We start from the raw sequence: 61,451 nt of genomic DNA on the forward strand, positions 1-61,451 counted from the left end.
CTACCTGGGTGTTGTTGTTGACCATGTCCATCCCTTTATGACCACAGTGTACCCATCTTCTGATGGCTACTTCCAGCAGGATAACAGGCCATGTCATAAAGCACAAATCATCTCAGACTGGTTTCTTGAACGATGAGTTCACTGTAGTCAAATGGCCTCCACAGTCACCAGTTCTCAATCCAATAGAGCACCTTTGGGATGCGGTGGAATGGGAGATTCGCATCATGGATGTGGAGTCGACCATTCTGCAGCAACTGCGTGATGCTATCATGTCAATATGGAGCAAAATCTCTGAGGAATATTTCCAGTACCCCTGCTGAATCTATGCCATGAAGAATTAAGACAGTTCTGAAGGCATAAGGGGTCCAACTCTGTACTGGTAAGGTGTACCTAATTAAGTGGCCGGGAGTGTATAAGAGATAGTAAAGATGAATTTATTGTTTATCTAGGTCTCCTACAGAGCTGTTAGCTTATCTCAATGCATCTTCCGAGTCCTCAGGTAATTCACTCTTTATTCTTTCTTGTTTGTTAGTTGTTGTTTTGCCATGTCACAAATCACATCTTCATAAGCTAAAGTTAGGCAGCCTGTGTAAAACAATAGTTCACAGAGAAATGCAGAGGAATCACCGACCTGGTAAAGTCCCCTGTGTTACACATAATACAATCTATTCATTGGGCACTGTCATAAGTTTACTACTTTTAAAAATCTTGTTACCATACTACTGTTTTCAGACACTACTCAAGCATGCTGTCTTTATTTCTCAAACTCCACATGGTGGCGCTAGTGGTGCTGAATTTCTTTTCTTGATTATTTATAGTTATGTACATTAAACACTGCACACGCAAATGAAACTATAATAACCTATAGTCAATACTTTAGTGTTTTGAAGCATACTATAGTGAAGTATGAATTAGTCTATTGGGCAGTATGGTGGCTCAGTGGTTAGCACTGGCGCCTCACAGCAAGAAGGTCGCTGGTTCGAGTCCCAGCTGGGTCAGTTGGCATTTCTGTGTGAAGTTTGCATGTTCTCCACATGTTAGTGTGGGTTTCCTCCGGGTGCTCAGGTTTCCCCCACAGTCCAAACACATGCGATATAGGGGAATTGAAAAATCTAAATTGGCTGTATAAGTGTGTGTATAAGTGTGAATGTGAGTGTATGAGTGTTTCCCAGTACTGGGTTGCAGATGGAAGGGCATCCACTGTGTAAAACATATGCTGGAATAGTTGGCGGTTCATTCCGCTTTGACGACCCCTGATGAATAAGGGACTAAGTCGAAATGACTTTATTCCATCAGTTCACTATAGTTAACACTAGACTATTCTATAGCATTCATTAAAGAGCTGTAAATACAGAATAATAGACTTTACTATTAGAATGGTCAAAAACACTACAGTACTCACTATAAATAACTATTGTGTGGGCTTATTTTCTTGCTTAATCTGGCTGTTTTTGTCATGCAGCAGATGTAAATAAGGCTCTGACCTCCATGTGCATGGTGTACGCCTTCAGGGTGACTGTGTTTGGAGAACCCACCGTTTCTGGAACAGAGTCGAACTGTCAACAAACAAACAGGTGATTAGCATTGAACAGACAGAAAGACAGACAGACAGACAGACCGCTTTATGCTCACCAAACTAGAGAAAAACAATAGTTTGCACCGTTCTCCAAATTGTTTTTCTGAAATGGTTTCACTGGACGATCATCTGATGTGTCACTTGTATGGAGCCCTCGTTCATCAGTAGGGCCAGACAGAATCTGCAGACGTTTTTTGCTATTTCTGCTGAGAATTTTGGTAAAAATCTGCGGATTTCTGCGGAATTATTTTTGGAGTATCCAGCGGAGGGTCATAACTAAAACCTTAATATATTAAAAAAAAGTAATAAATTACTTAATAAAAACTGAATTTATTCAGATTTACACATTTACTGAAGTAAATAAACAGAATTAATAATGGGCTTAAAATCTGCGGAATTCTGCATGCGCAGATTCCGTGTGGGCCTATTTATCAGTCATAAAATACTACAAATACAGCTACAAAAAAAGACAGTTTGAAAATTAGTTTCTCTGGGTTTACGATTCATAATGTGTATGAGGAAAACAGTTTGTTTTATTTTGTAAACCACACACACATTCATTCATTCATTTATTCAATTTCAAATGTTTTTCCAGGACTGGGTCGCAGGGCAGCAGCCTTAGGAGAGAACCACAGACTTCACTCTCCCCAGACACTTCCTATTTTAAGGTCACATAGATAAAATTGTGCGCATATGCAACCAAGAAAACGGTCACAATTTTGACGCCTGCAAATTCAAATTCAAGCAGGTTTAAGCTCTTTGTCCAAAATCCAAGCACTTTTCTAACCTTGGAAACACTATATTAAAAATCAAGCATTTTCCAGGATTTCCAGCACTCTTAAGAACCCGATAAGATGCTCGAATCTTGCCTAAGGTGGCAAGAACGGCCATGAGGATTGCTCCAGATGGATGCCAGCCGCATGGTAGACCAAAGAAACAATGGACGGAGAGAATTAAAAAAGACTTGAAGATTGTCAACGTATCGCCAGAAGATGTCCTGAACAGGACCAAATAGAGAAAACTTTGCCGAAGAGTAGACCTGCATCAGCGGGAACAAAGCCAGAATGAAAGAGAGAGACTGTTTGGTGCCATCTTGTGTCTGAATAATGCGCAGGTTAGTGTATCAGCTCCATTCAGCTGTTTTCATTTCTGTCAGCTTTGTGTTTGATTAAATAATCAATAAACTATTAAGGCTCACTACAATGTTTTGTCTAATTTTAATGTTTTTTGTCAAGTAGCTGTTTAATAAGCAGGATAAAGTACATCCAGGCATAGGAATAGTATTTCATAGGAATAGTATTTCCTAGGGTTTTAAATTTTTCTAGGAACTGAGTCACAATACAAAAAGAAATGGTCACAGCCTGGTTCATGCAGACTTAAAAGGTCCTGTAGTGCTTTGAAATGTGCAGTTTTTATTCAAAATTTGATGTAATCTCGACTGAGACATGAAGAGGGGGCAGGACACAGAGTAGAACAAATGAGAAGCTTCTTGAAGGGGGTGGGACTAATCAGATATTAGAGAGCATTTGATTGGTCAGAAAATCTTAAGATAAACTGAAGTGAGGTGACGTGAATCAAACTGTTGATGCGTTTAGGCAAAAGTGTCAAATTGCAAGGGTGTTGGCTTGCATGGTTCAGGATCTGTAAAGCTAAGCATCGATGAATTTGCTCTTCAGTGTTTGACTCTCAGTAATGATTTAAACCACACTGAACTGAGCTAAACTGAACTGAACTTAAACCCTAAAAACTGAACTACCCTGATCCAGTTACTATGACCATTTATGTGAAGCTGCTTTGACACAATCTACATTGTAAAAGCGCTATACAAATAAAGCTGAATTGAATTGTTTATTGATTTATATCTTAAAAATATGAGTTTTGTCACTGTTTTGGAGCACACTAGCTTATAGATATAACATCATTTGAATTCATTCATAGGACCTGTAAGATAAGTGTTTTGTGTTTACCAGGTATGAGTTTCCGGGCGGGCTGCGGCGCTGAAGCTGTAGTGGGATGAGCGGCGGGCGCTCTCGGCTGAGCGGTGGTCGGTTCAGAGCCTTCTGTAAAACCACAGCCAGAAAAACCGCCAGCAGCAGAAGCGCCACTCCGGCCATCAGCACGATGAACCACAGCTCACGGTAAAACAGCGACCTGTCCACGCCTGCGCCCAACAGACCAGCGGCAGCAGTACTAGACTCCACACCTGAAGACCACAGAGACATGCAGTTAGCCACAATGTTTAGCCCTGCTGTGAATTTATTTTTTTGTTTTTTTATTTCTTAAATGATGTTTAACAGAGCAAGGAAATTTTTCACAATATTTCCTATAATATTTTTTCTTCCGGAGAAAGTCTTATTTGCTTTATTTTGGCTAGAATAAAAGCAGTTTTTACTTTTTAAAAGCCATTTTAGGTCAATACTATTAGCCCCTTATGCAAATTTTTTTTTTTGATTGTCAACAGATCAAGCCATCATTATACGATGACTTAAGGAGGTTAATTAGACAAGTTAGGGTAATTAGTTAAGTCTTTGAATATCACTTTAAGCTGTATAGAAGTGTCTGAAAAATATTATGTGCTGTCATCATGGCAAAGATAAAATACATGAAAACAAACAACAAACATCAATCCAAGGTACTCGAAAGATGTGAAAAAAATGTTAAAAGCCTTTGTTCACATGGCTTATCTACATGGCAGAAGGGTAACAATGATCAGGTGCGTCTGGAGTTTCTTTTAATTGCCCCGGTCTCATGACTTGATTAGAATATTGAAACCATACTATAACAATATGTACTATAACAATATGTTTTACATATGGCAGATGCCCTTCCGGCTGCAACCCAGTACTGGGAAACACCCATACACATTTATTTACACAAACTCATACACTTTGACCATTTATTGTCTTTTTTGGCTTAGTCACTTATTTATCGAAGGTCGCCACGGCGGAGCGAACCACCAATTCATTCATTTTCATTTCGGCCTAGTCCCTTTATTAATCAGGGGTCGCCACAGCGGAGTGAACTGGCAACTTACACGGCATATGTTTTACACAGCAGATGCCCTTCCGGCCGCAACACAGTACTGATAAACACCCATACACACTCATTCACACACACACACTCATACACTACGACCAATTAAGTTTATAAAATTCTCCTATGGCGCATGTGTTTGTACCATGGGGGAAACTGGAGCACCCAGATGAAACCCACACCAACACGGGGAGAACATGCAAACACCACACAGAAATGCTGGGGATCGAACCCGCGACATTCTTGCTGTGAGGCGACAGTGCTAACCACTGAGCCACCATGTCCTCCCTTAATTTATCCATTAAAGCCAACTAAAAGCATCATCAAACGAAGTGGATCAAACAAATAAACGATGGTGATGAATGATTCACTCACCGGTGTGTGTGTCCGTGGTTCCTCTCATGGGGGTTCAGGGACCCCAGCAGTGTGTGCGTGTCAGCCGTGAGCCCCTGTCTCAGACATTTTCAGCCGTAGATTGAGAAAACACTAGAGTGAAGGACAGAAAGCGCTGTGTGAGGTGTCTCTGCTGCTGTAATTGTACTCCAGCGCTCCATGGTAACAGGAGGTGACGGAGAGATCAGTTACCGCAGTGAAACGCTCTCATTATGAAAAGAGCCATGCGCTGAACTGTTAGAATTCTAGTTAGAGTTTGCAAAGTATGCTTTTCTGAAATGATACTATAAAGAGGAAAGTCTGAATGTGCGAATATTAAACCACATTATAGGAGTAGTATAGTAATCTAAAACTAGAACCTAAAGTTAATTGATAAACTTTGATGTTGGCTTGAGAAAGTCAAACGTTTATGGCATTGTTAGGTGGTTGCTAAGCAGTTGCTAAATGGCAATGCTCGTGTACATGTTTGATCAAATGCTAATACTTAGTAGGCATTTCTAGCATATGTTATTGCATTTAGATAATCATTCATAGCATGTAGCTAATCGTTATAAGCACTTGGTTTCCATTATCATTGTTATCATGCATAGTACACAGGAAGTCCCATTTGCTAGCATGAGTCAAACAAACCAATGCCCAGGTCCCTACGATATTCTGATGTAGAGATATTGCTATTTTTAAATGGTTGCTAGGTTATACTGTTTTATTGCTATGGGGAGATTTGACAGGTTAGTGATGATACATCAAAGCTTCTTGGCAATATGAGTGATCTAAATCAACCCTGATGTTTCTATGACAGTCTTCATGAGTGTCAAAAACTGGACTTGAACATTATGTATTCCTGGTGTTGGGTTGCGGCTGGAAGGGCATTCGCTGTGTAAAACAAATGCTGGATAAGTTGGCGGTTCATTCCGTTGTGGCGACCCCAGATTAATAAAGGGACTAAGGGAATAAACATTATGTAAAAATGGCTTGCTGTATTTTTTTTGAAAATACAATGCTTAATAAGTGTGAAGGTGATACATGCAAAAACGGCTTGCCATATCAGTAAAAAATATGGAGTGCCATATTTTGAGAAAAATAATGCTTACAAATCATTTATTGGAAAACTATAAGTCTGATAAACCTTAAAGATATAGCAACAAAATCTACCGCATCTTAATACAGCTTTTGGACATATTTGGGGCTTGTATAATTTTTTTATATGCCCAGATTATAAAAATTTAATATTTAACATTTTTTTATTAAAAAAACAATAAGTCTTACAGGCATGAGGAGATATAGCAACAATCTTAAATGCAGAAGGCACATTTTGACCACATTTGGGCCTTGTGGCATGAACGGCCTAGGAGGAGATACGTTTGTTTTCAAGGACAGAGTAGCATAACAGTTGTTACGTGTTTTATGATGTTAAAGTGGGATGCGGTAACATTTAAGTGAGACAGGTGTAATGTGTGCGACAGATCAATAATGAGGCAAGGTTCAGTTACTCTTATTTAAAGCTTTTTACTGAATAATTGAACTGAAACATGTAACAATAATAAATGGGGGAGAAAAAAGGAAATAAACATTTAAAATTATTATCTTTAAACAAGAACAACGAGTGTAAGCCAAATCAAAGAAATTAACAAAACAAAACAAAACAATCCTTAAATCTAATGTCTAATGTCGAAACACAAATAAAAACCGAGATCTTCAGTGTATGCGACACCCGAACTAAACTAATTAAACTACAAAACTCAAAAATACACGGGTGGCAAAACACTCAAACTAATCTAACAAAAAAATCAATCTAAACTAAAACAAAACAAACCCGATAAGTCCGTTAAATCTTAGTTTAAAAATCACACAACCATCATCATATTATGTTACTTAAAGCCAACGAAGTTCAACAAGCAAACTCGAATTATCACAGTACTGAGAGATCACAAAATAGACAAAGCATTTGCACAAAAAAATTGCGTGGAGCACAAAGGGTACGCCGAGGCAGGGCCACACCACACACTGGTCTGACAGGGCTTTAAAGGGTCACGAAACACCAAAACACATTTTTTGAGCTGTTGACAGTCGTATATGTGTCCCACACTGCTAAAAACACTATTAGGACACCTATATTTCACTAAAAAGTGTAAATTGGTTGTTTTTGCTTTATTTCAAGCAAATTCGTACTTCCTGTTTGAAACGAATTTTTGAAGCTGCGTCACGGTCATGACATAATAGCGTGTATTCCAGCGTGCAGACTGGACGCCTGTGCCAGAGTGAGTCTTATTACGTCTTACAGTGTGATGCATTAATGCATGAGTAAGGCTTGGTTCAAACCAATCAGCGCGCTCTATTGTGCAACTTCATTAATATTCATTAGTATCACCGCATTTACGCCACAGAGACGCCACGTTGTGTTGGCAAAACAAGCGTGAAGTGTTGCTTTTATAGTTTGCTGCCATTAAGTTTCGTTTTCATTTTCTCTCTGTGAGAGCTCAGCTGGAGTCATGTGTGGATTAACAGTGTACGCGACGCGCGACAACAATAACTTACGTGTCTAAGGAGGAACATTGTTTACCTGAGAGCTGTTCTCTTCTGCAAACGCTGAAATCCGGATTCGCTTGTAACGTTAGTCTTCTCTTCATAAAGACGCGGCTCTAGTTGCTGGTGATTGTCCTGTCTCTACAGATTTGGTAAGTGAGCGACCAGTGCTCTTTGTTTATTCAGTTTGTTCGTATCGAATTAAGTTAACTATTGCACCGAGTGCAAACATAGCACCGCATTTTGTGACCGGAATAACACACGCGGCTTTCTGACGCTACCTGCCGTGTGCATCTAAGTTTCCAGGAAATGCAGAGTTTTTTTTTTCTCTCATTCGCCGTGCGGTATCAAACATTGCATGAAAAATACACGCTTAGAGCAGATCCTCGAATCAAATATCGCGTTTGTCGCGAGGGGCATGAATGAATTCCCTGAATGAAAGAGCCAAACTGCAGTTAAAGTCCAACATTTAATAATTTGGCAAATTATTCGACTACAGATGTCCATGTAGGTTAAACACCATCACTTTCTCATGTGTGTGTATTTTGACTGAAACTCGCGCATGCCCAAATAAACACTCCCACACCATCCCACTTTAGTTCCTCCGACACTCCCCCCTAAACAAAGCTGGACACGCCCACTTTTCTGACTTTTTCCAAAGTAGAGGTGTGAAAACACCCTGCTGAAACGAGGGGGTTTCATGGCCCTTTAAATCCTTGCGGCTCGACCTGGGATTGGTGGAACCGGAGAGCGTCATAATGATGATGGACAGAATAATAAACCAATAAGAAACCTAGGATTGAACAAACGGAGAGGAGGGTGAAAAAAAGACAGAAAGAAAACATAAATCATAACAAAGTTGGCTTTCTCAAGCCAACATAACAAATAACAATAATAGATCGAATATATATTATAAGGACCTCAAATCACCTCTCAGAACACTCTCAGCAAGTGATGGACTGGTTTGTTCATCCTCTGCTGGGTCACTGTCTGGACAGTGATGAGTTGTTCCCCCACACCATATCTATGGGATTGACCCTCTGCGTCAGGTGGGGTGATGCTCTGTCTCTGCTCAGTCACTTTTTCCATGGTCAATACCTGCCCAAATATCTCTCACTCTTCAGTGGAGTTCAGTGGTGAAGCTTCGATTGGTGGGTGACTGTAAGCCGGGGTCCTGTTCAGGCTCTGATGTGTGTTCTGGTGGTGGTGGGGGTCAGAATAATTATAGCTACTGCATTTGGATTTACTTCACGATCATTGAAAAAGACAAATATTTAGCTTTATTGACATGACTTTAGTGGAGTTCAGTGGTCAGAATAATAACAGCTACTACATTTGGATTCAGTTTTACTTCACGACCATTAAAGAAAGAGAAATATTTACGTTAATTGACTTAAATTCAGAAATCTGCTCCAATTCAGTTCGCTTTATAATCTTAACATACGGCCTTTAAAAAAACAATTACAAATCATTACTGATGAAACAGACAATCGTGCACACTATCAACACTTGCTGGATGGGTATCCCCAGGGGGAATTAGAGAAGCTGTTCAGAAAATGTCATATTATTATATTATAAGTGTAATTGTATTTATTTTTTGTATTAATGTCATTATGTCAGCCAACGGAGGGTCTGAGAGTAACGCAGTTTTGATTCTCTGCATGTCCTGTGCCTGTGGTTAAATAACAGTAAAGCTGACTTTGACTTTGGTAATGTATTCAAACGAGATATTAAAGTCAATGATGAATGTGCTATAAATAAAAATAGAAGTTATATAAACCAATATTGTAAAATTAAACCCAGCCAATAACGTCATAATGTATAATGTATTTAGAGTCACAATGCAGAGTTTACAATCTTATTTTATATATATTAGTGGTGGGCCGTTATCGGCGTTGACGTGCTGCGTTAACTCAAGACTCTTATCGCGCAATAAAAAAGATTATCGCCGTTAATCTATTCTCAAAGTTGAATGGGGAGCTGGGTCTATTCAACGCAAGCTATGATGACTTTCACCTTGATAGTTTAGCGCGGATGTATACCTGGCCGAAGTGCACTGTAAGTGGCAGAACGAGCACTTGTGTGTATTCCTACTGTGAAATTACCACATCAAACGTGACGTGCTAAAATGGATGCAGTTCACTAGAGTGAATCTGATTAATGTTAGCTCCACATCTAACTATCAGGCACCTGTAGAGTTTATGTGTTAGAGTAAAACATATACAAATAAAATGGACCGGGTGCTTTGAAAGTAAACTGGTGAGCCGTCTGACAAAAAAAAAGTGCCCTTCTGAATCAAATCAGCAGGATGCCCTTCTGGATCTTTCACTTACTTCGAAGAGCAGGCATGTGCACACATAGGGCTCAACCTGTACACCCCCCCCCCCCCCCCCACACACTTTTCAGTAAGCACGCAACAACCTGTTTTACTGTCAAGTAAAGCTGTAGCTGTATAATGTGTTTTATTTTAGTGGTGTCTTTTATTTTTCTAGTCTAGGCCTGTCACAAATATCAACTTATCGCACAACACACGGACATGACCTCAATCATTTTTGGTATTGCAATATAGGCTATATTTCGTGCATACATGAAAACCAATTTTAGTAACACTTTAGCTGACAGCTGATTCAGATTTCAGTGTCTGATTGTTAAATTGACTAATTAAATGAAACATGATGTATTTTTGTAAGAGTACTTGCATTGTGATGATTAAACTGTCACTTTGGCATTATATAGTAGGATGGCCTTAAAACGACAATAATATTATTCATCACACTATATTTTAGTTAAGGGTGAGGCAGTGGCGCAGTAGGTAGTGCTGTCGCCTCACAGCAAGAAGGTCACTGGGTCGCTGGTTCAAACCTCGGCTCAGTTGGCGTTTCTGTGTGGAGTTTGCATGTTCTCTCTGCCTTCGCGTGGGTTTAATCCAGGTGCTCCGGTTTCCCCCACTTTTCAAAGACATGTGGTACAGGTGAATTGGGTAGGCTTAATTGTCCGTAGTGTATGAGTGTGTGCGTGAATGTGTGTGTGGATGTTTCCCGGAAATGGGTTGCGGCTGAAAGGGCATCCGCTGCGTAAAAACTTGCTGGATAAGTTGGCGGTTCATTCCTCTGTGGCGACCCCAGATTAATAAAGGGACTAAGCCGACAAGAAAATGAATGAATGATATTTTAGTAAAAATATAAATAAGCAGTTGAAGTCAGAACTATTCACCCCCCTGTTTATTTCTCCCCGATTTCTGTTTAACAGAGAGATTTCTTAAACACATTTCCAAAGATAATAGTTTTAATAAATCCTTTCTAATAACTGATTTATTTTATCTTTGCCATGATGACAGTAAATAATATTTGACTAGATTTTTTTCAAGACACTTCTATACAGCTTAAAGTGACATTTAAAGGCTTAACTAGGTTAATAAGGGTAACTAGGCAGGATAGAAGGCAAGTTATTGTATAATGATGGTTTGTTCTGTAGACTATCAAAGAAATATATAGCTTAAAGGGGCTTATAATTTTGACCTTATAAAATAGCTTTTAAAAAATTTCAAACTGCTTTTATTCTACCTGAAATAAAACAAATAAGACTTCCTCCAGAAGAAAAAATATTATCAGACATACTGTGGAAATTTCCTTGCTCTGTTAAACATCATTTGGGAAATATAAAAATAAATTAATTAATAAAAAAAAATTTCAAAGGGGGGCAAATAATTCTGACTTCAACTGTATGTGACAGGCCTATTCTAAATGAGACCAATATCGTAAAACCTCTTTCTTACTTGTCTTGTGTGCATATCAATTGTCTTTGAAAATCTTACATGTGACTTTCAAGTTTGTCATCAGAAAATTGTCACATTTCTTTTTATGTATGATGACGATAAGTGTCATTTTCATAGTTTATAGTCACTTTTCTTCCTCAACACTTTTAAAATACAATTAACAGATACGTTTTTTTACGATGTCCTATTTTATATACTAAACAAATTCCATACCTAGATTGTAAAATGTTTGTTTTGTTCCTGTTATACTTGTGAAAGATATTGGAGGATATATGGGCTTTTAAATGTAGATTTAAGCTGATTTACTTTTATTTTATTGCATATTTTACGGAAAATGTGTTTAACTACTAGAATCTAAGGCATAGTTATTAATCCTGATTGTTTATCTCTTTATCGTGTAACTCAGTGGTTCTCAAACTGTGGTACGTGTACCACTAGTGGTACGCAGGCTTCCTTCTAGTGGTACACGGAGGAATGAAATATGTCATGCACATGCTACACACATTTCAAAATTTAACAAAAATGATGTATATACAGTAATACGACATATATGACATATAGCCTATATTTATGAGATAATCTGCCACGTTTTTTTAACTGTGCAGAGTTGTAGCTGCTTTACTGGGCTTACTACACGACTTTATTTCAATACTGCTCATTTTGGTGGTACTTGGAGAGACAATTTATTTCTGAGGTGGTACTTGATGAAAAAAGTTTGAGAACCACTGGTGTAACTTATTAATGTCTTGCTGTAATGGCGTGTAATGACCACTAGAGGTCAGCGCAACTTTTAAGTGCTCCTCAAAGCACGCACTTGATTAATACTTCACTATTAAAGTGAAATATTCATGAGCTATACACATATACAGTCTGTGCTAATAAATCATCAGATATACGAGGCCGCATATGAGTCAGATCCCGGTGTAAGATGTTCACTGTATCAAACTGAGCGGCTTTAATTTATCCTGACGCTGGAATGCTAATCCATTAATTCCCTGATCAGCATTCATGTTTCGGCCGATCGCGCTTCAGACATCCAGGGTTTATTACTGAATTAATGCAGTCCAGGATCAGAATCATCTGCAGATGGAATTAATCACAGACACTCACTGAGCTGATACATGTAGCGCCTTTCCATTTATTAGTAAATACAGTTGAAGACAGTACGATTAGCCCTCCAGTGATTTTCAAATGTTTCCCAAATGATGTTTCACAGATCAAGGAATTTTTCACAGCATTTCCTATAATATTTTTTCTTCTGGAGAAAGTCTTATTTGTTTTATTTCGGCTAGAATAAAAGCAGTTTTTAATTATTTTAAAACTATTTTAAGGTCAAATTATTAGCCCCTTTGGTTTTGATTGTCCACACACTCTAAGAAATAAAGGTACACGAGCTGTCGCTGAGGTGGTACCTTTTCAAAAGGTACAAGTTTGTATCTAAAAGTCCATATTAATACCCAAGGGTACATATTAGTACCTAAAAAGTACAAAAGTGTTCCTCTTGAAATTTTTAGGTACTAATATATACTTTTAATATGTACCCTGCAAGTACAAACGTGTACCTTTTGAAAAGGTACCACCCCAGTGTCAGCTCTTGTACCTTTATGACCTTAAATGTCACTTTAAGCTGAATACAAGTATCTTGAAAAATATCTCGTCAAATATTATTTACTGTCATCATGGCAAAGATAAAATAAATCAGTTATTAGAAATTAATTATTAAAACTATTATGTTTGGAAATGGGTTGAAAAAAATCTGCTCTCCATTAAACAGAAATTGAGGGAAAAATATTCAGAGAGGCTAATAATTGAGGAGGGCAGCTTATACTTCTGACTTCAACTGTTTGTACACTGTAAAAAATAAATCCGTAAAATTTACGGTAAAAAGATGGCAGCTGTGGTTGCCAGTACTTTATCTTTAAGAACACGGTACAAACCGTTAAAGTAATTTCTCATTTTCACGGTAAACTACCGTATTTCATTAATTTATAGAGGTAATATGTCTGTATTGTGAATGACCAACATCTGCACATCTTTTGTTACACGGTTAACGCACAAACAGCACAGCAGTATTTCATAAAAATAAAACTATTACCCTTTCATGTAAATACACACAATATTATCGAGGAACAAACCTGAAAATGCTTAATGTAGAAATTAGAAGATAGATGAATACATAAATGTAACAATAGAAAAATAAAGTAATATATGACAGATGTATTGTCATTTTAACTAAATTTTTGAAATTTATTTTCCATTTTTATTTTATTATTTTAAACTTAATTTATCTGTTTCTATTTATTGATGCATTTACTTATTTTTATATTTTTTTAGGCTTATATGTGTTTATGTTGCATCTATTGAATTCCATATAAGCACAAATGTTTAGTTTTGTTTTGTTTTTTTAAAGAAATGTGTTAAACATTGAAGTTTGATTGTCTATAAAAATAAATGAATGTACAGTAACCTGAATATTTTGGCTAGGAAAAGCAAACAAAACATTCACATATGAAAGACTTCTCTTAAAATGTCAGTCAGTGTTAAATATTATATTAAATTATATTAAAATACTCAAGGATCAGTGTGCAGCCCCAAAATACAGCACTTAAAAATTTTAATGTACACTCACCGGCCACTTTATTAGGTACACCTGTCCAACTGTTAGTTAACACAAATTTCAAACCAGCCAATCACATGGCAGCAACTCAATGCATTTAGGCAGGTAGACATGGTCAAGACGATCTGCTGCAGTTCAAACTGAGCATCAGAATGGGGAAGAAAGATGATTTAAGTGACTTTGAACGTGGCATGGTTGCTGATGCCAGACGAGCTGGTCTGAGTATTTTAGAAACTGCTGGTCTACTGGGATTTTCACACACAACCATCTGTAAGGATTACAGAGAATGGTCAGAGAAAAACAGAAAATATCCAGTGAGCGGCAGTTCTCTGGTAGCACATGCCAGAATTAGGTAGGGTCAGAATTGTGGAACGGGAGATTCACATCATGGATGTGCAGCTGACAAATCTGCAGCTACTGCGTGATGTTATCATGTCAATATGGAGCAAAATCTCTGAGGAATATTTCCAGTATCTTGTTGATTTTATGCCACAAATGATTAAGGCAGTTCTGAAGGCAAAAGGATGTCCAACCTGGTACTAGTAAGGTGTACCTAATAAAGTGGCTGGTGAGGGTATAACTGAGAAAATGTGATCTCACAGCCATATCACCCTGCAGCCCAAGACCGGTTACTCACTGGAGCTAAGCAGGGCTGAGCCTGGTTAGTACCTGGATGGGAGACCACTAGGGAACACTAGGTTGCTGTTGGAAGTGGTGTTAGTGAGGCCAGCAGGGGGCGCTCAACCCGTGGTCTGTGTGAGTCCTAATGCCCCAGTAAAAGTGAAGAGGACACTATACTGTCAGTGGGCGCCGTCTTTCGGATGAGACGTTAAACCGAGGTCCTGACTCTCTGTGGTCATTAAAAATCCCATGGCACTTCTTGTGAAAGAGCAGGGGTGTAACCCCGGTGTCCTGGCAAAAGTCCCTCTATCGGCCCTTACGATCATGGCCTCCCAATCATCCCCTTCCACCGAATTGGCTCGATCACTGTCTCTCCACTCCACCAATAGCTGGTGTGTGGTGAGCGCACTGGCGCCGTTGTCCTGTGGCTGCCGTCGCATCATCCAAGTGGATGCTGCACACTGGTGGTGGTGTGGAGAGACCCCCCTCATGATTGTGAAGCGCTTTGGGTGTATGGCCATACACAATAAAATGCGCTATATAAATACACATTACATTACAAAATACACATTACATTACATTACATTACATTACATTACATCTCTTAATTTATCATATATACACACACACACACACACATACACATACACATATGTTGCTCTGATGCTTTACAGTAATATATTTGTGTATATATATATATATATATATATATATATATCAGGGTTCGTACGGGTGCTGGAAATCCTGGAAAATGCTTGATTTTTAATCTAGTGTTTTCAAGGTTATTATTATATATTATATAGACATTAGATCAGTCTTTAGCTTTGGTACAACTATTTAACAAAATAACATAAGATCACAGTTAAAAAAAAATAGTCCACCCAAATGAATATGTTAGAAAATATTAATAACAAATGTAATAATGATGAAAAACCAAGGGAAACATAAACCATATAAAATGTTGAACTTTGTACTTTATATTTTTAATTCAAATGTACTATCTTTGTAATGGTATTACTAATGATGTTCGGCGGCCAAACTCATTTTTTCATGCCTATAGCCGTTTAATAAAAATGTAAATGCACCAAAATATATAGTCCGTATTCACTGTAAAAAGGATAAAACTATATTTTTTAAAAGGGGGACTACAGTGATAGTCACAAAATTTGAAAGCACGACCTGTCCCGTTTGGAGTTTTTCTCCTGTGTAAGCAACTTTTCTATGAGTCTCATTAATTACAGCGGCGTCTCTCAGTGAAGAGAGTCTAATGTGCTGACGGTTCCTGACGGTCTGTGAAATGATGCAGGTGGAGCTGTCTGACACTCGCTTAATTCATCTGCATCGATTAGCTTGATTATCCATAGACAGAAAATTACAGCCGCATCTCAATGATCTCTCACGCTCAGAAAAAAACTCCCTGAAGGAAGAACCTAAGATCAGCATCAATAGAAAATCAAGACACTTGAAGATGAACTCCATGACCATAACCAAACATTGAGAAGAGCCCACAGAGCAACACTAAAAAACAGCTAAAGTCACCCTGGCCACTAACCAAAACACCCTAGAAACAATATAACACCCTAGATAGCAGCCAGAATACCTTCATAGCAAAACATGCCAACCTTGATTAGAGGATACCAACTAAAGCGATCTAGACGCCGCATAGAAACCACTTACAGTGGGTATGGAAAGTGTTCAGATCCCCATAAATTATTCACTCTGTTATATTTCAGCCGTCTGCAAAAATAATTGAAGTTCATTGTTTTTCCGTATTAATGTCCACACCACAGCCCATATTAACAGAAAAACACAGAGTTGTGCTGATTTAAAAAAAAAAAGAAAAGCTGAAATATCACAGTTCTCAGTATTCAGACCCTTTGCTGTGACACATATATTTAACTGTTGTTCATTTTTCCTGATCATCCTTGAGATGACAGTTTGCTGCACTTATAAAGCGCACATGTTTTGAGGTAGGGTTGGGTATCGTTTGGGGTTATTTCAATACTAAATCGATACTTTTAAAACGGTACCGGTGCCTGAGCAGATACTTTTTAGCCACAAAATTATTTGACAAAAATATATTTTAATCATTATAATTGTACAATATAAACATATATTTATATTAAGTCTAAAGTAAACATCAATTCATATATTATATATTTGAATTGCATTAATATATTTCTTTTGATCAACCCTATTTTGAGGTAGTTCATTATGATGTGATTTACCTTTTATGTGAGATTTAATTGGACAGGAATCACAGGACTGATTTTTCTTATCCCCATAGACAAGAAAAAATAAAGTAGTGACTGCAGGTTGAAGGAAAGTAGTGGAGTAAAAGTACCAATACTGCACTAAAAATGTAGACATTTTTTAGTAGTAGACATAAAAAGTAGACATTTTTAAAATTACTTACTAAATTACAATTCCTGAGAAAAACTACTCAATTACAGTAATTTGAGTATTTGTAATTAGTTACTTTACAGCACTGTGTGTACCTAATCTCAGAGCAGCCTTGCACACATCTTGTACTTTGGGTTGCTGTCTTGTGAGCTGTTGTATTTGAATTTGAGGATGGGTAGATGGTATTGTTGGATGATAGTGTTCATGTTTCAAAAAATGTATGGCTGAGTTTATATTATACAATATTTATTCTGTTGATTTTGAATCTTGTACCCAACAAATATCCTCATTTAGAAAAAAAACAAACAAAAAAAAAAACTAAAACTAATACTGAAACTAATGAAAACTAAACTAAAACTAGGTCATTTCAAAATATAGAAACTAATAAAAAAAACTAGGGTGACAGTGGCGCAGTAGGTAGTGCTGTCGCCTCACAGCAAGAAGGTCGCTTTTTCGAGATCGGCTGGGTCAGGTTCTCCCTCTGTTCGTGTGGGTTTCCTCTGGGTTCTCCGGTTTCCCGAACAGTCCAAAGACATGCGGTACAGGTGAATTGGGTAGGCTAAATTGTCTGTAGTGTATGAGTGTGTATGGTTGTTTCCCAGAGAGGGGTTGCAGCTAGAAGGGCATCCACTGCAAATAAAACCGTGCTGGATAAGTTGACGGTTCATTCCACTGTGGTGACCCCGGATTAATAAAGGGACTAAGCCGAAAAGAAAATGAATGAATAATAAAAACGAGTAAATCTGCCTCCAAAAACAAATTAAAACGATCTGAATTTAAAAACAAAAAGTCAAAACGAAATACTAAAACTAATAGGAAATCCAAAACTATTATATAACCTCGCTACTGACTGCTGTTTGTGTGATGCAGCAGATGCATGTGGGAATGGTGGGTGGGAAGAACAAGCTCATTTGCATTTAAAGGCACAGGCACCAAAACAGCTACAATGTAATCTTCCACCAAAATCCCATATTCAAAAGGCCATAATAAATGATCTGATGGGTGATTTGAGGTTCGGGAAAAAAAATGAATCATCTGAATAAATCATATGGGAGTTGTTGGAATAATTAGGTAAAAAAAGATGGATATTATAAGACAAGGAAAGTGTTTTTTGACCTTGCATGCATATCAGCCTGTTGTTAGAAACCCCCAAAACCAAAATATGACCTTTTATAATGCATCATATGGGCTCTTTAAAATTCCACGACTGAGCATAACACCATAGCACCCACATGGCAACTTAGAAAGCAACCAGAACACTGGTGAAATACCCTTATTTTATGGTACAAGAATATCTAATGATCCCTCAGTGATGGAAGTCAAATACATGCCTGTGTGTGTGTTTATTTGTCATGCATTTGATAAGAAAACAAACAGACAAATAATCCACAAATAAATCATGTAATTAGATCATTTCTGTGCCTGAACACAAACTGACTTGATGTTTTGCGAACGTAAGCAGTGTTTGCTCTCCAAACAGATTTACATGCTGGAAAATCTTCAAACCAAAGATGAATTCACAGAACTTCACGGAATTCAGATCACATTTTAGCCTTTATTTAAAAATAAAAAAAGACATATAATCAACAGATCGGGGGAGGAAAAAACATTATTTTTCATGAGAGCGTCATACAAGCAACAACAACAAGAAAAAAAAAATTGTTAAAAATCTCACAGAGAAGTGAGACAGTGGATATTCATATAGGAGATTCTAGGAAACATTAGTAGAGTGATCATGCTCACTATTAAACAGACAAACACAGGCGAGATTGATAAGTCCTCACATATACAGAGACATTTCTTTCTTTATTATGGTAAACTTATTATTTATACTTATATATATATATACATATATACATATATATATATATATATATATATATACACACACACACACACATATATATATATATATATATATATATATATATATATATATATATATATATATATATATATATACACACACACATATATATATATATATATATATATACATATATACATACATATTTATATATACATATATACATACTGCAGTGATCAGTATTATTAGCCCCATTGGAAATTACTAAATTATTAATTAATTTAAATGTAATAAAAATAATATAATTTTGTCTTCAACTTTGTTTAAAAGAAGTCTCTTCAGCTCAGCAAAGCAGCATTTATTTGATAAGAAAAAGCAATGAAACCAGTAATACTGTGAAAGATCATTACTAACTGCTATTACTGGTTTCAATCTGAATATATTTGAAAAACTAATTAGTTTCTCTGGTGAAAAGCTGAATTTCCAGCATCATTACTGCAGTCTTCACTATCACATGATCAGAAATCAGTCTAATGTGCATTCTTTTGACAGATGTAGCACTTTTTATAACATTACAAATGTCTTCAGCATCACATGTGGTCAGTTTCATTCATTTCAGTTTTATAAAAAGAAATGAAAACAGTAGTGCACATGAAAATTCTCACTTTTCTGGATTCACAATGAATTTATAGATGTGTTTGAGTAAAACATTATTTTTGTTTTGTCCTGAAGCATCTGTTACTGATAAATGGTCAACGTGACAAAAACATTATGTGTTTCCATTAGTGATGGGAAGTTCGGATCATTTTACTGACTCGGATCTTTGAGTCTCGTTCATCAAGATGAACGAATCTTTTTTCGAGTCATTTCGTTCATTTGGTTCAGTTTGCCAAAATATTATTAAAATGTTACGAATGGCTTCCAAACACATCTATAACAAGCCCAAAAGGTTGATTGCACGACAAATAAATCATAAATAGAATATATGAAGGAGAAAATAATAATTCAGTGTTGACCTGCTCTTTTGTCTATGAAGGTATTGTTGTCTCTTTGCTCCGCTCACCTCTTCATGTCTTTAAATGTCAGGTGTTTATTCACGTTACACTGACAGGCACATATAATCTTAATCAATGCACAGAATGACTCAAACCCGAGGACTCGAGAGATGAACGGTTCAATTCTTTTCCCGGCTCTAAACGCGTAAGATTGGCCCGTGATGAACAAGTGACTCAGATCCGATAAGAGGACTCGAGAGGTGAGCGGATCAATTCTTTTTCCGGCTCTAAACGCATATGATTTGCTTCTGCCAATGTGATGAAGACTTGAAATTAACAATATTACCTGCTCAAATGTGCGCACGCGCAGATGAACGAATCACTCCCTGAGAGGACTCGCAGTTCCCGAGTCATATTGAAGATTCGTTCAAAAAGAACGAATCGTTCATGAACGACCCATCACTAGTTTCCATTAATTTTTTAACAACACAACACCAGTTGAAACAGAGTACCAATACTAATTAAGCAGTTACTAATACTAACATAAAAAAATAATAATAAATATTTAATTTCACAAGACCTTAAGAAATTAATAATAGGCTTAATAACCACTGACTTTCAATCATTTTAGAGATAAAATTCTCTGAATGACAATATTTCTATTTGAAATATTTGGAAGAAATGTTCTCAGACCTTTATAGAATCAAACAAATATGAACTGTTTACTCAAACCCCAAACCTACCAAACTGAGTAAATCCAGAAAACATTCAATGGTCTCTTCATTTGCTGTATATTTGATACCTTTGACATGTATTAATCATCCTCAACCACGGTTAAAGTCAGAATTATTAGCCCTCCTGTTTATTTTCTACCAATTTCTGTTTAACGGAGAGAAGATTTTTTTTTTCAACCTATTTCTAAACATAATAACTATCATAAAATTTAATAACTATAATAAACAATAGCTGGCTTGGTAAGGAGTAGAACCAGTGACGTTCTTGCTGTGAGGCAACAGTGCTAACCACTGGGCCACCGTGCCACCCATCTGGGAAAGGAGGAGTGGAAGGGGGATTCTTCAAAACAAAGATGGCTGTTATATGAAGCTTAGGGTATTTATGAGATATATCCAGCTGCAGGCCCGCAGAACCACACACGTTTGAGGCACACAATCTAGGACACTCAATCTAGGCAAACCATATATGGTAACTAACTCTTTAGCATTATCACCACCTATTGAATTTCACAAATATAGTTTCCCATTTCAGTCATTATTATTATTATATTGTAACGATCATTTTAACATCTCTGCAGTTTTTGAACTTAAATTATGTAAATAAAAATAATTGGTTAAAGAAACTTATGACTTTATTCATGTGTCCATATACACAAAGAAAACATAATAGACCGTCTAATTGTTGGATTAAGTGTAATAAACTAATTCAAGCTCTTAATATTATTATACTTGGTATAAAAAGCAAACAATAATATGTCACTTTAAAATAAATTAGCCTACTATAGTTAACCATTCAAACAATATATATATATATATATATATATATATATATATATATATATATATATATATATATATATATATATATATATATATATATATATATATATATATATATAGTTATAAATTGATTATCTTAACTGATTATAATTAAAAGTTTATATATAAACTACTATCTTTTACTAAACTGTCACTGTTAAAGGTGTTATATATATATATATATATATATATATATATATATATAAATGTATATATATATATATATATATATATATGTATGTGTGTGTGTGTATGTGTGTGTGTGTGTATATATGTATATATATATATATATATATATATATATATATATATATATATATATATATATATACACACACTTATGATTTTTTATTAAAAGTTAATTTGTTCCTATTTGTTTCCTATTACTGTAGTATTAAATTACTTTTAAATAGTTTTAAATGTGGGAAATCATTAATTAAAAGGTTATTAGAAAATTAAGCTAATACATTAGTTTATAAACACTATTAAATCGCTTGAGTAAAATATTAATATAGTGTTATACATTTGTTACATGTAAAAAGATTTTTATTACATATAATGTATTATTGCCTATATTAACTTGCTATTATTTCCTTCATCATAAATTAATCCATTATATAAATTAAACCTGTCCAAATGAGATCATTCAGCAAGGCCAGCAAACGAGTATCTGCCATATTATTGTCAGATAATAATGACTGATCAGCTATAATGACTGATTAAAAACTGTTCACTCTATTATATTGAATGGTGATCGGAAACACTGCCCCCCATTCGGCTGTCTCAATCGCAATATTTGTGAAATAAAGTAAAGTAAACACTATTGTTTATTGTGTACAATATTTATTAACCATATATATCAAAATATATCGATGACGATGTCCAAAAAGACGTTATAACTTTAACATCCATCGTAACCATATATGGTTTGCCTAGATTGTGTGTCCTAGATTGTGTGCGCCTAAAACGTGTGTGGTTCTGCGGGCCTGCAGCTGGATATTATTGGTATTTATAGTAACTTAGGAATCATCTGATTGGTTAATAATAAATTGGATAATGCAGAACCAGCCGCAAGCAATCATAAGCACATGATCCTCTCGAAATTAGTTTATAAATAAACTTCACTTTATAAAATTAAAAACTGCTTTTACTCTAGCCGAAATAAAACAAATCAGACTTTCTCCAGAAGAAAAAATATTATAGGAGATACTGTGAAAAATTCCCTCCTCCGTTAAACAGCATTTGGTAAATATTTTAAAAAGAAAACACAAAAAATGACCAGGAGGCGAATCATTTTGACCAACTGTATCCGTATGGAGTATATCCTGTGTTATTGTTAATAAGTAATTTCCCCTGTATCTGTGACCAATCCTCCCTCAGCCAATGGTGTGCGAGAGGGGGCGTGTCACCTCAGTCTGACAGTCCAATGGGCTTGCCGATCAGATGTTGGCCTCCAGCAGCTCCAGGAAGAGTTTGTGCATTGGGACGCGTCCGTCCTGTTTGATGCTGCAGAAATGACGAACGGCTTTAGCGGAGGTTTGGCGGAGCAGCGGGAGAGTCATGATGAGTTTTCCTGCCCGTCGAGGGTCCTCACTGTGATGCACACACTCGTAATCCAGCAGAGCCTCGTGCAGGGCGTCCTGAAGACCCTGAACCGCCTCCACGTCCTCAATGTGCATCGAGTCTGAGAGAGGAAATCAACCAACATTTCAGACTTTTACTAGTGCTGGGAAAAGAGTAATCGCATCCAAAATTAGAGAATCAGAAAGAGATTTATTCGGCAAGTGCGCGCAAACTTTTATTGTCATACTACCAAAAGCAGCAGCAAATAGTTTACCTTAGATCTTGAAACTAAAACAACTAGCAAACATTCATTCAATCATTTTTTTTTTTTTCCGTCTTAATCCCTTTATTAATCCGGGGTCGCCACAGCGGAATGAACCGCCAACTTATCCAGCCCGTTTTACGCAGCAGATGCCCTTCCAGCTGCAACCCATCACTGGGAAACATCCACTACGGACAATTTAGCTTACCCGATTCATGCATGTGTTTGGAAAGCCATTCTGACTTCAGCTGTATGTTAAAAATGCATTACACATCGATCATGGAGATCAGTGTGTGCAAGCAAGTCTGACCTGAGTTAGCGAGAGCGATGGCCTTCAGAGTGACGAACTCTTCTCTCTCCAGGCTCATGCATCTGTATCTGCGCACCAGCTGTAATATGGCCGTGTGCAGCTCCAGCAGACCGGCACATTTGGCCTGTTCCGCATCCATGATGTAATCGTCCGCAAACAGCAGCCTGTCGTCGCAGGGCAGAGAGCGAAACGCCACCCGCAGGACCAGAATCTCCATCCAGGCGCTCTGTAGGAGACTCATCTGATCCGACAGTGAGAGGCTGGAGAAACCTGACACAGACACACAACAGACATCAGAAAAATAAAGAACTTTTCAGTCTATCTTTCGGCTAAACAATACCTACAAAAATGTATTCAGACACTGTATAAACAGTCAATAAACAGTCAAACCGGAAATTATCCATACCCCTGGCAAATTCCCAGCGTGGCCAGTTGGCATTTCTGACAATGTGGAAAAAAGAGTTTTTGAAAAAAACCTGAAAAATCAGATGTACATCAGTATTGACAGCCTTTGCCATGAAGCTCTAAATTGAGCTCAGGCACATTCTGTTTCCACTGATCATTCTTGAGATGTTTCAGCAGCTTAAATGAAATTCACCTGTGGTCAATTCAGTTGATTGGACATGATTTGAAAAGGCATTCACCTGTCTATATAAGGTCCCAGGGTTGACAGTGCATGTCAAAGCACAAACCAAGCATGAAGACAAAAGAATCCTCCGAGACAGGATTGTTTTGAGGCACAAGGCTGGGGAAGGTTACAGAAAAATTTCTGCTGCTCTGAAAGTTCCATTGAGCACAGTGGCCTCCATCATCCATAAGTGGAAGATGTTTGAACCACCAGGACTCTTCCTGGAGCTGGCCGGCCATCTAAGCTGAGTGATCGGGGGGAGAAGGGCCTCAGTCAGGGAGGTGATCAATAACCCGATGGTCACTCTGTCTGAGCTCCAGCGTTTATCTGTGCAAAGAGGAGAACCTTACAGAAGGACAACCATCTGTGCAGCAATCCACCAGTCAGGCCTGTATGGTAGAGTGGCCAGACGGAAGCCACTCACCGCCTGGAATTTGCCAAAAGGCATCTGAAGGACTCTCAGACCATAAGAAACTAAATTCTCTGCTCTGATGAGACTAAAATTGAACTCTTTGGAGTGAATGCCAGGCGTTACAATTGGAAAAAACAAGGCACCACTTATCACCAGGCTAATACCATCTCTACAGTGAAGCATGGTGGTGGCAGCATCATGCTGTGGGGATGTTTTTAGGACAGGAGGAACTGGACGACTAGTCAGGATAGAGGGAAAGATGAATGCAGCAATGTACAAAGACATCCTGAATGAAAACCTGCTTCAGAGTGCTCTTGACCTCAGACTGGGGCGGCGGTCCATCTTCCAGCAGGACAATGACCCAAAGCGCACCGCCAAAATATCAATGGATTGGCTTCACAACAACTTGGTGAATATCCTTGAGTGGCCCAGCCAGAGCCCAGACCTAAATCCTATTGAACATCTCTGGATAGATCTGAAAATGACTGTACACTGTCACTTCCCATCCAACCTGATAAAGCTTGAGAGGTGCTGCAAAGAGGAATGGGCAAACATTCCCAAAGACAGGTGTGCCAAGCTTGTGGAATCATATTCAAAAAGACTCAAGACTGTAATCGCTGCCAAAGGTGCATCAACAAAGTATTGAGCAAAGGCTGTAAATACTGATGCACATCTGATTTTTCAACTTTTTTATTTTTAATAAATTTGCAACAATTTCACAAACTCTTTTTTTCACATTGTCATAATGGGGTATTGTGTGTAGAAATTTGAGGAAATAAATTAATTTAATCCATTTTGGAACAAGCCTGAAACATTAAAAAATGTGGAAAAAGTGAAGTGCTATGAATACTTTCCGGATGCACTGTATGTGTATAAATTGTTATGTGTGTGTGTCAGTGTCAGCTGAATCTCTCTCCTTCTCCTCTATAGTTAATTAAAGCAGCAGTGATGTGATGTTTATCAGCTGACTGACGTTCATTAGCTGATTGGATCTCTGCGCTGATCGAGCGAGAGCTGAACACTGAGTTACGCATCGACATTTGTGAAACATGTTAACAGACTCAAAGGGGCATCGTGACACTTAAACAACACCAGTGAAAAACACCCAGCTGTTTAAATCAATGATGTCATCTATTATTGTACAGCCAGCTTCAGACGCCAGAGGAAAGACAAAGCTGTTGTCACGCACACACACATACACACTAATGCATTGTTGACATGAACACAAAACACCACTCATCTATATGTTAAATACACACACACCTGCATGCACACACATATGCCTTGGATTAAATGTGTCCAAGTTTTAGAAACACCAAATAATAACTTGACTTCTAGTTGATCATTCAGTATTAGAAGTGGCTTATATGAAAGGCAAAATCCTCTAGATTACACTTATTTGACCAAAATAAAATATGATCATGCCTTGATTTTTACTGATTTCATTAGGACAGTAAGGTCTGACTTTGCTTAGACAAAAGTCTTGTCACTTAACAGAAATAATTTACAGAATAGAATATAAAGTCATGCTGCAGTGGAAACAGAATGAATATTGTGTCTGACTCCATCATGAGCTTGGAGGACTGCATCCATACATCTCAGACTCAAATCACTGATTAATAAAGTCATCTGGAATGGCAAAGAAAGTGTTCTTGCAGGACTCCCAGAGTTCATCAACATTCTTTGAATTCTTCTTCAATGCCTCCTTCATTTTACCCCAGACATGCTCAATAATGTTCATGCCTGGTGACTGGGCTGGCCAATCCTGGAGCACCTTCACCTTCTTTGCTTCTTTGATGTGGAGGCTGAAGTATGAGAAGGAGCGCTATCCTGCTGGAGAATTTGCCCTCTCCTGTGGTTTGTAATGTAATTTGCAGCACAAATGTCTTGATACCTCAGGCTGTTGATGTTGCCATCCACTCTGCAGATCTCTCGCACGCCCCCATACTGAATGTAACCCCAAACCATGATTTTTCCTTCACCAAACTTGACTGATTTCTGTGAGAATCTTGGGTCCATGCGAGTTCCAGTTGGTCTTCTGCAGTATTTGTGATGATTGAGATGCAGTTCAACAGATGATTAATCAGAAAAATCGACATTCTGCCACTTCTTTTCCAAATGACCAACTAGAAGTCAAGTGATTATTTGCTGCTCTTACAACTGAGATCAACGACAAGACTTTTATCAGGTAGTGTATAATATATATATATATATATATATATATTAAGATGTCAAATTTTACAAATTTAAATAAATTAGAAATTAAACTATTTAAATTTGAAAAACTTACTTAATTTCTTAAAAGCATCAACACATAAAATGCAGACCTGTTTTAAAATGGTTATAATAATAATAATTATTATTATTATTATGAGTACTGCTATGCAAGAAAAAATGCAAACCTGTAAATGTAACCATTGGTAATTAATTACATTAAATTAATAAGAGAAATAATATGAGTTAATAATCAGATAATTATACTTGCTATATATCGAAATCAGCAGAATAAATCTCCTTCTGCAATAAATAAATGATCTTCCTTCTTGCATAGTTTTATTTCCAGGTAGCATGTTTAGACATTTTTACTGCAGAAAAATACTGTAATGTTTGACATTTTTCATAAATAAATAAACAAAAATACTGTAGGGGCAATGCGGTGGCGCAGTGGGTAGCACTGTCGCCTCACAGCAAGAAGGTCACTGGTTTGAGCCTCAACTGGGTCAGTTGGCATTTCTGTGTGGAGTTTGCATGTTCTCCCCGTGTTAGCGTGGGTTTCCTCCAGGTGCTCCGGTTTCCTTCACAGTCCAAACACATGTGCTATAAGTGAATTTGGTAAGCTGAATTGTCCATAATGTATGTGTGTGAATCATAGTGTATGGGTGTTTCCCAGTGATGGTTTGCACATGGAAGGGCATCTGCTTCGTAAAACATGTGCTGGATAAGTTAGCGGTTCATTCCGCTGTGACGACCCCCGAATAATAAAGGGACTAAGCCAACAAGAAAATGAATGAAGAAATGAATGAAAAAGTTAAAGTCAGCAAAAAGTCTGTAATATTTATTTCTAAAACATTTTTTGCAGTCATTTTAATTAATCTTATATTAAAAACACAGTAAGTCTGTATTGCGTGTCCTCGTGTGTAATAAACACTCACAATCTCTCTGCTTAAATGAGAACTAATTCTGTTTATTTACCAAATACTGTAATCGGGTGCACAAAACTATGACAAATAATATTCACGTGTTATGGAGAACCACACACACACACACACACACACACACACACACACACACAAACACCTGGTTTTGTGGTTTGTTTTGTAAGCATTACTACAGAGGTCAGTATCAACACAAAACAGGTGCTGACCAGTTTAGTGTGTGTGCGTGTGTGTGTGTGTGTCTTTGAGGAGAGGACTACCTCATTGTGACAAAAAAGAATCTTATCTATCTATCTATCTATCTATCTATCTATCTATCTATCTATATACATTCACCGGCCACTTTATTAGGTACATCTGTCCAACTGCTCATTAACGCAATTTTCTAATTAACCAATCACATGGCAGCAACTCAGTGCATTTAGGCATGTGACATGGTCAAGACGATCTGCTGCAGTTCAAACCAAGCATCAGAATGGGGAAGAAAGGTGATTTAAGGGACTTTAAGCCTGGCATGGTTGTTGGTGCCAGAAGGGCTGGACTGAGTATTTCAGAAACTGCTGATCTACTGGGATTTTAATGCACAACCATACCTAGGGTTTACAGAGAATGGTTAGAATAAGAGGAAATATCCAGTGAGCGGCAGTTCCGTGGGCGCAAATGCCTTTTGTAAATGCTCACAGTAAGAAGGTCGCTGGTTCGAGTCTTGGCTGGGCCAGTTGGCATTTCTGTGTGGAGTTTGCAATGACTCCCTGTGTTGGCGTGGGCTTCCTCCAGGTACTCCAGTTTCCCCCACAAGTCTGCTATGGGTGAATTGGGTGAGCTAAATTGTCCGTTGTGTGGGTGTGAGACAGTGTATGGACGTTTCATAGTGATTCCAACAAATGCTAGAGTCACCGAAAGTATGTGTGTGTGTGTGTGTGTGTGTGTGCGTTTCTGACAGCAACACACAGCTGTTTTCCCAATCTCATCTGAACTAACAGTACTGCACCCCTCTGTGTCCAAAACAAACAGCAGATAAAAAAAGGCAATATAATATACGGTTTGGACAGTATAAAATTAATGGAAACCTATGTAATGTCCCCACTTTTCACAAAAACAAACATGTGTGTGTGTGAATATAAAAACTTATGGTGCCTATATAAAGTGCATATGTGTGTACGTGTATAAATGTTACTGTGTCTATGAGTGAGTGTGTGTGTGTGTGTGAGTGTGTGTGTGTGTGCATAGGTGTGTTCTTGTGTGCGCATATATGTGGGTGTGTTTATGTATGTGTGCATAGATATGTCAGTGGATGTTTGTATTCATCTGCGTATAAATGTGTGCGTTTGTGAGTGTATATATGTGTGTGTGTGCATGTGTATATATATATATATATATATATATATATATATATATATATATATGTGTGTGTGTGTGTGTGTGTGAGTGGATGTATGCATATATGTGTTTGTTTCTTTGTGTTTCTTTGTGTGTGCATGTATGTGTGTACATGTGTAAAAATATATGTAAAGATAATGCCTGTAAATAAAATCAAGTGTACAGATATGTCTGTGTCTATCTATCTATCTATCTATCTATCTATCTATCTATCTATCTATCTATCTATCTATCTATCTATCTATCTATCTATCTATCTATCTATCTATGTGTGTGTATATCTCTGTACCTGGTATGTGTTTGGCCCAGCTGATATTCAGCACCAGCTCTCGGTCAGCGAGGTCACACAGGGTCGTCAGGGCTTTGATGTCACTATCGGGGAGGGCGGGGTCAGGCATGGCACACACCTTCTCTGGCTCCGCCCCCAGCAGGAGCGTCACCACCTTATTTTCAGCATGAGCGCTGCAGGACACTAAACAAATGAACAGATGCTGCTTTCTTATCCTGTGTAATTAAAGTATGCAGCTCCTTTTGGAAAGAAAATTTAAATACTATTTTGCAGAGCAAGCAAAACACTACCAGAGCATGCTGATAAAATACAACAGACATGTTATATTCTCAAGAGTATAGAGTATAGACCCCTGATAAATAACGGGACTAAGCCGAAGGAAAATATATGAATGAATTGAACTTTGTACCTGGTTTTCTGTGAGGAAGTGGCACACTGAGGTAAACACTAGAATCGGAGTCAATTCTCCTCTTATATTTCTGCCGTCCTCCTCGAACACGGTCCAAACGCACACCTGGAGACAAACACACACAGAAGAAAATTCATGCTCATTCTGGCATGAGAACAAAAACACCATTTGATTTAAAAAAGGTTTGAACAGTCAGAAATATTTATTTATTTATTTAAATAATGTTTAAAAAAGAAAATGAAAAGTGCACTACAATGTACATTATTATAAAAGGATTTAAGTATAAATTCCAGACATATTTTTCAGTTTTGAAGTTGTTATTATTAAAAGCATTGTGATGTAAGCTTAACTAGAACTTAAAGTTTATTGATAAACTTTGATGTTGGCTTAAGAAAGCCAACGTGACTGCGCTAGGACTAGGAATGGCAGTTGGCAGAAAGCACGGTGGCGGTTGCTAAGTGGTTGCTAGGCAGTTGCTAAAACAATTATGGCATTGTTAGGTGGTTGGTATGCTCGAGTACATGTTTGATCAAATGCTAATACTTAGTAGGCATTTCTAGCATATGTTGTTGCATTTAGATAATCATTCATAGCATGTAGCTAATCGTTATTAGCACTTGGCTTCCATTATCATTGTTACCATGCATAGTACACAGGAAGTCCCATTTGCTAGCATGAGTCAAACAAACCAATGCCCAGGTCCCTACGATGTTCTGATGTAGAGATATTGCTATTTTTAAATGGTTGCTAGGTTATACTGTTATATTGCTATGGGGACATTTGACAGGTTAGTGATGATACATCAAAGCTTCTTGGCAATATGAGTGATCTAAATCAACCCTGATGTTTCTATGACAGTCTTTATGAGTGTCAAAAACTGGACTTGAACATTATGTATTCCTGGTGTTGGGTTGCGGCTGGAAGGGCATTCGCTGTGTAAAACAAATGCTGGATAAGTTGGCGGTTCATTCCGTTGTGGCGACCCCAGATTAATAAAGGGACTAAGGGAATGAACATTATGTAAAAATGGCTTGCTGTATTTTTTTGAAAATACAATGCTTAATAAGTGTGAAGGTGATACATGCAAAAACGGCTTGCCATATCAGTAAAAAATATGGAGTGCCATATTTTGAGAAAAATAATGCTTAAAAATTACTTATTGGAAAACTATAAGTCTGATAAACCTTAAAGATATAGCAACAAAATCTACCACATCTTAATACAGCTTTAGGCCAAATTTGGGGCTTGTATAATTTTTTTATATGGCCAAATTATAAAAATTTAATATTTAACATTTTTTTATTAAAAAAACAATAAGTCTTACAGGCATGAGGAGATATAGCAACAATCTTGAATGTAGAAGGCACATTTTGACCACATTTGGGCCTTGTGGCATGAACGGCCTAGGAGGAGATACGTTTGTTTTCATAGACAGAGTAGCATAACAGTATTTTGGCTTTCTCAAGCCAACATAATAACTATGTATTTTTTGTTTGTTTGTTTATTAATTGGCACATCAGTAACTTAAGGCTATAACAATGTAAATTACAATTCTAAAAATAATGTTAATTATAATGCCTATTACAATTTATTATAATATTCATTAATTTTTTTTTCGGCTTAGTGCCTTATTTATCAGGGGTCACCATGGCGGAAGGAACCGCCAACTATTCCTGCATCTGTTTTACACAGCGGATGCCCTTCCAGCTGCAACCCAGTACAGGAAAATACATGATATGATTCATCCATTCATTTCCTTTTTTTTTTAGCTTAGTTGCTTTATTAATCCGGGGTCGCCAGAGCGGAATGAACCTCCAACTTCTCCAGCACATGTTTTACGCAGCGGATGCCCTTCCAGCCGCAACCCATCACTGGGAAATACCCACAAACACTCATTCACACACATACACTACGGTCAATTTTAGCTTACCCAATTCACCTATACCGCAAGTCTTTGGGCTTGTGGGGGAAACTGGAGCACCCGGAGGAAACCCACACAAACACGGGGAGAACATGCAAATTGAAATGCCAACTGACCCAGCCGAGGCTCAAACCAGCGACCTTCTTGCTGTGAGGCAAACGTACTACCCACTGCGCCACCGCGTCGCCCAACTTGATATGATATTAAACCCAATTGCAATAATATGATTTATATATTAATCTTTAAAGCAACCAAAAAGTACAAAAATATTCATCTAAACTGTATAAATTAATGTGTAAAGATTACTCTCTGACAGCGTTACATTCACCGGCCACTTTATTTGGTACACCTGTGCAACTGTTTGTTAACGCAAATCTCTAATCAGCCAATCATATGGCAGCAACTCAACTGCATTTAGGCAAGTGACATGGTCAAGACGATCTGCTGCAGTTGAAATGCACAACATGTTGAATCTGAACAGCAGCAGAAAACCACACAGGGTGCCACACTGTTGTCAGCTAGGAACAGGAAACTAAAATTCACACAGGCTCATCAAAATTGGACAATAGAATATTGGAAAAACGTTGCCTGGTCTGATGAGTCTGCTGCGACTTTCGAATGTTAGAGTCAGAATTTGGCATCGACATCATGAAAGCATGGATCTATCCTGCCTTTTATCAGCAGTTTAGGTTGCTGGTGGTGGTGTAATGTGTGGGGGATATTTTCTTGGCACACTTTGGGCCCATTAGTACCAACTGAGCATTGTGTCAATGCCACTTGAGTATTGTTGCTGACCATGTCCATCCCATTATCACCACAGTGTCTCCATCTTCTGATGGCTACTTCCAGCAGGATAACGCGCTATGTCATAAAGCACAAATCATCTCAGACTGATTTCTTGAACATGACAATGAGTTCACTGTACTCAAATGGCCTTCACAGTCACCAGAGCTCAATCCAATAAAGCACCTTTAGGATGTGGTGTAACAGGAGATTCGCATCATGGATGTGCAGCTGATAAATCTGCAGCATGATAGTGTGATGTTATCATGTCAATATAGACCAAAATATCTGTGGATTATTTCCAGTACCTTGTTGAATCTATAGCTGCGTCCCAAATGGCACACTATACACTATGCACTCATGCACTATGTACTTATGCACTTACACACTCAACAGGATAGTATATGTATGTAGTGTTGTCCCCCAAATGGCAGACTAATGTTTTTTTACTAAACGGAAATTCAAACCGTTTCCCTGATGACGTTTGACAGTTGCCAAATCAGTGAAATAAACGACAGAATTATCAAATAATACCTGCCGTGAGTATTGCCACATTCACCATCGGGAGGCGCTATAATCACTCTCGTAGGAGAATTTTGCTTTCACCATCCAAAATAAATAAAGTTATTCAACATGTGCTTCCGATAGCTCCGTAAGCAAACCTGCGGTCGTTGAGTGCGTGAAGTGTCCATCATTCCACACTTCATTTTAGCGGCTGAATGAGTGCATCATCCGGGTAATTAAAGTGCACTTATTATTTTTAGAGTTTTCAGTGTGAACACACTACTTACACTATTTATACTACAAAATGGCATAGAATAGTGCATAAGTATGCGATTTGGGACGCAGCTTTAGCCACAAAGGATTAAGGCAGTTCAAAGGGCAAAATGGGGTCCAACCCGGTACTAGTAAAGTGTACCTAAAATAGTGGCCGATGAGTGTATCGCATAACATTACTTATTGCCTCATATTACATAATGCCAAGTCTTGACTTTACTTCCCGAGCAAGTTTATCTAATAATGATGTTCATATATTTATATTGCATAATAACACGTTTTTCGGCCACTACTTTAATTTATTTTGCATCATATACAAACAAAAGAAGTTTATTTTTACATATCTAATAATGCAGATTTGGGATCAGGGAAAAAAGCGTGTTTGCAAACTAGAACAAGCATAATGAAACGGACTAAAATAAACAGCCAACTGAAACGAGAAACAACTTTTTCTGTTTGCCTTTATACTTTTTTTTGGCAGCATTTTAAAAAAGCAGGTGCACTGAAACAAAATGAGGGCAGCAATAATACGGCTCCACACCTGCACTAATCTAACACTCTTTGCCAATTTGCTGACTATTTCACTTTTAAAAGAATCTAATTATTAGTTTTGCGGCTGCGTATATGAAAGCACTAGAGTACAGCTGCGTTTTCCAAAAGCCCATGATGTGAGTGTTTAATCTTCCGCAGAAAAATAAACCAAAAGATCTACTGCGCTGAATACATTGTGCCATTGTCTGTAAACTTGTCAAAGCCTCACAAAACCTGTCAAGAACTTGCCCACATCATCAAAAAAAGAAAGAAATTAAACAATTTGTTTGTATAAAGCAGTAATTGGTACAACAGCTCTGTTCTGATGCAGAGAATAAAAATGCTGACCTCAAATAATGACTAGCAACAAACAATACAATCATCATAATAAGTCAAGCTTTACAAAGAACACTCCACTTTTTGAGAAAATACGCTCATGTTACAACTCCTCGAGAGTCAAACAGATGAGTTTAACCATTTTTGAGTCTCTTCAGCGATCTCCGGGTCTAACAGGAACACTTTTAGCTTAGCTTAGCATAGATCATTGAATTGGATTAGACTATTAGCATCTCCCTTTAAAAGAGGTTCCATATTTTTGCTATTTGATGCTTCTGTAGTTACATTGTGTGCTAAGACTGATGGGAAATGAAAAGTTGCTAGGTTGATATGGCTAATAGCTATACTTTCTTTCTGGCATAATAATCAGGCAACATTGCTGCCTTTCGATGCATGCAGCAGATGCAATGATATTACAAAGTGCTGTTGCTGGACTGGGGACTATTTTCAGGTACAGTAGAACATCATTACACCTGCTGCAGCCAAGGCATACAATATAACTATAGGAAAGTCATGCTATAAAAAGGAAAATTATAGAAACTCTTTGGTTATTTTTGATGAGATGCTAATGGTCTAATCCGATTCAATTATCTATGCTAAGCTAAGCTTGAAGCGCCAGAGCCAGAGATCGACTGAATGGATTCAAAAATGGTAAAACTCAAATGTTTAACTCTAGGAGAGTTGAAATGAGCCTATTTCCAAAAAAGGAGTGCTTCTTTAAGAGAATTAAAGGCATTTACAACTACAATACACATTTAAATATACATATAATTTTCTTGTAATAATACTTTTTCATTAAATTTTATTCGGCTTTGTCCCTTTATTCATTAGGGGTCGCCAAAGCAGAATAAACCACCCAAAGATTTTCATTATAAATTAGAATAAACTTTATTCTTTAAAATGCATTTATCTTAATTAATTAATTAATTTTCTTAATTTAAATATATGTATTACAGTGATAAAAATTTAATGGGAATAATCCTGATGGATCACAGTAAAAATAAAACACTTAAAAGGACAGTTCGGGAATTTATTTGATTTGCCTGTATGTTTTTTACTCTTAAATTGCACCCATCTACTATCAGCTAAAAATTTTTTTTAAAGCCGCAATATGTCATTTTCGCCACTAGAGGGAGTGTACTCATAATAAACAAAGGTTTTTTTTTCATAAGGCTGTGATTAAGTATGGAATCATGGGAGTTGTGGTCTTCATTACATCCTACAGGACAGAAATCATGATGATAAGCTGAAGTATTCAGCACTTATTATCGTGGTATAAAGCGGACTAAAGGTTACTGCACACTGAATCCTAAATTTTAGTCCATAATTTTTGCATGTTAAAAAATAATTTCGACCTCACGTTGTGGCGAGGCAGTGGCGAGGTAGGTAGTGCTGTCGCCTCACAGCAAGAAGGTCGCTGGGTCGCTGGTTCGAACCTCGGCTCAGTTGGCGTTTCTGTGTGGAGTTTGCATGTTCTCCCTGCCTTTGTGTGGGTTTCCTCCAGGTGCTCCGGTTTCCCCCACAGTCCAAAGACATGCGATACAGGTGAATTGAGTAGGCTAAATTGTCTGAGTGTATGAGTGTGTGTGTGAATGTGTGTGGATGTTTCCCAGAGATGGGTTGCGGCTGGAAAGGCATCTGCTGCATAAAAACTTGATGTATAAGTTGGTGGTTCATTCCGCTGTGGCGACCCCGGATTAATAAAGGGACTAAGCCGACAAGAAAATGAATGAATGACCTCACGTTGTGTCAACCATTTTGACAAACTGCCTTCGAAAATTTCGTCCATCATAAAAAAAAAAAACAAACCGGGTTCAATTTTCTACACTTTTCGCATCCAAAAAAGCTCTTTGAGAGGTGTTTTGACAGTTCAGAGCCACCGTACAAGCGAAAAGCTAAACACAGAATGCAGTCACTTGAGCCACAGATAACTTTATGACAAACACATTATTGCATAAAATAAAGACAGAATGTGGCGGACAGCTATACGCTGGATTCAGTGACTGGTGCAGCACTCCCCTGCTGCTGCTTGGTGTGTGTCCCAAGCGGCAACCTCCCGCTCTCCCTCAGGAAGCCAATACGGTACGCTGGTTGAAGCTCCAGCTGGGTCAGTTGGCAATTCTGTGTGGAGTTTGCATGTTCTCATGTTCTTCCGGGTGCGCCGGTTTCCCCCACAGTCCAAAGACATGCACTATGGGTGAATTGGATGAACTAAATTAGCCATAGTATATGAGCGTGTGTGAGTGTATGGGTGTTTCCCAGGCTGGGTTAAAAGCTGGAAGGGCATCCGTTACGTGGAAACATATGCTGGAATTGTTGGCAGTTCATTCCGCTGTGGCGACCCCTGATAAATAAGGGATTAGGCCGAAGAAAAATGACTGAATATTGAACTCTCACCTTCTCTCAGCATCCCCACAGACAGACACTTGGTGAAGCGACAGGCCTGACAGGACTTCCTCCTGCGTTTAGTGATCTCACAGTCTCTGCTGACTGAACAACTGTACTCTATGTTACCTGATGGACAGACACATACACACACGCAACATCAGGACCAGAATCATCAAAAAACATCACTAACACACACACATTTCCCATTCTGCAGCACACTAGACATCATTAGAGAGTGTATTACAAGGCATGTAAACAAAAGTGTGTAGAAACCATAGATATTTACATTAGATGTAGGAAGATTGGAAGGAATGCGTCAATACAGCCGCCATTTTACAGGGTAGCGCTCCTTTGAAATGAATATGGGACCAAGGTGCAGCAGAGGACTGTGGCCATCCAGAGCCAGAGATATACACACATACATTTATATATATATATATATATATATATATATATATATATATATATATATATATATATATATATATATATATATATATATATATATATATATATAGGGATGTAACGGTATCAGAATTTCATGATACGGTAATACCTCAGTATGAATGGCACGGTACGTTTTTTATTGAATCATTTAAAGGAAAAACAAAACTATTGAAGAGACTCAAAAAAAGTGCTAGAATGTTAAGGTTACCTCAACACTGAACAGATCAATGACATACAAATTATCTATTTGTAAACTTTCAAACAGGAACTTAAATTATTCAATTTTAATATAAAAAAATATTAAACCACATAAAATAAAACACCACTCGAAAGGACAAGCCATGAGTGAGATAGAGGTCTCTTGGTGGTACAAGTCAATGTCTCCATCAATCCGAGCAGTGTGCTGTGTTCTGCTGTCCCCTTGACTAAAAGAATCCCCATCATGTTAGTCGTATTCCCAACTTGTATTTTAGCACAGTCTGGCAGTGTCTGCATACCCTTTTTTCTGTCACCGTTTCTTCTTTCTTGTTTCTTTTTAGAGAGAAACTGAAAGGCTTCCACACATCTGATTTAAAACCCGCTTTAGGTTTGACCATTTTTAGCTGTTTTTCTTTGCCGCTACTAGCAGCACCCTCCATTTCTGCATTACTGGATCTATGATGCTGCATCTAGGCTGATGAGAATTGTAGTTTCCGCTACCTCCCATTCGCTTGAGCAAACTTTCCACCAAAAGACCTATGATTTTATTGAGTCACAACCACGGTAATATTGAAAGAAATTGCTATTGAGGTATGACGGTATTTACAATTTTGTTACATCCCTTATATATATATATATCTATGATCGGGAGTTTTCCTGCTGGTCAGTATGCAAATATTTTTTTAAATTATGAAAATCATAATTTTACATCACTTTTCTACATCGATGGATCAGTGACCGCACGGGCATCGCTGACAAAGAGCGTGTGTTTGTGTGTATGGAAATGTATTATCCTCCCTCCCTGTTAAATGTGATCTAATCCGATCTAATCTGATCACACCCCCCTCTCCCGCTTCACTTCTCATTCTAACGGAGGGAGCAATTCGTTGGTGAATGAATCTCCGTAACGACTCGTTCTCTTAGCCGACAATAATACAAGTTTCTAGCATTGCAGCATCTTGCTGTCATGTTTCATTTACATTGTTTGTGTAACCCCGCCAGTCCTACACCACCCAACTTGCTCCAAGCTGGGATCAAACCGGCAACCTTCCGCATGGAAGTCAGTTGCTCTAACAAGAAAGCTAAAGACCGTGGCCTCCACACTCATCCCCCCTAAACCTCACTCCCCTCTGGGTCACACCACCAATGTAACCCTGCCGGTCCTACACCACCCAACCCGCTCCTAGCTGGGATCAAACCGGCAACCTTCAGCATGAGAGTCAGTTGCTCTGTTTACCTGCACAGCACTTCACTAGCTGGCCTCCGTTACATTTGCTGATTTAATACAACAAAGCAAGCATAAGCCTGGTATTAAGTGCAAGTTGGTGCTACTAACTGTATTATCATTAATACTTGTTGAGCACAAAAGTTCATAACATACAGAAAATCGTAAAAAACTAAATCTACCCTAAGAAATGTTCTGCTTTTATGCGTTGTTTTCTTTGTTTGCTCAATACTACACCCGTACGCAGCACTAAAGTCCAGCATCTTCACATTGGCTTTAGTCTTGACTAGTGCGGTTGAATGACTTTGGTCCTGGGAGTCTGTACAAATGTGGTGGCGCTATAGACGCACACACACAGTCCGTATGCGATATCTAGTCATACCTGTCAACCCTCCCATTTTTCCCAGGGATTCTCCCGTATTTTACAGTTCTATCCCGCTATCATCCCGTAAAGGTATATTACTCCTGTATTTTTAGTCTCTTTCTGAAGGGTGGTAAGAAACATTAAAGAGCTGAACCTCTCTAAATGCAAACCATACCGCCAAACCACCAGGGGCCGCCCCTGCTTTTAAATGTGAGTCTTTTCTGTGCTTTCACTTTGTTTAGGCAAGAAAACACTTTGAAATAAGTATAAAAACGGCACGATACCCCTTCCTTTTTATTAAAAGTGCCGTCACACCTCCTATGAAATTCTCAAAACGGTTATATAATGATGCATAGTGATAAATAGACGCTGTTTGCTAAACGGATTCTGCACATGCAATTTGAAGCGCAGCGAAAGTCTGGCTTTTGGGTGCGTGTTTAAACAGACATATACACATAAATAATAATAATAATATCTAAAGATGTCGATCTTGGTGTTTTTTCATCTTAAATGAGCATAAAAAGTTAGGGAAGCAGTTGAATGCCTTCATTATATTGCTAGATGTGTGCATTTTAAAGCGACACCAGTTATTTAATGTAATCAAACGGACAAATTATCTAATTAAATGAGAGATTCATTCGCTGCTCTTTAATCAGAATGTGTAAGTTATACAGTGAAGAAACGGCTAATGAGATTTGATAGCTTGATTCTATTTCATTATAACAGCTATTACTTTTAATAGGCTGAACTGTTTGCTAATGTATTTGCTGCTAATGTATATATAATTTTCTTTTGTAAAATAATAACAATAAAACATAATACTGACCATTTAACTGTTTATTTACAATGAAACAGCTCCAAATGAACATATTTAGTAATAAATATGTTCATTCCTCGCCCCCCCATCAGAAATCTATCTAATGTGCTGGTTTAATGATCAAAAAATGTTTCATAATTCCTAAATAATATTTAATAATTTTTATCAATATAATTTTGTCTTATTTTAGAAGAGACTTCTTTTTAAAAAAATATACAGTTTACTAATGTTAAAAATTATAAATAGTGTAAGATAGTGTAAGATAACTCACATAAAAATTTAATTTAAAAAATCTTGTTTTTCATATAATATATGCTGAGGCACTAAAATAGCTCAAATTAAATGTAAAACCATTTAAAGACTAAGGCCCAATCCCAATTCTACCTTTTAGCCCTTCCCCTTTTCTCTTTAGCTTGAAAGTGTAGGGCTAAGGGGAAAGGCTAGTTACCCATTCGAATGAAGATTTTTCAGGACCACACTCAAAACCAAGGGGTAAGAAAATTTCCCAGAATACACCTGCCAGAGCTGCACCCACAAGTAAAGAGATGCACAAAGTAGTATTTTTTTATCATTATTACGAATTTTTACAACAAACAAACACGTTTTAATATATTTATAACCATGTTCATGTTTTACCATCATGCTCTAAAAAAAAAAGCTAAAATAAAACCAGCTAAATTTCGCTATCTAAAATCTCTAATCATACCTGCTGTACAGCAGACCCACAACATTCTGTCACTCGATGACACTCGAATACCCTGTCAGTAATGTCTAGTGGCTGAGAATGAGCTTTTTACAGTGTCTGCTATAGTGTTAATGTTGTTTTTAGTGTGTTTACATAGATGAATATGGCCAGGGTGTAAATGCACAGTACAGTTATGATCTTATTGCCACATTAGATATGATAAGATAATATATGCCTTCAGTGATTTCCTGAAGATAAATACCCAAAAATAGCACAACTGGAATCACTACAGCAGTCACGATCATCTGTTCTCATATGATAAAGGAGATCACGATGACATATAATGACGTGTGCAGGTGCTGTAGTGCTGTCCCAATTCGCTTTACACTTTGTTTCAAGGGCCAAGGAAAAGGGGAAGGTGTACAAAAATAGAATTGGGCCTTAATCAACAATAAAAAAACAAATATATAAAATGATAAAAACACAAATACTACAATTTAAATGAAAAACGTAGATGTCTAAAAAAATTTTAGGTGTTCGTTTCAGTTTGTTAGTTTTAAGGATATGTATTCGCTAGTGTATTCCAAAACAGTGACAAAACTTGTCTTTATACGATATAAACCTGATACAAACATGTAAAGCTTGCAGTTTGTCACTTGCGCCTAAATGGATCAATGTTTTTTTTCCCGTCACCTGATATTTCAGTTTCTCATCAAATCTTCACCAATCAAATGCTCTCTAGTATCTGACATGCCCCGCCCCCTTCAATACACTTCTTGTTTGCTTTGGAGTTGATGTGCTTGAGCTCAACCATTCTCACTGACAAAGCTGTGATTAAACAAAAAAACTATTGGCTATTTTTTTAAAAGGGAGGAGCTACTCTATGTCCCACCCTCTCTTCATGTTTTAGTTAAGATTACGTCAAACATTGCATAAAAAATGCACATTTTAAAGTTTTAAAAAACTCCTAACCTTGGATGGTGCGTTTGAAAAATGCTTTGCAGGCCTCACATGAAGCCACCCCGTAGTGGAATCCAGACGCAACATCTCCACACACCAGACACAGACGTTTGGGGCCTGAGCTCAGCCCGTATTCACCCTTCGCCTGCGCTTCCTCCAGAAGCCTGCAGGGGGCACTGCGCAGGTACGATGCCGGAGAGTCCAGGCCTGCCAGGTTTCCTTTAGGTCCTGAACTGTAGCTGCTCCCGGCGTCTGATGAGGCTCCGGGACTGTGCTGGGTCAGACTATCTGACAGTGAGGACGGACTGGACGGTTCGGTCTTAATATAAGGGGGACAGTGTCCGCTGAATGACATCATGTCCATGAAGCTTTAGAAATAAACAAAAGAGAGACATTTTTAAACATATACAGTTGAAGTCAGAATTATTAACCCTGTTAAATTCAATTTGAATCCTTTTTGATCGTTTTTCACCAAGTTCTGTTTAATGGAGATTTTTTTTCGACACATTTTTCAACATAATAGTTTTAATCTCATTTCTACTGATTTATTTTAATCCTGATGACAGGGCATGTTTTACTAAGTAGTTTCTAGAAAAATGAATGAATGAAGGAAGTTGTATTAAAGTTGTGTTTTTATATATAACAGTCAGTTTATTATCAGCTTTTATCGGCATTTTACATTACTACTAAAGATTGGGGTCAGTATTTGGTTTCAGCATTATTATTATTTTACAATAAGTTATTATATTTATCAAAATGTAAAAGGGAAAATCCATGGTTTCTAAAAATCTCCCAAAATAAGTAAGCAGCATAACTTTTTTTGACATTATTGTTAATAATAAAGGTTTCCTGAGCGTCATAAGCACATAAAAATGATTTCCGAAGGATCATGTCACACTCGACACTATACAGTAGCTTGTTTTCAATCACATGGTTCTGGTGATGCGTGAAATTCAGATAAAGGGCAGGAAGTAAAAACTGAATGGTTTGTGCAATGTATAGCATATTTCAAAAAAGATAACCACATAACTGGGCATGATCCTTATATCATGAAGAGGGACGAGTTTTCTACTGAGCTCAAATATATTTGCCTGTCATTGAGGCAGTAGATAGCTATTATAGTAAGTACTATAACCATTAAGAGCACTAGGAGATTTCCAATATTTTTCAATTATATTATATTATTTGTATTGAGATATATAGTTATTGCTATTTAATACAGCATTTAATATGTTTATTTTAGGATATTATGTACATGACGTTTCATATGTTCAATAATGCCATACGTCATATGTATGCGTAAGCAACAGGGAAAATGAAGGGGAAAGAAGGAAGGGGCTTGTTGACCGTTCTTCAAAACCATTTTTTATATTGAAGCTTGGAAAAGTGTAAATGACAATCGTCAAGTGGTTGTACATGACCATCCTATTACTCAGTCAGAAACCAGTAAGTACTTGGGTATTCACATCGACAATTCTTTCACATGGAAAACACACATTGAGTGGGTTTGTTCTCGTTTACACCAGAGATTGTATTTTTCACGGAGGTTGCGTCTTTTTGGAGTTAATAAGAAGCTCATGATGTTGTTTTATAAAACAGTTCTGGAAAGCATTGCCAGGTATGGCAGTGTGGTTTGGCAACCTATCTGTTCAGTGTAAATCTAAACTGATGCATCTCTGAAAGACAGCATGGAAAATTGTCGGGCACGATGAATATTTTAATCCTCAAGTTTTATATGAGAACTGTGTCCTCAATCAGGTGGAAAGGATTGTAAAAGATCCAACTCATTTTTGTTTCCACAGTACGAACTGCTTCCCTCTGGTAGAAGATATAGAGTCCCAAAGTGTAGGTTAAACCGCTATAAGAAATCCTTTGTATCTGTGTCAGTGGGTTTATTTAATAAGAGTATATCTTAATTTAGCACTATAAATTTTGTAATTGTTGTATTTTCTATTGTGTTTATTGCTTGTTTTAGTGAGTGTCTGCAGCAATATGGCGATGCCCATAACAAATCTCCTGTCAAGGACAATAAAGTTTTACTACTACTACTGCTACTACTACTACGGTCTTCTGTTTGTTTTTTGATTGTTGTTGTTCCTGACAAACGAAAAGTAAACTGTTGCATTGCAAGTTTGTGCCGAGTCCCTTTGGAAATGGTGGAGAACTGGAAGAAATAGATCGCCATTACAACTATAGTGTTTTGAAGGATACTTATTAATTATTGTACAACACACCTAGCTATAAATTATCCAATAGGCTACATTTTTATAATTATACACCATCACAATGCACCACAGATTACACTAGCGTTACAGTATTTATTACAATTGATCAAATGACCAGTATTCTGTTGCATTCATTAACAAAGAGCTGCGCTATACACTTTACACTTTACTATATTGTGGTTCAAAAACTTAATTTGCTCTTAAGAGTTGCATTTCTTTTTTGTTCTGTCGATGATTACCAAAAAACAACACTGCTGCACATCTATATGTTAATGTTACGGTTGTTTATAACGCAGAAATGCCAGTAAAGACATGGATTATCACAGAACGATATGGAGATTTCATTGCAGCAATTACAAGACAGTGTACGTTTTTTTATGTTCTTCTGGATTTTGTAAATGTGACACATTAACATATAATACACAAAACTAGGCCTGTATATAATCTCAAACAAATCATCGTGTTAAAAAAAGTTATTAATTATTTATTACATGCCACCTTTTCTTCCATTTTCTTGAACTTTCCCTACTTTAAGAGCATAAACGTTTGAAAGTCCGTAAAAGCTCTTTGGCATTCATCGATTTGGCTGATTTAAACAATTACAGTATAAACAACATAAAACAAATGTGTTCAAAATATGTTTTGATAGTGATTCCCACGTATAGAATCAACTGCAGAAATCATTTTAATGTGCTTATGATGCTCAGAAAACCTTAGATTTAAATCTACTGTCTTATATTTGAATGTATTTTAAAATGTAATTTATTCCTGGCTGTGATGCATTATAATATTACTGAAAACTCAGGCATCAGTGGAAAAGAATACATTTAAAATATATTTAAATAGAAAACAGCTATTTTAAACTGCAATAATATTACTCTTTTACTTTAATACTTTTCGTAGAGTAAAGGTTTTACTATCACATGTGTTACCCTGATGATGTTTTGTCCTCGTGTAGGTCACGCTGTGCATGCTCTACAAACAGTTTTTGTTTACCATGAAGGTATTTTTATTAACCATGGTTAACTGAAACATAGTTCTAACCAACTTTTAGCGATTTTTACAGCAAATTCACCAGGTTTTACAATGCATAAAAAGCTGAAACGAGCTGAAATCTGACAGAACGGCAACTTTAGTGCCCTGGTTTTCCTTTTTATCAGCACAACTACAGATTTCCCACCATGTCAGGTGTGGTGTTTACAGCACACACAGCACCTGAACACACCTGTCCTGTTCTATCCCTCACACACACACACACACACACACACACACACACCCTGCTGCAGCAGCCAGTAACGTGATCTTAAAGCCCATCAGGATTTTTGTCTGGGATCCAGAGGAATTACCTGTGACTCCATCACACATTTCAAATCCTATTGCTGTAAGACGGTCAGTAAACGCTGCCAGAACGTGTGCTTATTAAAGCGCTCTGCCTCAATTCTTACATAAATATACAGCAGGATTACATTTGTGATTTTTTTCTTCCCCTAGTTTCTCAACACTTTTAAAGTGAGAGTTCACACTACAACTAACTTCATAATTTTGAGTCATCATTTTCCCAAACTCTGTTCATCAGATTGATCAATTGTGGATGCTACTTCTCTTCTTTTCTCTCCCGCACTTCACAACATGACAACTACAAAACAATAATAATTCTGAATGCGCCTCGCACAGGTGAGTGGGCTTGACAAACCACCTGTAGAAACACACTCTTTCACCTTAACCGACACTTGCACCAGAAACATCCTTATGATCACTCTCTCAGTACAAAAAACTAAACAAAAGTTGTGCATCTTTGAAGTGAGCTTCGCACAGATGAGTGGGCTTGACAAACCACCTGTTGAAACACAAACTTTCATGTCTTTAACCGACACTTGCACCAGTTTTTGCACCGGACATATTCTTACATTCACTCTATATATACATATACATAAACAACAAAACTAAAATTGTGCGTTTATGAAGTGAGCTTCACACAAGTGAGTGGGCTTGACAAACCACCTCTAGAAACACACTCTTTCACTTTTTTAACCGACTTTTACACTAGTTTTGCACCTAAAACATCCTTACAATCACTCTAAATATTTAAAAACCAACCAAACATTGTGCATTTATGAAGTGAGCTTTGCACAGGTGAGTGGGCTTGACAAACCACCTGTAGAAACACACTCTTTCGCCTTTTTAACCGACACTTACACCAATATTTGCACCAGAAACATCCTTACAATCACACTATATATATATATATATATATAAAAAAGAAATTGTGCATTTATGAAGTGAACTTCGCACAGGTAAGTGGGCTTGACAAACCCCTGTAGAAATACTCTTTTACCTTTTTAACCGACACACCAGTTTTTGCACCGAAACATCCTTACAATCACTCTATATATATATATATATATATATATATATATATATATATATATATATATATATATATATAACAAAACAAAAAATGTGCATTTAAAATGTGAGTTTCACACAGGTGAGTGGGCTTGACAAACCACCTGTAGGAAAGACACTTTTTCATCTTTTTAATGACACTTGCCCCAGTTTTTGCACCAGACACATTCTTACAATCACTCTACATCAGAAATGTCCAAACTAGGGCCAAAAATAGTCCATGGTAACCTTTGATTTGGCCCACCATCCCACATGAGAAGAGAGGGAGAATGATGGGGAGGGTTGGGGTAATTGCCTTTAACAGAGCAAATCAAGGCAAAAAAACATGTGCAGCTTGACTAATGTAACTCCATTCTGTTATAAATTTGATTTTTTTTCTGTATCTGTAATAAGTTGAAAATGAATTTTAAAATATAAAATATTTTAAAATATAAACTGCATTAATTAATATAAAGAAATGTTTTAGTTATTTTAAAATAAATTAGGAAATCACCAATGGCAACTTTAATAATGTTTGGCATATCTTCAGCCCAACACCCTCAATCAAGTTTGTTTTTTGGCCCTTCATAAGAAATAGTTTGGGCACCCCTGCTCTGTGTATAAATATACAAAAAAAAATAATACTAAATAAATAAAAATTGTGCATTTATGTAGTGAACTTCGCACAGGTGAGTGGGTTTGACAAACCACCTGTATGACCACTCTTCTCTCTAAAAAAAAAAAAAAAAAAAACATTCCCCCCTTCTAACTCTAGCGCCTAATTCTCTGAGCACTAACAGTTCCTTCAGATAATTAGCATTTCTTTAGTGTGAATTGCTTGTGAATGCCTCCTAGGACTGAGCCAATAAAAGATATTATAACAAATCGCGATAAAATTTATGTCAATAACAATGATAAGCACTGCACTTTTTTGTTTTACTCAATATTGATCTACAAGCCAATCACGCAGCAGAAATGTGCAACAGTGGGAATCTAAAAGTGTGTTAATATTAGAGATGCACAGAATTTTCCACCACTGAAAATTTATCGGCCTAAAATATGTTGTGCCATTTAATGGACCCTCTCATTTTTGTGGCGTCGGTTCACTTTTAAACCTGGAAGCATAACAACTTATTTATATATATATATGTGTGTGTGTGTATGTATATATATATATATATATATATATATATATATATATATATATATATATATAAACATATACATATACATATACATATACATACACACATATATATATATACATACACACACATATACACACATATATATATATATATACATACACACACATATACACACACATATATATATATATATATATATTTATCGTTCAAAATAGAAAATAATTATCGAGATTGCATTTTCCATCCATATCGCCCAGCCTTAATGCCTCCTTAATTGTAAGTCGCTTTGACAAAAGCGTCTGCTAAATGGCTAAATGTACATAAGTTCTTCTTAGTAGAGCATGGCACTACACTCTAAAAACAAAAAAGCTAGGTTGCATTAATAATGTTGAGACAGATATGGATAAATATAATTTTTTACCCTAAATTTAAATTACAGTTTTTAACTCAACTGCTGAGTTGATCCATATTTGATCTTGTGTTGGGTTAATACAAGTGTTAAGTGTGTAGGAATGGAAAGGTTTATTAAGGTAATGTTGGTTTTATATTCACACATTTGTTCAGTGACAACTTGTGACACGCTCCCTATATTGCTTTACATGGATATTCGGTCTGAAATCACATTCAAGTATGACTTAAAAACGATATAACAACAATTTTTTTGACTCATTATTTGAGTCATTGGCTGCTTATATGATTGCACTCTTTAGAATTTGCAAACAAAACAACAAGAAAATGTGAAAAAAATGTTTTTTGCAAGTTCTAAATATCGGGATTAGCAAAGAACACTTTTTGAAATTATATTATTATGGTTTAACTCTGTTTTTTATTGAAATATGTTAGTCAGAGAGATACAGCATCAGATACACAGAATCATAGGACATCAACTGCTCCAATGTGGTGGTAGAATACAATTTTGCTCACGTTTTCTTTCTCTCTGAATAAAACAATACAATTGCATATTCATGCATTAAGAAAAAACAAACAAACAAACAAAAAAACAACAGTACAGAGAGTAAATAAATACAAATACTCAAAGGGTACAACAGTAGAAAATAAATAATATATATTTAAAAAAAAACACAAAAAAAAAACCACTCTCAATTCATAACTATGCCAGGGGCAGGGAAAATAAGCCAGCTATATACTTGCATACATATACACATACATATATTACATGCTTATTTATGTATTATTTTTATTTTTAAAGTGTAAAAGGAAGGGTTGCCAGATAGTGTCAAATTTTTCAGTATTACCGCAAACTGTATATCTTATCTTTTCTATTTGCATAGACTGCATCAGATCATGCATCCAATGTAAATTATATTATTATGAAGAAAGTCTGAATGTGTGAATATAAAACCAGCTTTACAACAACGAAAGGTTTTGGGTTCGATTCCCAGGAAAGGTAAAATTTGGTCACTTGGCATAAAAGCGTAAATCTGCCAAATGCATAAATGGAAATGGAAATCATCAAACACTTTCTTATCATTGGTGCTTTTAAAAACCCAGAAACAAAGTTAAAACTTTTTTTTTTTTATTCTAACAGGAAAGTCATCTCAGTGATCTTGGTTTGATTGTGATCAGCAACCTTTTTTCTTGATTTTTTAATAAGCATGTATACATAATATACTTTCATAAAATATAGAACATATAGTACGAAATATGGACTATTATAGAGTTTCTGTTAAAATATTAAGCATTTCATAGCTTAAATGAGTAACACTTTATAGTAAGGTTGGTTACTATATTTACTAACAAACAAGTATTTAAGAACAAATACTGTACAATATATTTATTGCAGAATTTATTCATGTTTGTTAATAAAAATGTAGTCGCCCATTGTTCATCTAATCTTAACAAGCAGATATTTGGATTTTAATATTACAGTAGTGAAGATTGAGCTATATTTAATAAATGATGTACAAGTATTGTTCATTTTTAGTTAGTAAATGTATTTAATATCAAAGGAATCTTATTGACATGTGTTAACCTTAAATGATCTATGAGTTAGCTATATCTGTATTTTGTTGGTACTTATTTCTTTCAATTACTTTTACAGTGACACTAATAACTGGAGCAATATTTTAGGATAAACTGGTTAACACTGTATAGACATTTACAGAAAGGTTGACCACATTTAAGCACAACTAAAGCATTAGTATCTCCAAATAAAGTTATAGATGAGCAAAGTTACTCACGCGTTCTGTTCAGAAGGGAAGGAAAAGGATTCCGGGTGATAAAACTGCACTAGATCCATTAGACCGTCGAGAATAAAACCATAACCTCAGAAAACTCCTGTGAAATCAAGAAAAACTGTAAATCTCTGGCTCGTTTTCTTGTGTAATGATGTTTTATGGTAATTAAGGTCGTCTGTCTCTGTTCTTCGCGTTTCTGCTGCTGCAGTGAAACCGCTAAAGCCCCAGCAGGGCTGCTTATGAATATTAAATAGATGCTTAGCGGTGTTCCCGCCCTAACATCAGACGTCCGCAAACAATCGACCAATGGGAACGCGTGCTGATGAATATTCATAGACCTCGCGCAGGTGAGTGTGGGATGAAGATGGCGCCTCGGTTTGACAGTGACATGAGACCAGAGAAAACAAGACAAATATCGATAAGTATGTCCTGACGTGAGCTACTCGGCAAAACTGCAAAAACAACTCTAATTTAGGGGTGACCCTGTATATAAGTTCAGTTTCATTGTTTAACAGGCTACTAAAAACCGTTATTACTGTTGTCCTTAACATTTTATCTTACCCATCAGATTATGCTAGCAACACAGTATCTGAATGATTCTGAGGTTGTGGTTAGGTAGGTTAAGGCGATATGGGGTATATGCCGAAGCATGCTAATAGGACTTTTAATTTGCCAGTAACATGGGTTAAGCGCTTCCGGTGAACTGTATGCCATTGCAAAATCCGGTGCGTTTAAGGTCTGTTTTCTTTAAAAATCAGCAATTTCCACTGGCTGAGTGGTATGCGCTATAAAGTGGGTCTCAGATCGTACAAGAAGCACTGCATTAAATTACATTTCCCCCCGCCATGTCTTTAAAATATGAGCATTTATTTTACCCCAGTATATTCAATGGAGCTTCTGCGCTAGCCTGCTGATTCTGACTGGCGTGTGCGAGTAAACGGCTTTTTGTCTCGTTTTACGCTTGAGCAAATAAGTGAATGCCAGAGTCTAATTAACTGATTGTATTTTAACTACATCAGAACATCGATGCTGTATAAGGATCCTTTAAAATGGAAAAAAAACTAACAATAACAGGTAACCGAAAGTTTATCAGCATGGGAACAGCACTAGCTTGGCATATTCCCTATTACAGCTTTATACCACACTACTCCACATTACAATTTACACTGGTAGCAAAATCTGATGTGTCATTAAAATGAGCTACCTACTCTTTGAATGGGAGGTAGGACAATCTGACACGGTAGGACGAGTCGACAGAACACCCGCTTCATGGTAAAATGTTACGTTATCTACAATACAATGCTGCAGTTCTATAAAGCATATTACTTTTTTCAGTTTTTATCATCCATGTCTTTTAAATCCTTAAAACAGTAAACGTGTAATACAGCTTTGTTTCATACATTAAATTAGCCTAATCGCATGATTTTTCCCCGAGCAAAACGATAACTTTCGTATATTTTAACATGATTTAAAGAAAACACCCACCACTGTTTATGCAAAAAAATAATAATAATAATCTTGTCAAACATATTTATTAAATCATGCATTTTATGACATATTTAAAGACATTTAGGGATCAAAGTTCAGCATTAATATAAACCAGCCACTTTATTACGTACGCATTACTAGTACCGAGTTGGATGCCCCTTTTACCTTTAGAACTGCCTTAATCTTTCATGGCATAGATTTATCAAGGTATTGGAAATATTCCTCAGAGGTTTTGCTCCATATTGACATGATAACATCACGCAGTTGCTAAGGATTTGTCGGCTGCGCATCCATGATGCGAATCTCCCGTTCCACCACATCCCACAGGTGCTCTATTAGATTAGGGTCTGGTGACTGTGGAGGCCATTTGAGTTCAGTGAACTCACTGTCATGTACAAAAAAAACAGTCTGAGATGATTCACGCTTTATGACATGGCGTGTTATCCTGCTGGAGGTGGCCATCAGAAGATGGGTACACTGTGGTGATAAAAGGATGGACATGGTCAGCAACAATACTCAGGTAGACTGTGGTGTTGACACGGTGCTCAATTGGTACTAATGGGCCCAAAGTGTGCCAAGAAAATATCTCCCACACCATTACACCCCCACCACCAGCAGCCTGAACTGTTGATACAAGGCAGGATGGATCCATGCTTTCATGCTGTTGATGCCAAATTCTGACTCTCCCATCTGAATGTCGCAGCATAAGTCGAGACTCATCAGACCAGGCAACGTTTTTCCAATCTTCTATTGTCCAATTTTGGTGGGCCTGTGTGAATTGTAGCCTCAGTTTCCTGTTCTTAGCTGACAGGAGTGACCCCTGGTGTGTTCTTCTGCTGCTGTTGCCCATCCGCCTCAAGGTAGGATGTGTTGTGCGTTTAGAGATGCTCTTCTGCAGACCTCAGTTGTAACGAGTGGTTATTTGAGTTACTGTTGCCTTTCTATCAGCTGGATCCAGTCTGGCCATTCTACCCTGGCATCAACAAGGCATTTGTAAAAACATTAGTATGATTTTAACGCATATAGGTCACAATATTTTTACATGAATATACACTCAAAAAATCCTGGGGTGTCATAACCTAATGTTGGATCAAACATGGCCAACCATTGGGTTGAAAAGTTTAATTAAACTTGAATTGGGTTTGTCCATATTTGACCCAGCATTGTGTTAAGAATACCCAGTATTTTGTAGAGTGTATGCTAAATGAAACTGTTTAACAGATATATTCATACAATTTCTTTTCAGCCTAGTCCCTTTACTAATCTGGGGTCGCCACAGCGGATTGAACCGCCAACTTACCCAGCGCGTGTTTTACACAGTGGATTCCCCTCCAGCTGCAACCCATCACAGGGAAACATCTATACACACTCATTTGGAAAATTTAGCTTACCTAATTCACCTATACCACATTTTTTTTGGACTTGTGGGGGAAACCGGAGGAAACCCACACCAACACGGGGAGAACATGCAAACTCCACACAGAAATGCCAACTGACCCAGCTGTGGCTTGAACTAGTGACTCTCTTGCTGTGAGGCGATTGTACTACTCACTGCGCCACCGTCCCTATTAAACCGATATATTTGCATTAGATTTTTACATTACTTGCAACACTAAAGTAATAATAAAAAAATAGTAAACTTTATTTTCTACAGCACCTTTAAAGGGAATCTCCAAGTGCTAAACACAGAAGGCGGCAACAATTTTAAAGAGTAAAGATCCAAAATCCAAAGTTTTAATAATAATAAAAGGTAAAAGTACACACTTAAATCGAATTGAACATGCCTCCTGCATGTGTATGCTGTATAAATCACATTGCCTCATCCAAAATATTTGAATAAGGCCTCGAATAATACTTTAATAGAGATACAAAAACATCCACGAAATGATTCAAGTGATAAAGTGCAATCCTTCTTATCAAAACTGTAACTGAAACGAGACACTCCGCCACAGTTAGGCCTAATTAATACTCCGCAAACTCTTCAGGAACAATAATGTGTTTATGCGAGATCATGTGTTTGAAATGAGAAAGCCTCCATTAATTCAGGAGGTAAACAGACAGTGTTTTCAGTGGCATTACAGAGGAAAGCCTCTGTCTACTCGTGTGCTGAAGGCAAACACACAGTGATCTGCAAAACAAAGGGAGATCTCAACGCTCTCAGTGTGTAAAAGCCACATTTACTTCATTCTGCAACTCTCTCAACATTATCATTGTCATTGCTGACTAAACAGCAGGAAACGCTCCTCATTAAACATCCTCCTCATCCCTGCTGATCAACTGCACCCAGATCAGACCACACCGCATTACTGGTATTTATATATACACAGGTATTATTTATATATACTCCTGAATTATTAGCCCCCCCCACCGTATATCCCCCAGTTTCAGCTTAAAGAGACACTTGAAGGCTTAACTAGGTTTAGGTTAGTTGGGTAAGTTAGGGTAATTAGGCAAGTAATTGTAAAATAATGACTTGTTCTGCAGACAATCGGAAAAAAAAACCTAAGTTGGCCAATATTATTGACTTTAAAATGGTTTAAAAAATAAAAACTGCTTTTATTCTAGCCAAAATAAAACAAATAAAACTTTCTGGAGAAGAAAAAAATATAGGAAATACTGTGAAAAAAATCCTTGCGCTGTTAAACATCAGGATTAAACGTGAGATATTTAAAAAATAAATAAAAGCAATAAATCAAAGGAGCGCTAATAATTTAGACTTCAACTGTATTTATTATTAATATAAACTAATTTATTATTTAATTCATTTATTACTTTCTTTTTTTTCATTTATATTATACATTTAAGGGTATTTTGTATTTTAGTTTTTTTTTTTATTGCATTTATTTCCGTATTTATTTCTGTATTCATATACGTTTCCTCGGATTTGTTTTTACTTTTCAGTCTGTAACATGGAAATAAGGCGGGTGTTTCTTACATATATTCAGCGCATTATATACTACTGTTAGAAAGTGTACAGAATTTACAGTACAAGAAGTAAAAATGAGTGAGACTGAAAAAAGCTAAGTTTTTTTAATCACATTGTTTTGCATTTACATTTGTTTTAGAAGAGTTTTTCAATAAGAAATATGTAATAAAAATCTAATGTAATGTGTATTTACAGTTGAAGTCAGAATTATTAGCCCCTCTTAGATTTTTTTTTTTTTTTATATTTTCAGAATGATGCAAGGATATTTTCACAGTATGTCTGATATTATTATTTGCTTTATTTTGGCTAGAAAAAAAGTAGTTTATAATATTTTAGAAACCATTTTAAGGTAAAAATTTTTTAGCCCTTTTAAGCTATATTTCTTTTAATTGTCTACAGAACAAACCATCATTATACAATAACTTGCCTTAATACCCTAACCTGCCTAGTTAACCTAGTTAAGCCTTTAAATGTCACTTAAAGCTGTATAGAAGTGTCTTGAAAAATATCTAGTCAAATATTATTTACTGTCATCATGAAAAAGATAAAAGAAATCAGTTATTAGAAATGAGTTATTAAAACTATTATGTATAGAAATGTGTTGAAAAAAAATATTCTCTCCGTTAAACAGAAATTGGGGAAAAAAAATAAACAGGGGGGCTAATAATTCTGACTTCAACTGTATATAGCGCATTTATTGTGTATGGTCATACAATCACTGCTGTTGGTGGAGTGAAAAGACAGTGGTAGAGCCAATTTGGTTAATGGGGATGATTGGGAGGCCATGATGGGTAATGGCTGATGGAGGGAATTTGGCCAGGACACCGGGGTTACACCCCTACTCTTTACAAGAAGTGCCATGGGATTTTTAATGACCACAGAGAGTCAGGACCTCGGTTTAACGTCTCATCTGAAATGAAAGCGAATCACATACAGTCCTGTAGAAAGAGATCAAGACAACTCATGTTTTGCAAAGCAAAGAAAAATCAACCTAAACTGTTCATCAGGTGGTCATATCTCCACACTGCAGTCTTTCATTGTATATTTCTAAGCCTGGTCAGATAATTATGAGGCGTCTTTAGTTTTGTTTGTTTTGTGTTTTTATATTCCTAAGCTGGTATCTAGCTTGACCAGTGAGACTGTCTTAGTAAAGAAGCATCATTTTAAAAATTCCAGCATTTTTAAACATAATAGTTTTAATATAGTTACTAAGTTATTTTGTGTTTGCACAGATGGCAGTACATAATACTTAGTTATTTAGCAAGATACTAGTATTCAGCTTAAAGTGTAATTTAGGTTAGTTTAAATTAGGTTAGGCAAATTAGCTCAATTAGGAAAGTCACTGGACAGTGGTTCTTAAGGAGCTAATAATATTGACCTCATGGCAGTTTTACTTATTTTCGTAATTGTAGAACACAACTACAAGAGATGCAATGTTCTGCAGTTTAAAAATATAATAGGAAATACTGTGAAACTTTATTTTATATTATTTTTTATTTTTTGCTTTGTTGGAAAATATTTATTTCAATGGGTGAGCTAATCATTTAATTTTTTAGCTTGTTAAATATTTCACATTTTGATTTTGTTTAACTTGCATGTAAATGTGAATTAATAATGTTAAAAACAATAAAGACTAAAAGTATAAAGTAAGAAAAATTACAAAAATACAAAATTAGTAATATGATTAATAAAAAGTATAATGGATTATACAGTATAAAAATAAACCATTGAACTTGTTGTTGTTGTTGTTTTTTTTTGCTAATTGTCAAATAATTATGTAATTTTTAAATTGAATGTATTTATAACATAAATAAATAAATAATAACTATAGATTTAAAAAAAAGTTAAATCAAAACAAAAAAGATTAGAACAACATTGCGTGAAATATATGCTGCTGTTTAAACGTTTTGGGTGCAGTACAAACTACAAATCAAAAACTAACCATATTAATTTTGTGGTAACACTTTACAATAACAGTACATGAATAATGATGTATTAATATGTAAACTAAAATTACTTTATTATGAATTAATGATGAGTTAAGGTATGCACTAATTAACTTTACTACAACATGATTCACATGAGTTCATGTGTGAATAATGGCTACCTTAATTACTTGTTAGTTCATGATTGTTTGTTAATTAATGTATTAATTACCACATTAGTTTATGCTTAATTTAACAATGATGAACTCATGATATGTTAATGTATAATTATGTTGTGACTTTACTTGGAGGGGCACATCATCATTAACCGATTCTTAACTACTCCTGAACTCCTTATGCACATCCAACTAGTGAGTTTACACTGAATAACAATAGAAAATTGTTGTCAACATCAACATGAAGAGGAGTTCATAAGTAGTTAAGGAAGAGTTAATAGTGATGTGCCCCTCCAAGTAAAGTCATGACATAACTATACATTAACAGCTCATGAGTTCATGTTGGTTACATTTAGCCTAAACTTAAATGTTAATTAATACATTAATTAACAACATGTACTAACAAGTAATTAAGGTAGTCGTTATTTACACATGAACTTATGTGACTCATGTTGTACTTAAAGTTAATTCATGATTAGTGCATACCTTAACTCATCATTAATTCATAATAAAGTAATGTTTAGTTTACATATTAATACATCATTATTCATGTACTGTTATTGTAAAGTGTTACCAATTTTGTTAGCTCACATTGCTAGTTTTGTAGTGAACAATGCATCTATAAAAAAATAGTTTTTGTTCTTTAATCTTTGATTAAAATCTGAAACTGCAGTTTTTTTTTAGCTTGTTTATAGTTCAGTTCTCAGATTATGTCAGTCTGAGGTATTGGGCGTGGCTAACTCACTTAACCTTGTCCCGCCAGCGGTCGGCGCTATAACAATAAACAGAAATGGTGAAGAGGGGGTGTCTGTTAGGTTGTAATAGGTGCTTTCGACTTCATGCAGATCGATTGAAATCTGTATTTAAGCGGTGCATGCTGGTTAGAAGTTTAGTCCGGATTGATGCTGCGTCGACGCCTCGTGACTGTCACATGTGGCATCAAACTACGCCGACAGTGCTCCGAGATCAGACAACTGATTCAGGCCGTGCAGCAGACTGCTGAAACTGCGATGACGACACCAATATTACACGATTTTGTTAATTAATTTAAAGGCTAGCTCGTTTGCACAGGTTTATTAAGCCTTTTTATACAGACTATTTACTGCATTCAGCTCCATGATTTAAATGATATATTTTAGTAAATAACCAAAATATTAACTCAAATTAGTCTTACAAATAAGTCTTTTTATCATGTATTTTGTCATGTTTATATTCGCTATTGTTTTTCAACCTGTTTGGTCAATGATTGTTTTAGTAATGTTTAATTTGTTTTAGCTTGGCTGTTTGATGCGTATTGTAAGGCGACATTGGGTGTCTTGAAAGGCGCCATTTACAAATAAAATTAATGATTACAGACTTGAAATAAAATAATTATCATCATTGACCCTGCCACCCCTAAAAGTTTCTTAACAAATTAAGTTAAAGAACTGTTTTATTAAATAATTATTAAATAATTTTTATGATTATAAAATATATTTTCCTGCCAGGCCGTTTATACACAAGTTTTAAAAGTGACATTGATGTAGCTCACATATTTTAGGAATGTCCTTTTGTTCAATCCTGTTGGATTAAAGTGCTTTTTTAATGCTTTCATTATCTAAAATAATCTTAATCACTGTTTAAAACTTAATCAAAACCCCTTGTTTTAGGTTTTACACTATTGGAAAGTTCTAATCTATGAATGTAAATAAATGTAAAGCCCTTTTAGCATATTTAAACAAGAAGTATTAGCCTAAAAAGGGATGTTAAAACTCTTAAAATTTGTTCTTATTGCCTTGTATTTAATAGGCCTGTTCGTTTGGATGTTTTTATTATCCTCTCATTTCTCCTTATTCTTAATTATTCATAATTCCCTTGTTTAAAAATGAACTATAGTTTGTAAAGACTGTATTCTGTTTTATTTGTACTGTAAATCTTTTGTTGTTATAAATAAATAACTGATGATGACGCCATGTGATCGGTCACGGTCATCATGACTGCCGCTACTTTGAGCCCGAAGTGTCCAGCCTTGATGGCTCGTTTTTTAACTCTGCCCCCGCCTGTGCTCCAATAATCTCGTTGATCACCGGGTGCAGCCGTGCTTCACATCGAACGCACCTATTACTGTAACTCTCCCCAAACCCTTTTGCCGATCTTTCAAAAAGAAATGCCTACTTAACATCCAATCAGCTCGCAGAAGAAAAAAAAACAAGCCACCCCCACTGTTTTCTCATTCAATATTCCTTTTCTATAGTAACTACATCGCAATAAGAAAAAAAAACACGGTTGCAGCATCCAGTTCATGCAGACTTTAAAAGTAGTTTTATAAACACCCACCGATGCTGCATTTACATGATCCCAAATACATCGTTTTTTAAATATCATTACAATTTCTGTTGTCATCCTTGTGATAAATTACCAGCAGCTTTAATTCTAATGTTCAGCATCACAACTAAGCGCAGACCCCTTTCAAATCAAAAATGATTATAAGTGCTACAGAAAGTACCTCCAGCAAATCTTCCATGAAATTAACCAGGTAAATCCAGTGCTTTCTTCTTCCTTAGAAGCTCTCAATGCATCCACTTTGTACTTACCGGAAGATTTAATAGACAAACAAAGTGCTTTATACAATATGTCTTGTACAATCTGCACCAGGTGGTTAGTGAATGTACTGTACTTTACTATCACATTTATTAAATCTCCCTCATCCTCTTTCAATCTTCAAGCGCACACTGTGGTATATTGTGTGTGTGTGAGTTGTTACCTGTGCATTACGTAACTCCAGTCTCAAAGTGATGAGCTGAGCAGGATTACATGCTGGATTTCCCCTGACCGAGACCATTCTCATCTCCATTGTCTCACGCACATCTGTGACAGATGATGACACAGCTATTTTAAAGTACACATGAAATCAAAACTAGCCATAATGATTTTGTTGGCTCACATTGCTAGTTTTGTGGTGAACATATAATCTGTGCATGTCATTAAGAAAAAAATATATAGTTTGGCCTTGTAGTCTTTAATTGAAATCTGAAAACGCACTTCCTGTTTGTTTTCAGGTAAATTCTCAGATTATGTCTGTCTGAGGTATTGGGTGTGGCTAACATACTTAACCACGCCCCACAAACTATCCGTTTTTAAAAACAAACAGAAATGTTGAGGAGGAGTCTGTTAGATTGTAATAACTCTGCCATCGCATCGATTCACATCATTTACTACTGGCTAATTACCCGCCTAGTATTAAGATATTAACTGTTTATTAACACTTATAAAGCATGATCTTATTTTACATCCTTAATCCTACCCAATTCTATTACTTTACTGAACAGAACTTTTGATCCGCTTATTTTTAGATTTGGAGGAAACCAACAATTAAATTTTGCATAATAATAAAAAAATTAAATATGTCGTCACCAATAGCCTAGTGGTTAAGTGCGTTGACATGTGGCACCAAGGTACTCACGGCGACTCGAGTTCGATTCCCAGCTTCCCCAATGCTTTTCTGTCTTCCACCACTGTCCTAGCTAATAAAGGTGAAAAACCTCAAAAATAAAAAAGAAAATTAAACATTTAGTTAATCTGGCACCCCATAAAAATCCTGTAAAAATACCCAAAACTATGCCATTCGTTTGTGCTACGTTTGTTCTGATTTGTGCCGCAAAAATGAACGTTTGTCTAAAATATTTAAAAGCATTATTTTTTTGACCGTTTGACGTCACTTTCCACCCAATGTTGCTTAAATCACTTCAAATCTACACAGTTCGTTTGTGCACGATTAGTGCTGGTTTGCAACGTTAAAACAAACACTGTATGTGTTTTCCTCGTTTAGATTTAACTAAGTGAAGTTTATGTATAAACAAATTTCGAGAGGATCACGTGCTTATGATTGCTAGCGGCTGGATCCGCATTATCCAATTCACTACGCTCCAATCAGATGACTCCTAAACTACTATAAATACCCTGGGTTTCATTCCACTGCTATCTTCGTTTTGAAGAGTCCCCCCTTCCTCCCCTACTCCTCCTTCTTAGATGGGTGACATGGTGGCCCAGTGCGTAGCACTGTTGCCTCACAGCAAGAATGTCTCTGGTTCCAGGCTTTACCAAACCAGCAGACATTTCTGTGTGGAGTTTGCACTTCTCCCCGTGCTCACTTGGGTTTTCCCCAGGTTCCTCCCACCGCCTAAAAACATGCAATTAAGTTAATTGAATAATCTAAATTGGCACCATAGATATGCTTCTAGTACGTAGTTGTCTTCAAGAGCAATCACTTACTGTTCATTGATTGCTACAGCAGGGGAGTTCTCGAGATCTACCTGAGCTCAAACTCCCCACCCGCCTTGCAACAGGAGGGAGCCATGGGCTCGAGGATCTCATGAGCTCAGGGCTCTCTCCCGGGACAGCATGCCAAACAAGCTTTTATAATTAATCATCAGCTAAGTGTGAACTCTTGAAAATATTTCGGGAGCCGTGATGTCACTCTCCACCCCACTTTTTACTAAAACACACAAAACTGGTGTCAATCATTTGTGCTCGATTAGGGCTGGTTTGCACCGTTAAAACAAACACTGTATGTGTTTTCCTCATTTAGATATAACTAAAATATTTCAGGAGCCGTGATGTCACTCTCCACCTCCCTTTTTCCCAAAATCGCACAAAACTGGTGTCATTCGTTTGTTTTCGATTAGTGCTGGTTTGTGTCGTTAAAACACACTGTATGCGTTTTCCTCGTTTAGATATAACCAAATTTTTTTGGGAGTCGTGACGTCACTCTCCACCCCATTTTTTCTAAATCACACAAAAGTGGTGTCATTTGTTTGTGCTGATTTGTGCCGTTAAAATAAACACAATCTATTTTAGATTTTTTACGCCAAGGCTTCCAAAATATTTTGGTTATATCTAAATGAGAAAAAGAGATACAGTGTTTGTTTTAACGAAACAAACAAAGGTTCAAGGGACTTAGCTGAAGGAAAATTAATGAATGAACTGAATATTTTTAATTTTTGGACAAATTAAGAATTAAGGTCTCGTTTCTGGATTAAAACAGTTATCAGAGCCACAGTCGCTTAAAGGGTTAGTACTTGCAAAAATTACAAATTGTCTTTTAATTGCTCTCTCTCTCTCACGATAGCATGAAGACATTCTAAATATACTCATGGAGGATGATCTTTACGTAACATGTTATCAATCTTTGGCAAAAAAAAAAGACTATTTTATATATGTAACATTTATTTCATTTGGATCCCAGAGAAAATGACAGCATTGGAAACTTCCATAAATGATGTCAAACTGCAACACTGACTGCAATCCATTTCTGAGCTAATCAGGATTGCGCACAGACTCTGAATAAATCTTCAATATATCAGGACACAGAGACGGCGAGTCCCTTAGTGTAATTTTCTGCTAGATTGCACACTTATAATTACTCTGAGATCAGCTGTACTGATGAGAGTATATGAGCATCGATCTGTCTGCTGACAGTCTGCACAATAAACACACTCAGAATATGAAATAATCCCAATAAAGACAATCGGCAGGCTTCAAATGAGTTGCATGCGATTACATTCACAAACCCTCAGCTTCATGAAAACACATTTACTTCAAATAAACATACATTTGAAAGCAGGTCCTATTTTTTATTTGGAGGGAAACGGTGATTAAATTTTCCAAAAAACTTAAATAAGATAATCACAAATAAGTAAAATACTTTAAATAACTACATATTTAAAATTTTTAATTAATAATTTAAACTGGTCACTTTAAGGTCTCCTTGTTAAAGTGTAGCTAATTATTTAACTACTGGGTGATATTAATTAATTCCATGTTTGTAGTATATGGTTAGGGGTTAGTTGCAAGTAATTATGCATA

General features: G+C 36.6%; 2 protein-coding genes across 5 annotated transcripts in view; both read right to left on the minus strand.

The window, feature by feature from the left end:
- si:ch211-57i17.5 overlaps positions 1–5,200 on the minus strand; it is an 8,370-nt gene extending 3,170 nt beyond the window's left edge. Inside the window, exons 1-3 of the mRNA XM_087298974.1 lie at positions 4,985–5,200; positions 3,544–3,779; positions 1,485–1,556 (exon numbers count right to left, since the gene is read on the minus strand). Of these exons, the coding sequence (XP_087155100.1) occupies positions 1,485–1,556; positions 3,544–3,779; positions 4,985–5,012 (336 nt within the window). The 5' untranslated portion in view covers positions 5,013–5,200. The remainder of the gene's footprint in view (positions 1–1,484; positions 1,557–3,543; positions 3,780–4,984) is intronic.
- A 13,892-nt stretch (positions 5,201–19,092) lies between these two features.
- Positions 19,093–60,354, minus strand: esrrgb (estrogen-related receptor gamma b). 4 transcript variants are annotated; one of them, XM_087296567.1, is made up of 9 exons: positions 59,050–60,354; positions 58,351–58,454; positions 49,096–49,192; positions 41,149–41,504; positions 36,450–36,566; positions 29,705–29,809; positions 29,296–29,478; positions 23,432–23,701; positions 22,400–22,980 (listed from the first exon to the last, which is right to left on the minus strand). In XM_087296567.1, exons 3-9 carry the CDS (start codon positions 49,152–49,154, stop codon positions 22,736–22,738), a joined length of 1,335 nt encoding a protein of 444 aa, XP_087152693.1. In that variant the 5' UTR covers positions 49,155–49,192; positions 58,351–58,454; positions 59,050–60,354; the 3' UTR covers positions 22,400–22,735.
- Positions 60,355–61,451: the final 1,097 nt, after the last annotated feature.

Source organism: Danio rerio, chromosome 20, assembly GCF_052040795.2.
Source record: "Danio rerio strain M-AB ecotype USA chromosome 20, GRCz13ab, whole genome shotgun sequence".
Lineage (NCBI taxonomy): Eukaryota > Metazoa > Chordata > Actinopteri > Cypriniformes > Danionidae > Danio > Danio rerio.

What these genes read in the sequence shown, in the direction of transcription:
- esrrgb (XM_087296567.1), bottom strand. Translation starts at nt 49,154, where the DNA reads ATGGATCTAGTGCAGTTTTATCACCCGGAATCCTTTTCCTTCCCTTCT. An exon ending in TTTCAAACGCACCATCCAAG is followed by an intron (nt 36,567 to 41,148) that starts GTTAGGAGTTTT and finishes TCTGTCCATCAG; the next exon opens with GTAACATAGAGTACAGTTGT. An exon ending in CTGGGCCAAACACATACCAG is followed by an intron (nt 23,702 to 29,295) that starts GTACAGAGATAT and finishes TGTCTGTGTCAG; the next exon opens with GTTTCTCCAGCCTCTCACTG.